Source organism: Mauremys mutica, chromosome 5 (genome assembly GCF_020497125.1).
Source record: "Mauremys mutica isolate MM-2020 ecotype Southern chromosome 5, ASM2049712v1, whole genome shotgun sequence".
In the NCBI taxonomy this organism is placed as follows: domain Eukaryota; kingdom Metazoa; phylum Chordata; order Testudines; family Geoemydidae; genus Mauremys; species Mauremys mutica.
Genome location: NC_059076.1, coordinates 17,045,318 through 17,117,406, shown reverse-complemented (window position 1 = coordinate 17,117,406; position 72,089 = coordinate 17,045,318). Strand labels below are relative to the sequence as shown.

The window sequence follows — 72,089 nt, the reverse complement described above, 5'->3', positions numbered from 1 at the left end:
CCCAATCCTGATCCCATTGAAGCCAATAGGAATTTTGCCACTGAATGTCAATGCAATTAGGTTATAAAAATGCAGCACATTGAGATACTTGGCTACACCCAGAGTGCTGAATATGAACCACTTATTCTAGCACCATTGTAAGTGATAATTTGCATACCAGGAATGAAATCCTGGCCTTGTTGAAGTCACTGGAAGTTTTGCCACAGATTTCAGTGGGGGGCCAGGATTTCACCGTCTTATATTCCATGACCGGTGGTATTACGCTGTGACATCTTAGACACACTGCAAGCTGCACACAAGATGCTGCTTAATTTGATCTCTCTGAGTTTCTATTAATAGAACAACTTTATCTCAGCTGTGCAGATCATTCTTTCCCCCCTCAAGCTGGTCCAGAAATAGTAAAACTATAAAATGCAGGAGCCAGGCACTTCTGGGCCTATGGTGTTAAACACATCACTGCAGGGTTAAAAAACAAGGCCCATATCAACATTGGTCAGAGATTAGTGTGGTTCTCTGGAGTGAGCTGCATGGAATGTATAGTAAGTCTGAAAGTGCTATTATATATCATTGTAGCTGATGGGGCGGCGTGGATCCCATTGAACCCTTTAATCAATCTTCACTTCACTGTTAGGGGCCATATATAAATATTTGATGCTTACCTAGTTTATGGCACTTTAAGAAATAAGGGACAATGACTAACCCCCCCTTCCACCCCCAACACACATGTTATTATAAAGAGGAATGCAAAACTTATGTAAACAGTATCTTGATGGAATGCACAGGTGGGAGAACACTGCAGCCATTTTTCTAATGACTTTGCTTTGACTGTGTTGCAATCCATTTGCATTTGCTTTTGGCCGATATTCCAGAGACCAAGTTCACTGGCAGGAATATTCACAGACATAATGAATTTTTAACCTGATATTGGAAAATAATGAAAGAAAATGAGTTCTGAATTCATTAGCATTAGTATTTGTGTCAGAAATTATTCAAACACGTATGTTCATCCAAACAGAGAACACGGGTGAAATCTTAACCCTATCAAGGTTAATGGCGAAACTACCATTGACTTCAATAAGGCATGATTTCACTCCATGGGCCCGATCTTCAGCTGGTATAAATTGTCAGAGCACCATTGAAAATTTGTCCCCATGTATGCAATCAAAGCAGCTCTAGTTTCAATTTTTTTTGTGACACTTGTAAACAGCTACTTATAACCAAGCTGCAAATGAAGAGTTATTCACAGAAAGATTTTTGGTGAATAATTTCAAACAACAAATAGCGCTAAAAGAATCTTGATCTGCCTATGAACAATTCACCAACAGAAAAAGAGGCAATATTTGTCACATACATTATTCATTAGGATGTGGTTACCCAGTTTTAATTTGAAGCATTAAAATCAGAATAAGAAAGCTGAGAGTTGGAGGTACTTCCTACAATTTCAAAAATAGCTTGCTTGAAGAAGTAGTTTCTTTTATTGTTATAAAAAGGACTTTTGCACATAAAACAATAAGATTTGAAATACTGGTGTGGAAGAGCTGGGCTTATTGTATGTAGCACAGAAACAATGGGTTGAACTGTGCGCACACTTTACCCAGTGTGTGTAGGTAGGTATGTGGTAAGAAGGGTTAGCTCCACACTGGCAATTGGTTTTATTTATTTGGTTATAGCGGCAAGGATGTACATGCAGCAAAGAGTCCTGTGGCACCTTATAGACTAACAGACATATTGGATCATGAGCTTTCGTGGGTGAATACCCACTTCGTCAGATGTACATACCACTCAACCTACATGAAGGCCCCAGACCAGCAACATGCGTAAGCAGGTGCTGAAATTTGAGCATGTAAGAAGCCCCGCTGAAATCAATACAATTCAACAGAAGTGCCTAAAGTTAAGGATGTGCTTAAGTCAGGGCCGGCTCCAGGGTTTTTGCTGCCCCAAGCAGCAACCCCCACCCCCAAAATGCGATTGCGATCAGATCTACAGCTGCCGCTTCAGTCTTCGGCAACAATTCAGCGGCTGGTCCTTCACTCCGAGAGGAAGTGAGGGACCTGCCGCCAAATTGCCACCGAAGAGCCGGATGTGCCGCCCCTCTTCGTTGGCTGCCCCAAGCACCTGCTTGCTGGGTGGTGCCTGGAGCTGGCTCTGGCTTAAGTGTGTTACTGGACCGGGATTATAGGACTCAGCCCTGCAGCTGCTCTATGTACAAAGCTCCCCCTGGGCTCACTGGGATTTCAGGGCATGGAATGATTGCAGGATTCAACCTTTAGTTTTAGCTTTTGGATTGAGTGGAACAAGTGCAAACTGGTCAGCATGATTATGCTTCATATACAGCAGCTCAGAAAAGTTGATATGAGCCACTCTCCTACACTTTGAGGAGTAGGCTGATAGCTAGAAATCCTAACACCTTGTGGTCTCTGCCAGAAGTTTTCATTTTGGTTTCCTTTTTCTTGGACTTGGATCCATTAGATTTCTGTGACCTTGAGGAACAAGGAGTCTTGATAGAAGCTTCAGAACAATTTGACCCTTCAGGGTGAGCATCTCTGCTCTTTCATTGGCCAGATTTTGGAATTTTTATTTTCTCTCAGGACACATAGTTCTCTGAGTTCGTCTAGTCTCTAATCAGTTTGTAGAATAGAGCCAGTGCATTGAGCCAAATATCTCTAAGGAGTGGCTTAGAACTGCAAGCTAGCTAGCAGGAAAGCAAGGGACTAGCTAATAGCTGCTCATTTAGTAGAATCTGCCATATGAGCAGGCTTGTAAGAATTTAAGTTTTTAAGTGAATTTCAAGAGATAATGTTTCTTACTGGGGTTTAAAAAAAATTAATCCCCTTTTGGGCATGCAGAAAAAGAACGCTTTGATACTAAGTATGCTTCCAAATTTAATCAGGAGGAGGTATGTGGTAAAAGCACTGAGTGGGGACTTGGGAAAACTTGGGGGAAAAATTGCACAAAATACCAAGACAGGCATATTAATTACGCAATAAGACATGAGCGGGTGAGTGCCGGGCTGCCAACATTTAGCCCCAATGGTTGCTTTCTAATAGCATTTTTATGCAGCACTTTTTATTCACATTGAGATGCATAGCCATGCCTACAAGCTATAGACTTGGGGCCCAATCCTGAGGTGTTCACTCAGTTTTCACTCCAGTCTTACTTAGGAAACACTTCTCTAGAGTCAAATCCTGAGACTCTTACTCAGAGCACCATTCTCCCCTGTGTGGAAAGAGGAATTGTCATGAGTCTCCATGGCGTTTCCTTCAGGGGTGGGGTTTGTCCTTCCCCCATTGGAAGAAGCTCGGGGTTCCATCCTCATGGCCACAGAACGTTAGAGAGTTGCACAGGCTGGAGAGGATCCATAAGAAGTAAGCACTATCTATGCAGACACCCCTTGCCTCTGTTCTGCTGCCCAGCCCTACAAGTGCCTGCCTGCCCCTGGCCTACAAAGGTCCTGCTTCCAGCGGCTCCCTGATGCAGCTGTCCCCAGAACCCCGCTTTGAGAGAAGGGAGTTCTGACAGAGTGGAAGGAAAAGCAGTGAGCCGAGTTATGATAGCATCAAGCTGCATGGGGTCTTCCTGTACGTTCCTCTGACGCATGTGGGACTGGCCAGTGTCGGACAGAAGGTTGGACTAGAAGACCACTGGTTTGATTAAGTGTGATGGTTTCACCCATGCCTGAGATTTCTGAAGCAGAAGATGCCAGCCTTTAGCTAGAGCACAGCTATACAGCACAACACTTCAGGCTTTTATAGTACATTTATAGCAATGACCCAACTGGAATCTGGCCAGAACCCTGGGCTTCACACATTTACCCTTACAAAAAGCCACTAAGGAGACTTAACCACTATAAGCAACCGGTTTTACACCTTGTCCAAAACAATGTGCACCTGTGGGTCAGATCCTCACTCCGTGGGTCTTGCCAATTTACAGCAGCTGAGGATCTGCTCCATGGCTGTCCATAAGAAGAATATGCATCTAATCAAGAGCATGACCGGGTATATATAGACATTACATCTTTTTGCAGAAAGGCATTGATGTCATGGGGAAGAAAAGCCCTTTAAACACTTAGATTAGTACTGGGATCTTTACTATGGCAGAGTGACGCTGAAACACTTTGCCCAACACTGGGTAACATAGAAGAATGGCACATGCATCTTAATTTCATGCTCCATTCAAGCTCTGCAAATAATTATACCATGTCAGAGTTCAAAGATTGTGGTATTTACAACTCTGGCAAGTTATCATTTACTGCCCGGATAAGCAGAGTCATTCGTCTCAGACTTTGAACTACCTTTATGTGAAATGAGATTGCGGGAATATCATTATTTTAATAAACGATGGTGACTATTTACTTACAAATGACAAATGGAATTTTCTTTGGGCGCACGGCTGAGACTGCAAACAAACATGACTCAATGAGAACTTAGTTCATCTTGTATCTCAGGTAATGCATTATTGTCAGGAAACATTGTATTGGTGCCTGAACAGTGGAGTTGTGAAATTCATAACCAGTGGCCTTCACACAAAGGACTTGCTCTACAAACAGACTTCATTTTGCAAGTACAATTTCCTGTAGTCTTAGCAGTTTGAAATCTAACTATCTAATTACCAGCTAATTAGGGAGGAGCCTAAGGGATTTAGGAGTGCAAGTCCCACTGAAAGTCACTGAGAATCAACACCTAACTCCCCTATGGGCTGTTTAAAATCTCTCCCTGTATGTCTAACTGCTAGCACTTGCAATCAGCATTAATTTCAGGTACAATTAATTGCACCGGCCAAAACACAAGCCACTTGGAAAGATCAGGCCCAAAATGTCTTGAACTTCAACCTTTTCTTCCCATAAACATTTTGGGGAGAAATATTGTTCTAGAAAACAAATGTCCACTTGGGAACAGGGCCAGTTTATAGCGCTCCGGAGCCCTAGAACACCTCCCCAAGGGGTAGTGTTTGCAGGGATCATCCACACGCTGTCTGCTGAGCAAGAGGGGAGCCAACCACAGCTCCTCTCAAGGAAGACTGGGGCTTCCCACCTCCCTGCATTGCCACTCCCTGTGTCCAGGCAGGTGAGGTTTGTCCTGGGGGCAGGGCCGGTGCAAGAATGTTTCGTGCCTTAGGCGAAACTTCCTCCTTGCACCCTTCCCCCCCCGCCCCCCCGCCCTGAGGTGCCCCCACCCGCGGCAGCTCCCCCCCTCCGCCCTGAGGCACCCCCTCCCTCCCCAGCTCACCCCTGCTCCGCCTCCTCCCCGAGCACGCCGTGGCTGCTTCACTTCTCCCGCCTCCCAGGCTTGTGGTGGTGACCAGGGTGGCCGAAGATCCGGCCGCTGTGGTTGCTGCTGAAGAAAATGGCGGCCCCCAAATCCTAGCGCCCTAGGCGACCACCTAGGTCGCCTAAATGGTTGCACCAGCCCTACCTGGGGGCAGGACTCAATCCCCACCCACCAGAGTAGAGTTGTCTGTGGATGAACATGCTGCTCAGCCACATGAACAAGGGAATTACAGACACTGGAGCATGGTCACTAGTAGGAGGGTCCCATTCCACATGGTTACTCCCTCTGAGCCATGAAGCACAGATATAACCGCTGTCAACTTCAATCGTCACCGCCCTCCCCAGTGCATTCCCCAGCAACTGGCAGACAAATTAGGATGGTTTCAGGCACTTGCATGCTGGGGTGGAAGAAGCTCCCTGTGTCCTCTTCATTCATTAGCAGATCTGTGCAGGCCCAGCCATTGCCTGAGACCTGATTTACACTTCAAAGTTTCCCCGCGTAGCTGTGCTGCCTTCCATGACTATGGTTAAACACATGTGACTGGTCCCTTAACACCCCCCTTGCTATTTGTTTTGCTCCTGGCATGGCTGTTGGTATTGTTCCCTGAACCGTTCCAAGATGCTCACTGAGGTTTAGACCTGCTGAGAAGGCCTTCTAGTCCTGCTGATGCTATCTTCTACAAAGTATTTACATGGCTCTTTAATTAGTTTTAAGTCAATTCTCTAATTCTAGCCCGTATTCCTATGCCCCTTTCAGAGTTTGCTTCTTTGGACTGAATTATGGCCCCTTTGTTCCCCATGTGAACAGGCAATGCATTTTACCACCCGTGTGTCCACTGATTTTATTTATCACATTATAAAGCAGATCCAAATTCAGTTACCTTTTGCTTAATGCAATTTTCCCATCTGTCACGCTGACTCATCTGGGTTTAATCATTAGGGCACAGAGTTTAAATTTACAGTTAGAGCTGTATAATTACAGGCTGAAACAGTGCAGGTCCCGGGAAGCCCTGGGGAGATACCCTTTGAATTAAGGCTGGGTAAATTAAGGCTAGGAACTAATCTGAACCTCAGCCCAAGCACAGAAGTGAATTTGAATCAGGACATGATCGGTTTAGGTAAGTGCTCCTCCCAACCCTCCAAGAGTCCCTGGATCTTTCTGATATCCCATGAAACCCATCGTGGCGTCTCAGTAAACACCAAATCCTGTTCCTGTTGAAGTAAAAATAACTTTTCCTATTGATTGTAATGAGTACAGGATTTGACCCATAATGAAACACCCTCTGATAGTCCAGTTGGCATCTTCAAAATTTGTGTGCTCCTGGCAGGGGTTCCTAGGCTCAGCAGATTGCCATACATTCTGGAACACCTGGGGAAAACATAATATTTGAGGCTTGCCAGGAACAGCAAGACCTGCTGAGATCACATGCTGGACTGACGGGATGTGAATGTCAGCCAAGGAAATGGAGTTTGGTGGGAGCAGTGAAAGAAGGGGCAGAGGGCTAGAGAGGAACGAGAAGCACTGTTATTGCTGGGAGTGGTAGGAGCAGAAGTCACTGGGTCCAGGTTGGGAAGGTGAAATCTGTCCAGAGAACTGAAGAGGAAGGAAGGGCCGGTTTGTTTACCTGCCACGTCTGCAGGTTCGGCTGATCGCGGCTCCCACTGGCGGCCAGCACGTCCCTCGGCCCACGCCGCTTCCTGCAGCCCCCTATTGGCCTGGAGCATGAACCACAGCCAGTGGGAGCCGCAATCGGCCGAACTTGCGGATGCAGCAGGTAAACAATCCTGCCCAGCCCGCAAGGGGCTTTCCCTGAACAAGCGGCAGCCCTAGTTTGAGAACCACTGCTTTCGAGGACCAGCTGGCACTACCTGTGTATACACGGCATTTTCACAGTGGTGCAATTTAATGGGAGTCAAATGGCAAAGAGACGTAGCCTCCGTTTTCAAAAGCGACTAGTGATTTTGGGTGACACACCTCAAAGGGGCCCGGTTTTCAGGAAGTCCTCAGCCTCCATCGTCAGAAAAATCAACCCCCTTTATGGGCTCAGTCTGGCACCAAAAACGGACGTATCCAAAAAACACTAGTCACTTTTGATAATTTAAGTCAGTAAGTCACCGCTCTGCAACTGTGGAACTTAATATCCCTCCCCCCCACTTAACATTCCCCTTTCTTTCCCCTGGCTGATCACAAATTCTTTGTCCGGTCCTAGTTCCGACACTTATCTGATCCCTCCAGCTTATACTTTGAGAAGAGGTCTGTCACTTCCCTACACGGGATTATATACACAATATGATTTGCCACAACAGCAGTATCAACCCTTTCTAACCTTATAATCAAGAGGATTAGTTTCTTGGGTCCTCCCTTCCTCCGGCCGATGGTGATGCTAGCTTTTTTATTTGATCAGATTCCTGGGCTGTAAGAATAAACAACCATTCCTCTGAGCTTGGAGGCTAGTGTTTTTTCCCTATCACTTTTCAAGTTATGGAATTTACACAGAAAACGTTGGCCCAGAGCCTCAGAGGATGCAAGTCAGCTTTGCTCAGTTGACTTCAGTAAAGCAGCCCCAATTTACATCAGCTGAGGAACTGGCTCCCTCACAGCTGTTTTTCACACGATGCCGTGCTCACACACCTCTGCTCTGGGAGGCAAACAGGGCACAGGTCTGGGACTCAGGACACTGGAGGTCTATTCCTGGATTTGTCATGGGCCTGCTGTGTGACTTTGAGCAAGTCACGGTGCCTCCATGGCCCCACCTGTCAAATCAGGATAACGCTATTGATCATCTGTTGGGAAGTGCTTTGAGATCCATGGATGAAAACTGCTGTATAAGATCTAGGTATCAATTTCTGTAGGTTATTCATTCTGTTTTCCCAGTCGTCTGGTAGTCTTTGGGTGTCTAATCTTGTCAAGGAAACTATGCATTTCCACAAGTAAATTAATCTATGTAATTGACTCAGATTCATAGACTTTAAGGTCAGAATGGACCATCATGATCACAGTCTGACCTCCTGCTCATTGCAGGCTACAGAACCTCATCCATCCACTCCTGTAATAGGCCCATAAACTCTGGCTGAGTTACTGAAGTCCTCAAATCTTGATTTAAAGACTTAAAGTTACAGAGAATCCACCATTTACTCTAATTCAAACCCGCAAGTGACCCATGCCTCAGGCTGCAGAGGAAGGCAATGCCCCCTCCCGGCTAGGTTAGCTGCTGATCTAACCTGGGGCAAAATTACTTCCTGACCCCATATGGTGATCAGTTAGACCCTGAGCAGGTGAGTGAAACCCAGCAACCAGACACCTGTAAAGAATTCTGTGTCGTAATTCAGAGTCCTTCCTATCTAGTGTCCCATCTCCAGCTGTTGCAGATATTTGCTGATAACAGACATGGATGGGCCATATGCCATTGTAGGTAACCTCATCATACCATCCCCTCCATAAATGTATTAAGCTCAGTCTTGAAACAACTTAGGGTTTTTTGCTTCCTTGGAAGGCTGCTCCAGAACTTCACTCCTCTGCTGGTCAGAAACCTTTGTGTCATTTCAAGCCCAAACATGTTGATGGCCAGTTTATATCCATTTGTTCTTGTGTCCACATTGGTGCTTAACTTAAATCACTCCTCTCCTTCGTTGGTATTTATCCCTCTGATGTATATTAATAGCCAGCAATCATATCTCCCCTCAGCCTTTGTTTTGTTAGGCTAAACAAGCCAAGTTCCTCAAGTCTCCTCTCATAAGGCAGATAATGATCGGATACCATATATGGTACTTCACTAACTTGGGACTTATCGGGTGTGGTGAATGCAAGTGAATTTAGAGCTTGTCATATGGCCTTTTAACCAGTTATATTCTAATTCTCCCCAGTGCCCCCTGAACTGTGAAAAATCCATTACATTTGTCAGCAGTAAGTCCCAGGAAGGATCCCCCTGGTCCCAGTGAAAGCTGATTGCACAGAACTTGTTGAAATCCACACATATTTGTGTCATCAGCAAATCTCCTGTAAGTCGTTTAGTTGCTCAGTCACTGTAAAATACGGGGATTAGAAAGAACAGAAAGTGGAAGATTAGATGGGAAACTGCAAATGTCAAGACTACAGGCTTGTGCATAACCCCAATGATGCCCTGACCTCCCCTAACCTCTCAAAGGGACTAGCAGAGACAGGACCCTCCAATTGTAATGTGTTGAAGTAAAAATCCAGTTTGCATGTCATTTGTGGCCACTGAGTGCTACTTGACTAACTTTAGAAGGAGCTAAAGTCTCTCCCCCAGAAGAAGCCAGGTAAGCCAGATAGGTAAAAAATATATACCCAGCTGTTAAGACAACACAAAGAATTCTTTATGCATCCAGCACCTCTAAAATATAGCGTTTGATTCCATCTTGTGGAGTCATTTACAGCTCTGCACTGGGTGTGTGCTATTAGCATTTGGATAGTGGTGTACATTCATTTTTGCCCTGGTGTAAATGACGCCACAAGAGGCAACTGGGAGGAGAATCAGGCCCACAGAGCGGGTTCACTTAACACTAAGGAATGAGAGGGCCTGGATCTTCCCAGCAATCTGATCCATGGGCTCCCTTTCATCCCCTGCTTCCTTGCCTCAGAGACAGGCAGTCACGTGGGGAATAGAACTTCTGCTGCTGCTCCTGCTTAAAGACGCAATGCAATGCTGGCCCAAGTCTCACACTCCTTCGTTCAGGAGACACCAGTGAGGCAGGCAGCCCTTGTGATCTGAGTGAGAACACTCGTGAAAAGAGGAGAGGGGATGGGTTTGATCTCTGGTCTAAGCTCTGTCCATCATAAGGAGCCTTTAATCATCCCTACACAATGAAGGCCTACAGTCATGCTTTGTATGTTGATCACTTGATAGGGTCTAAGAGCTGCGTAGCCTATGTGTATGCGGCAAACCAGTCACAGACCAGGTTTCTATAAAAAACTGAGAGCAGCATGGCAAAGGAACGAGCCTCTCTCCTAGGTATCCACAGGCACGAGCTCAAACTCTGTTCTAAGCACCCACCTATAAGAATCTTGAGAGCCGCCCCCAGCACTAGGGTTTGCGGTTCTGGCTCCAAAAGGACAATGTAATAATTCAAGCATATGTACAGACGATGGATGGGGCAGGAACTGATAAAACATCCAAGCTGCCAGATATGATGCGTCTGATGAAGTGGGCTGTAGCCCACGAAAGCTTATGCTCAAATAAATTTGTTAGTCTCTAGGGTGCCACAAGGTCTCCTGTTCTTTTTGCGGCTACAGACTAACATAGCTGCTACTCTGAAATCAGATATGCACAGTACAGGAAAATGCCAGGAAGGGGACTACTGGCAATATTGCAGGCTACAGTGCACATGTTATCCCATTTTGCTGCTGGTCTCCATGTTGGGACCTTACCTCCAGAGCATGAAGAGAATGATTGAGAGGCCTGGCTTACCTGAACTCATTAACACACCTGACTCCAACCTTCTTTGGGTTCATCTACCTCTAGCGTATACCCTCTGGCAAGTCAGACTTTAGCAAGCAAGACACCACAAACCCTTGAGAAGCTCTGGTTCCACTCACCCTACTGCAGCCAGGGCCGGCTCTAACTTTTTTGCCGCCCCAAGCAAATAAAAAGAGCACTGCTCCGGCATACCCTCCCCGCCGAACCTCCCCAGCGCCATGCAAGCCCCCGCCCCCCTCTGAGCGCCGCGCCAAGCTCCGCCCTCCAAGCGCTGCGCCGCCCGAAGCCCCGCCCCCCAAGCGCCACGCCACCGAAACAAAAAAACAACCCCTCCAGCTCTGCCCCGATGAACCAAAAAAACCCCAAAAACAAAAAACCCAAGCGCCACCCTGCCCCAAGGTGCCGCCCCAAGCACGTGCTTGGTCAGCTGGTGCCTGGAGCCGGCCCTGACTGCAGCCAATGCTCCTTCTAAAAGCTTCTCTAAAGCACGGACTCAAGGACTAATGCTTACTACAGTGTTTGGTTACTGCTATAGGCTACATGCCTATTGTGACGTATAAGGGTGTGTCTGAGAGCAGGGGCTACATGTGGTCTGTTTCTTTACTGCATTTACAAATGCAAGCTGCAGACATATTGGTGTGTTACGGGTTTTGATAAAGGGAAGTCTTCTGGATTGTGCCTAGCATTTAATGGGGCGGTAAATCCATCATAACTACCGGTAACTAATTTCCCACCACACGTTTCAACCCCATGAACCACACTGGCCGACGAAGCTAAGGGACATTTGACTCTGCTTGTCTTATACACAAAGACTTTTTCTTTTAGAAAACGTTAGAGATACACTCAAGCCACAAAATCCTGGGTCTGGACTTTGAATTGCCCCCAAAATCTGGGGTGTTCAGAATCAGGTCGTGTTTTGGGCCCTGCTTGAGAAAATATGCCCTTATATAATACATTTGTCCAAACGCTGGTGAGTGCCAACTGGGGTTGGATTAGTATTTAACTTTCTCAAAGTAAAGTGCTTATCTCATTGCCAAGTGAAAATAACATGCACATGGATCAGCAGTAAAGAGACAGCTCTAACAGAGGAAATCTACTACCATCTAGTGGAAGAATCAAAGATATTACAAAGCTAACAGGATGTCTCTGGGATAGGGGCATTGTTGCTGGAACTAATGTTTCCTTAAGTGATGGCTCTTATCTAATTTTGTTTTATTAGTTATCTCTAGGGCTGTTGATTAATCACAGTTAACGCATGCGATTAACTCAAAAAATTAATTGCATTAAAAAAATTAATCGTGATTAATCACACTGTTAAACAATAAAATACCAACTGAAATGTATTAAATATTTTTGGATGTTTTTCTAATATATTGATTTCTATTACAACACAGAATACAAAGTGTACAGTGCTCAATTTATATTACTATTTTTTATTACAAATATTTGCACTGTAAAATGATCAAAGAAATAGTATTATTCAATTCACCTCATACAAGTACTGTAGTGCAATCTCTTTATCGTGAAAGTGTAACTTACAAATGTAGAATTTTTGTTACATAACTGCACTAAAAAAAAAATGTAAAACTTTAGAGCCTAGGAGTACACTCAGTCCTACTTCTTGTTCAGCCAATCGCGAAGACAAACAAGTTTGTTTACATTTACGGGAGGTACTGCTGCCTGCTTCTTATTTACAATGTCACCTGAAAGTCAGAACAGGGGTTCGCATGGGCACTTTTGTAGCCACTGTTGCAAGGTATTTACGTGCCAGATATGCTGAACATTCGTATATCCCTTCATGCTTCAGCTACCATTCCAAAGGACATGCTTCCATGTTGATGATGCGCGTTAATTAAATTTGTGAACTCTTTGGGGGAGAAATGTATGTCTCCTGTTCTGTTTTACCCACATTCTGCCATATATTTCATGTCATAGCAGTCTCAGATGATGAACCAGCACATGTTCGTTTTAAGAACACTTTCACAGCAGATTTGACAAAACGCAAAGAAGGTACCAATGTGAGATTTCTAAAAATAGCCATAGCACTCAACCCAAGGATTAAGAAGTTGAAGTACCGTCCAAAATCTGAGAGGGACAAGGTGCGGCACATGCTTTCAGAGGTCTTAAAAGAACAACACTCCAATATGGAAACTACAGAACCCGAACCACCAAAAACGTAAATCAACCTTCTGCTGGTGGCATCTGACTCATGTGATGAACATGAACATGGGTCAGTCCGCACTGCTTTGGATCGTTATTGAACAGAACCTGTCATCAGCATGGATGCATGTCCTCTGGAATGGTGGTTGAAGCATGAAGGGACATATGAATCTTTAGTGCATCTGGCACGTAAATATCTTGTGACGCCAGTTTCAACAGTGCCATACGAACGCCTGTTCTCACTTTCAGGTGACACTGTAAACAAGAAGTGGGCAGCATTATCTTCTGCAAATTGTAACCAAACTTGTTTGTCTGAGCGATTGGCTGAAGTAGGATTGGGTGGACCGGTAGGCTCTAAAGTTTTACATTGTTTTATTTTGGAATGCAGTTCTTTTTTGTACATAATTCTACATTTGTAAGTTTAATTTTCATGATAAAGAGACTGTATTACATGTGACGAAGTTCCTCCTCTGCCTTGGTGGGTCCTACGCTTATTGGCGGATTTGCTCACCTCAGAGATTCACAGCAGCCCTCAGTTTGGCCACTTTTGCTAGTGGCTCAAACCTGCCATCCACTCAACTAACCTCATCACTGGCCAGCATGGGGGAAACTGAGTACAATCCCCACAGCCTCTGTGTCCCACCTAGTGGGTCGGGAACAGGCCAGATCCCTTTCTAATGTAGACCTAACATCCCTTTCTGATGTTTCTCACAGACCAGGTCAACTCCTCCTGTGTCCAATCAGGAGTTGGGGGGATGGGGGGAACCCGGGCCCGCCCTCTAAACCGGGTTCCAGCCCAGGGCCCTGTGGATCGCAGCTGTCTACAATGTTCCCTGTATCAGCTGCATGACAGCTACAACTCCCTGGGCTACTTCCCCATGGCCTCCTCCAAGCACCTTCTTTATCCTCAGTGCAGGATCTTCCTCCTGAAGTCTGATCACGCTTGAACCCTTCACTCCTCCAGCAACACACCTTCACTCCCTGCTCCTTGCACACACCCCTTACTAACTGATGGGAGGTCCTTTTTAAACCAGGTGTCCTGATTAGCCTGCCGGCCATAATTGATTCTAGAAAGTTCTTAATTGGCTCCAGGTGTCTTGATTAGCTTGCCTGTCTTAATTGGTTCTAGCAGGTTCCTCATTGCTCTAGGGCGGCACCCTGCTCTGGTCACTCAGGGAACAGAAAACTGTTCATCCAGTGGCCAGTATATTTGCCCTCTATCAGACTCCTGTACCCCACAGGTCTGGATCTGTCACATACAGTACTTGTATTAGGCGAATTGAAATATACTATTTCTTTAGTTTTTTACAGTGCAAATATTTGTAATAAAAATAAATATAAAATGAGCACTGTACACTTGGTATTCTGTGTTGTAATTGAAATAATATATTTGAAAATGTAGAAAACATCCAAAAAGATTTAAATAAATGGCATTCTATTATTGTTTGTGTGTATGATTAATCGCGCAATTAATTGCGATTAAGTTTTTTAATCTCTTGACAGCCCTAGTTATCTCGGATGGAGTTTCCTTATCTAGTGGTTGAACTGATAGTGGAGCAGTTGTCTAGCGGGGGAGAGCATGGGAAAGGCAAACCTGAGCTCTTCAGGTTGTCATAAAGGCCAACTACATCCCTTGCACGGGAAATAAATCGTTTTTAGAAAGATAGCTAGATCACTCACGTACTCTCTAGTAACCAGCCTGTCCTTTGCGGCAAGGTCAGTTGTGGGCATGGAATCCATTGCGGAATGCAAAGTGCCGTTTCATTCCCCTGCAGCATGGAAATGAGCTAACGGAACAGACACTGATGGGTAATGCTGGTGCTTTTCAAATTAACTGGCAGGTTTGGAAAGGGACAGCTCATTTTACAAAGCCTCCAGGCGATATGAAAGGGGGTGGGTAGAAGCTGAACAGGGACTCGTTGGAAAGGCTTCTGTTAGCCCTAAAAACTGATTATATTGGGAGGGGCTGCTGAGCAGGTCATTTACCAGATTACTGCCTTTGCAGTCTCCTGGAGCACTGCTTTCTTCTGCGGGGTTAATGTGCTGTGGCTCCCACGACAGCCCTGCATTCTCAAACTTTAAAAAAAAAAACCCTCTTAATTTTAAATGTAAGCAGGACACGGCGGGATCATGGGACTTTGCCTGACAATTTCTTGGCTTTTGCTATGCTATTCCTAGTGAGAGAGACACTGCACAGGACCAGGCAGAGACTGTGGGGTTAAAGAACGGGCCTAGCAAGTGTTTAAGCATGTTTGTAACTTTAAGCACTCGGTGTGCCTGCTTTGAAGTCAGAGCTAAGTTAAGTCCATTGCTAGGGTCCATTCTTCATGCGTCTCTGTGTTCTCACAAGTTTCTCTGTCACTCTCATATCTTGCCTGGTTTTTCCTGTCTCAGTATAAAACCAAGCCATGTTTTGCCATTGGAATGGGCGCTCATGCTACTTCAGAATTTCCGTGATATGTCCTCATTCAGGGCTGATGGGTAGGCATCTCTGTAACGTCAGTGCTTTTGGATAAAGGGGAAACATATTATGGCCAATTTTTCCAAGCTTTGGTGGGCACCTAAACACGTGGCTTGATTTTTGGGGTGCAGCCCACCCACAGTGGCCAGAGCAGTCAGTGGAGCGTCCCTGATTTACAGCAGCTGATGATCTGGCGTCATGTTTATGCCAACGTATCTTATTATCTTGTGATAATGTCCTGGGGAGAGGCACCGTGAGCACATCTCTCTTTCCATTAATAAAAGCCCTTCTCAGGGCTATATGATGGGAGCAATCCGATGACTATGTAGTCAGCTGCACCCACTAGTGTTAGCCATTTTAGGGCTAACAAAAGCCCCTCCCAAGGAGTCCTGCTCAGGACCATTGAAGAGCTCTGGCTCTTCATGCCAGCAGAGAGAAATGCACAGCATCAGCCAAGCAGTTGGAGAGGAACAAATCAAAGGTTAAAATACACCACAGACCCTTATGGCTCACTGTCGGAGGCGTGGCCGTCCCTCCCCGTCAGTCTTGGAGTTGGAGGCCACAACTCCTCTCTGTCTTGTTCCTAAGAAGGCAGTCTGGAAAAGTGGGAAATTAGCTGTCTCTGGTGCCCAGGCCCTCTGAGCGGGGCTGGGCCCCAGTCAGGCTCTGGGGCTCAAGCCCTCAGGCCAGGGGGGAGCCCCAAACAGTCTGTGGGGGCACAGACCCTTAGGCAGGGCGAGGCACCACGCAGCCTAAGGCTCCAGCCTGCAGGCAGGGCAGAGCAGTACAGGGTCTAGCGCCCTATCTTTGGTGGACAGTAGATTAACACTGGCCTAAGGTGGTGAAGCTGCCACTCCAGGGGTGGTGGTGGGGGCAGGGGAATCCAGGCCCACCCTCCGCCACTGGGTCCGAGTCCAGGGCCCTAACAGCGGCAGAGCGCTATGCTACTGGGTCAGTGGGCATCTTGACCTGAATTCAGGCAGTAACACAGTCAGACGACAGTTGGCTGTTTCTGAGCTACTGCCGATCCTCCCCTCGGCATGTACCTGGATCCAGGAGTCATCCTCCATCTCCCCAGGATAAGCCGCCAGTGGTTGTCCCAGCTGCTCCTCGGCATCTGGAGCGGCGGGATGTTCTGGAGGCTCAGGCAAATCCTTGGGGCAGCTGAGGTTCTCCTCGGCATCCCACTACGGCAGTGCCCACCTTTTATATTTCCTGTTATTGTCCCGCCCCTCTGCTTCCGGTGGGGTGGGCTGGATCCACTCACCATGGTGTGCGTGGCCCTCCCTCCCTGCCAATTCCTGAGGGAAGTCACGCCCCCCCGTGTTGCACTCACCACGAATTCTATCCTGGGTTAACTTGAGGGCTGACCTTTCCTTTCAAGGGGTCATTTGATAGTCAACCAATTCTGGGTGGGGACTTTAAATAGGCCCCACCTCTTACTATGTGAACAGTGTTTGGGCAGATTTTGGAAGAAGTTCTATTTTAACTACTGCCTGTTGATAACGTTTTATGTTTCAAAACACTGCCAGTGTCTTCCGTTTGTCATCTGGTGATGCTCAGCATTTCTTGGAGCCTTGGTCTGGACAATGCCATGGTCAATTCTTGAGTCTGTGGCATCTTCTTAAATCGGGTGGGTACCATTACATGGCTCATATTCAATATAAAGTGTCCATGCACCTGCTTTCATATAGAAGATCCCAAGAGAGGACTGCTAAGGATAACATAATACTTCTGGGATGTCCATGTAATGTATGCGCTCTGAGCAAACCATATCTACTAACTGACTTAACTGCGAAGTAGATAAAATAAGTGCAACCCACCCAGTTTGATAACTGTATGGGGAGCATAAGTTCGCATTAATAGCTCCTCACTTTTCCAATGTGGATTTTCCTCTTTCTTAAAGCATAAGCGCCATCTGTTGGAGATGTGGTGCATTATTCTGGATAGTTTTAAGGGCCAGATTTTATTTGCAATTTTTGTCCTGGAACTTGTCCACACTGTGTTCCTCCTCTACCATGGTGGGTCTTGCACTTATTGGCGGATTTGCTCACCTCACAGATTCACCCTGTGGGCCGGGAAACAGCCCAGAGGCCTTCCCCTCCGGTAGAAGCCACAGTCCAGGTCAATTCCTCCTGTGTCTGATCAGGAGTTGGGAGGTCTGGGGGGAACCCGGGCCAGCCCTCTACTCTGGGTTCCAGCCCAGGGCCCTGTGGACTGCAGCTGTCTAGAGTGCCTCCTGGTACAGTTGCAACAGCTACAACTCCCTGGGCTACTTCCCCATGGCCTCCTCCCACCATCTTCTTTGTCCTCACCACAGGACCTTCCTCCTGATGTCTGATAACACTTGTACTTCTCAGTCCTCCAGCAGTTTGCCTACTCACTCTCAGCTTCTTGCGCACCTCTTGCTCCCAGTTCCTTTCACGCACTTCCTCTCCTCTGGCTCCCTCTGGCCTGACTGGAGTGAGCCCTTTTATAGCATCAGAGGGGCCTTAATTAGAGTCAGGTGCTTAACAGTCTCACCTGACTCTTAACAGGTTAATTGGAGTCAGCTGTTCTCATTTGCCTGGAGCAGCCCCTGCTCTGGTCACTCAGGGAACAGAAAACTGCTTATCCAGTGGCCAGTGTATCTCCCTTCTACTAGTCTGCTGTTCCCAACTGGCCTGGGTCTATCACAACACAGACTCCTTCACCCTGAACATTTTGATTGGTCTTTTGAGACTTTGGCCCTAAGTTTACTTTAATGGATGAGGAAACGCTTAAGTGATTACCCGTGGACACAGGTAGGCAAACTCGAGAAGTCTGGGCTGGTGCTCTGCTGTTGTCCACACAATTTGACAGCCCCACACCTACATTTATGTCCATTCTCTGCAAATAGGCTTGTGGCTAGATGTGGTTGAATGATCTGTGGTGAGTAAAATACCCAATGAATTAGTCCTTTGTCCATGAGCAGTTTGTGATTTGTTTTAAATGGTTTGTTTATTTGCCATTATCTGACAAATAGTTTGTGCAAAAGAAGTTCGGCAACCAGAAGTTCCCTGTTACAAATCTCAGTGCCGCCAAGTGCCACCTCACAATGTGGTGGGACATTGCAGCCTCAGTTTCCCCTTGTTTTTTGTGACTCCACTCAGCCACAAATGCCTTCCAGACTGCTTCAATGACTTAGTCCCATGCCTTCCAGGGTACCAGTGTCCACAGGCCTCCCGCTCAGGCCTATCAGTACTTCTTCCTCCCTGTCAATACTTCTCCCCCACCCCCATCAGGACACACCACATTCCTTCTTCCCCTTCACTCAAGGGGTCCTCTAGAGCCTCTCATTAGGGTCTGTGCATAGTCCTCTTTGTTCCCCTCCAGAAGTCCACAATAGTCCTGCGCAAACCCGGGCCCTCTCAGTTGGCCACTGGACCTGGGCTAACTCAGACTCCTTCCCCACACCCTTACCAAGAGAGACCTGACAGCTGCATATGCTTTCCCTTCGTTCTTCAGCAGAAGAGTCTCTGCTGTCCCCTGGGTCATTTCCTCAGGCAGCCCAGTAGAAAGGGCTCTAGCTCTCAGGAAAGAGTTGTCAGCCCACACTCCTTCACTCACCCCCTTACCGCTGGGCTTTCTTCCTCTGCAGTCCAATACCCTGTTCAGCTGTGGTGGGGTGGGGCTGGCCAGCCACATACCCCTGGGGCCTTAAAAGGGGCAGGCTGCCCTGTTCCATTCCCATCTGCCATGGTCAATCCCCTGCTTTATGGCTGCTTTGCAATGGTGGGACAGCACAAAACAGGTCACGTCCGGCTAGGGATCAGTTTCAGAAAGTCTAATGGGAGCTCAGTACCGTACGGCTCCTTGACCGGCACCGTTTGCTGTAGCAATTAATAAGTACATGTTTCATAGTACAGACTGCGCTTCTTTCCTGACACTGATTTGTTTGGTACAAGTCAACACGTATTTAAGCGCCTTTGCACTGAGCTGATTGCCCTTGTCCGAGACAATTGTGCAAATGAAAAAATGTCTTTCAAGCTTTACTATCAACCTCCCACCCTGCTGATAATCTTCCAGCCAAACACCCTGATGTGGAGAAATGGACCGTAGTTGTGCTCTGTAACGGGAATTAGCTCTGTCCATCGGTAGAGCGCCTTCCTCTTGTGGTGTCTCACTGCTTCTCCACTGTCTCTGCTGTCTGTACCCCAACTCCGTTGTCTCCCCACTTCCAGGGGAACGGGCAGTCCTTCGCCCGGCCTTTCGCCACAGCGCGAGCTGCAGCCCCTAGTCCAGCCCCTTGCTCGGGGGCAAACTGCAGTCATCTAGCTGGCCACTTCCTTCGGTGGCCAGTGGGGCAAAGGGGAGGGGGGACCCAGGCCCACATGCGACTCTGGACCCCGACCCAGGGACCCTGTAGCTGTCAGCCGCTCACTGCCTCTCCTTCCCCTCTGCCGCTACCTACTTACTCTGGGACACTTCCCCATAGCTCCAGCACTGCTCAGCCCCTGTATTAAGGCCACAGTCTGGGAGCCAGCCAGGCTGGAGCTCTGCTTGCTCCCCCTGACCCTGCCCAGCACTGCTCTGTCCCAGGTACTTCTCTCTACAGGCAGCCAGTCCTTCTCCCTCAAGCTCCAGGGAGAGACCGAGCTCCTCTCTGCCCTGCAGTCCTTCTTATAGGGCCCAGCCTGGCCCTGATTGGTGGCTTCTAAGCCTTCCTCTGATTGGCTGGGTTCTGTGCCACCACTCCAAGGGCTACTATTAACCCTTTGCCAGCAAATGAGTGGCAGCTGCCCCGTCACATGCTTTGTTTTCTCTTGAGTTGTTAAAATAGAGAATGGGTTTTCCATAACAAAAATTCCGGTGGAAGCTGGAATGGAAACTGGAAAAAGAACTTCTGCCCTCAGTTGGGTCAGATCATCAGTCAGCTGATGTAAATGGGGGTAGCTCCACTGAAGTCAGGGATCTGATTTATAGCAGTGGGGATCTGGTCCAATCTAACTAAAAAGAGACTTCATCTCAGTGTTTGCAAGTATGGATTTTCCATTTAAACATGCCACTGTGTTAACATGATCACCTGCAAGGAGGTACTAATGAAGCCTTTATTGAGGTTGCAATATCCACTAGTCACATTGGTGTAGTAATAGATAAGAAGCCGTGAGACTGATTCAAGCTCTTAGTTCTTGTGACTCAGGAAAAGCTGAGGTCTTCATTCATCACCATAAATGGGGGATCATTTTTCCTTTTAATTGCCGTTTTTGCTTTGTGCCTACAAAGGTGAAACAATTACCAAAGGTTATGATGTTTACAGAAATGAATAATCCAAAGGAATGAATTCAGTGTTCTGTTTCTCTCGAGCACGTAACCTGGACTGCAGTGTTGTAAGGCTGAAGGGAACTTGCTGGTACAGTTTGCTGGGTAAAGTGCAGGGCCGGCTCCAGGCACCAGCATTCCAAGCTGGTGCTTGGGGTGGCATTCTGCAAGGGGCGGCAGTCCCTGTTGTTGTGCCCCCAAGCAGCGCGCTGAATTGCCGCCGCGGGTGGCGGGGGCAGTCCGTGTGCCCTTAGGGCGGCAGGCGTGTTTCCGCGGTGAGGGCAATTCAGCGGCAGCTTCTATGTTTAGCTGTCTGGGGCAGCTTCAGCTAAACATAGAAGCTGCAGCCGAATTGCCGCCACCGCAGAAACGTGCCTGCCGTCCTAAGGGCACACGGACTGCCCCCACCGCCCGCGGCGGAAATTCGGCGCACTGCTTAGGGTAGTGAAAACTGTAGCGCCGGCCCTGGTAAAGTGTAAAAAGGATTTCCATGTATCAAATATGTGTCGCTTAGTTCTGTAAAAGGCCCATGAAACATTGCATGAAGGGGAGAAATAGTCAAAGGGATCAGTGGAAGTTAGAAACCCAACTACTGAAATTTACTGGGATTTGGGTGCCTAACTCCCATTGGCTGCTTTGAGAATCCCAGCCTGAAATGTCAGCTGCCAATTTTGAGAGTTGATTTATTAACAATGGAGAGTGTGGCACGTTTACCTCTCATTTCAAAAACTGTCACCCTCATAGAGAAAGTTAGGTTCTATTCCCGGCTGTTCTGCTCTGCAACCTTGGGCCAGTCACTTACCCTCTCTATTCTCATTGGTAAAAATTATACACCTCCGTCTCCTCCTCTTTGGTTACAAAGGCTTTGAAACCTCTGGATGAAAGATTGAACAAAAGCTAGTAAAGATCAGTAAAAGTGCTAAACATGGAATCATTGCTTTTAAATCCAGATTAAGTCTAGCTTCTAAACCAGGATCCAAGCAGGCTAGAAATTCTTTCTGCTGTTGTTATTTTTCAATGTTATCTTATCAAACTAAACAAATAATCGAAATAATTATAAGTTTGGGCCCATCTCAAGTAAAATAGTGACAAAGAATAACGGTTGTTTTTCTCCAACATGCAATCACATGGACTGAGGTGGAAAGAATGATTATTACATTCTAACAAAGTAACTCAACCAGTCAATTGATCAGATGACTCTTGACTCAAAATGTTTCCTGGCAAACTCTGCATTCTGTCAGCAAAATGATCAAAAGAAAAAAAAATCAGAATTGTTTTTTGTATTTGTACAAGGAACAATATGACCCAAGCACATTGTTTAAGTTATGTCCCTTTCAGAACATAAATGTTAAGTCTTAAAAACAATACAGTCCTGTGAAGAAATATATTTGGTGAAGACAGGAAAGATCTTGATTCAAGTCAGGATTTTGACAAAACAACAACGATGGTTAGTCCCCAGCTGATGTAAATTGGTAGAACCCTATTGAATCATATGGAGGTACAGTGATTTACACCAGCTGAGGATCTGGTCCCATACATCGGTTTCCTCTTTAGCATTACCCTCGGTATGTCTTCATGGCAGGCTTCACTCAAGTTACGTACACTTGAGTTACTGGTCTTCAGTTAGCCTAGCCTGAGTGAGAATGGCCACACTGAAATAATACTTGGGTTGCTGCATCCAGGGTGTCACTGTATTCACTGACGGGAGGTACGAAGACTTCTGGGGGCACACCCCATGGTTCTTAGCACTGCAGTAAGCTGAGCCGCTCTATGAATTCTCTCCCAACGAATTGTGGACGAACTTTGTGTATGGACAGGATTTGAGTTATGTGTAACACACAAGTTATAACTCTAGTTGCAGCGCTCTGTTGTGACGGGCCTTCCCCGACTCTCAGGTGCACTGGGCGAATGTATTGCAGTTCACCAGTGCAGAAGCTCACCAGCACTGAAGGAGAGGCAGGATCAAGCTCCCACTCCAAATCACACTCCCCTTGCTCAACCCAAGTGCTTGAGTTTGGCTGCCAGGGGCCTTCGGTGTTGGTGGGGGATGGGACAGAGCTTATTCCTTAGTGATACATACTAAACCACATAAGGTGTACTCAGAGTTCATACATTTTAAAATCTCTTAAACTGTAATGACTAAGCCTAAAAGCTGATTTAAAAATCACACTAATTGCACTAAACACCATTCTAAGGCAAGCAATTCATTTACTGTGCTTTCTAATTCTCCCAGTCTGTGTAAAGACCTGACAAATAGCAGCACGCAGTTTCCATCTTCAGTAGTCCTGTCCTTGTCCCACAGAGCATTTACCAATTAAATCATGCACTGTAAACTGCCTGCATACAAAGTCCATGTCGGATTTGACACCTACCCAGGGAGGTTTTTTTTGTTTGCATTTCCACAGCTAGATCAACATGCAGGAATCATGGTCACATGTGTGTCCAACTTCAGCGTTAATCTGAAAATGAGGCAAAAGATTCCATTATTATCCTGTAGCCTATTTAAAAAGCAATAAAGGAATGTTGGAAGGAGAGTCTTGGTTGTGATGGAATTTCATAGTAGACTCTGGATGAAATTCACTCCTCTGTAGAGCCCAGCGCCAGGCCTATGTGTCGCTTAACTCCCATTTAAGCTCTATTTTGAGGGAAGTAAACAGTGCCTATGTGAGGTACTGGCCCTCTTGATTGGGCAATATCATGCTCTATGAACAAAATGGATGATCTGCCTGACTAGTGACCTTCTATTCTAGTACTGGAAGAAGGTAGGCCTGGTGATTAAGGAACTGGCCTGGTGCTCAGGGAATCCAGGGTCAACTTCTTGTGTGCCCTTGGGTAAGCTAGTTTCATCTTTCTGTTTTGCAGTTCCCCATCTGTAAATTGGAAATAATAATACCTTTCTTCCCCCGGCCCCTCCCGCCAGCTCTTGTCTAGGTAGATTATAGGATGCAGTGTAGTTGTGTTGGTCCCAGGATATTAGAGAGACAAAGTGAGTGAGGTAATATCAGGTCTCCTGAAGAAAAGCTCTACGTAAGCTCGAAAGCTCGAATCTTTCCCCAACAGACATTGGTCAGATAAAAGACGTGACCTCCCCCACCTTGTCTCTCTATTTAGATTGCAAGCTGTGTGGCAAAGGCATTGTCTCTTACTATGTGTGTGCTCCCAGTACAATGAGACCCTGATCTCGCTTGGAGTCTCGAGGCATTATTACAGCAATACAAATACTATAGAAGATGTTACATACAAACTAAAATTTGCCAGCCTTTAATAACCCAGAGCCTCAGCATCCGGTGTGACAGCAATAGATGCGCGAAAGGAGCAAATACTGATCAGCTCCACTTGTGGTTTTTGACAGACTGCTCTGGAAAGAGAAACATAACCTGTCTCTGTCCCTCACTGTGAGGCTCTACTAGCAGAAAATGAACCACAGTGTTAGTTTGCATCCCATGCTCAGTGGGGAAGCATAAATGCATTAAGGCAATTATCCACCTACAGAGCATGTAACAAAGAGGACGGATGGTTATAGCTATTAGAAGAACATGCTTATATTTAATCAAAGTGATTTTAATACTGCGTATTCTTACTAGGAAATCCTACACAAAACAGACTGACTGACAATGAGGAGAATCGTTTATTCTGAGCACGTGTTTATTGTTGTTATAGAGCATCAGAAAAGTGCAAGAGAGCTACACAAAACACAGAAGAGAGGCAATCCAAGCACCCAAGTGTTCACAATCTAACTCAGCTAAGGGGGCTTCGCAGAACACTGGTTCAAACACAAGGGGGCATGGAGACCTCATCAGTGATGGGATTATCTCAGGAGGGTAACCATCAGCCAGAGGCGCCACCAGAAATGAAGTCTGATTGGCAATCTCTCTGCAGACTCAATGAGAGAGAGAGCAGATAAGGATAATTAAAAGATGAAAAAATACAGAGGAAGGGCACAATTAGTGGGAGTTTTGTCACTGACTTTGGCCCCATGAGGAATTTAGAGTAGCCTCACCTGCCAGGGCCAGGTGGTAAGGCATCCCCTTACACCACTGCACAGACTGTCTGGGTCACAGTACAGTGGGGGAGAACAGCTTTGCTACCTCCCTTCCTAAGCAGGTGAGTAGAGAGGCCTTGAATGTGCCCAACCTGAGGTGCTCAGCAGATGCAGAAGGGAAATAATTTACTGTTGGTATTGATCACTCACAGATTACTTCCCTGTCCGCCCTGGCCCCTTTCCACCTGAGCCAGAGGAGGGAACCAGGAAGTGAATTGTGACTCTCCATCACAATTTACTGCCTGGTGTGCTCACAGGACGGCTCAACTTTTGGGTGTCCTGTGCTCAGAGCGGATACATAGTCATTGCTTATGAAGCCATAGTTTGGCCTACAAAGTATAAGGGGAAAAGCTATCAGGAAAACCTAAATACTCTCTGAGAGTGCAGGGAGATTTAGGAACACTACTGTATAACAGGAACAGACCCAACCACACACACGACCCTAAAATAAAGCCCATTCTCTTGCTCAGAACAAACAACTGTATATTTTAAAGCTCCTAAAAATTGCCCTTTTAGCTAGCTATAGCGTCTGGGTCTATATATGATTTTAAAAGTCACCCCCCCCCCAACCAATGGAGAGTAACTTAGGCCCGTGTTTCATGTGTATGGGGAAGAAGTGGCAATCCAGTCCTAGATTTCAGATCTTATGGGAAAGGACTGTGGAAGTCCTCCTGTCAGACTGGAAACTCATCAATACCCAGACAATTTTAAATGGTTGCCAAGAAGACCAAAAAGGACTTTACAATCAGCTCAACTGGCTGGGCTGTCGTAGTTTGTTCTCCAAGACCTCACAATGAACCCAACAGGAACAATGGGCTGAACTGAGGGGCGGCTCCAGGCCCCAGCGCGCCAAGCGCGTGCTTGGGGTGGCAAGCCGTGGGGGGTGCTCTGCTGGTCGCCGTGAGGGCAGCAGGCAGGTTGCCTTCGGCAGCTTGCCTGCGGAGGGTCCACTGGTCCTGCAGCTTCGGAGGACCTCCCGCAGGCACGCCTGCCTGCCGTGCTTGGGGCGGCAAAATGCCTAGAGCCGCCCCTGGCTGAACTGAAGGAATATAGAATGTTTGGCTATTGTGTGGTCACTTAAAGCTGTGATGAAGGTGGACAGATTATCACCAGCTAGAATTCTGTCAGGTGGCAGTAAATAAATAAATAGGGTTCCCAAATTAGCGGGCTGCTCTGGTGCTTCTGGATCCAGGAGGTCAAGAGATTAACCAAGCTTTGCTGGGGGCGTATTTGGGCAGATGGAAGACATTCTCTGAGGAGCTGTCTTCCAACCATGCAAAGGCTCCCGACCTCTGGCCCTGATCCTGCAACTTTTATGGGTGAACATACCCCCTTCATCTGTGTGGAGCCCCAGGGACTTCAGTGAGGTGCCATGTGGGCTCAGGGATCTCCCTGCATGGAGCCATTTCAGAATCAGGGCCTTACAGAGTATGTGTGATGAACAAGATCTTAAATAATTTCTGTCTGCTTATGTTTGAATTGATATGGGCCAAATCCAGGTGTTTTTACTCAGGCAATCTCCCATTAAAAGGCAACAAAACCAGAATGTTGGGCTTGAGCTTTGCCCCATATTTGTGACAGTAAAAGTGTCAAGCTCCGAGCCAAGAACTGGCATACTCAATTCCTTCCAAAACCAGGAAAAACATAAAGCAGTCACATATAGTCATAGATTCTAAGGCCAGAAGGGACCCTTGGGGTCATCTAGTCTGACCTACTGAATAACAAAGGCCAGAGAATTTCCCCAAAATAATTCCTAGAGCAGATCTTTTAGAAAAACACTCTGCTTTGATTTTAAAATAGTCAGTGATGGAGAATCCTCCATGACCCTAGGTAGATTATTACAATGGTTAATTACTCTCACCACTAAAAAATTACACCATATTACCAGTCTGAATTGGTTAATGTCAGCTTCCAGCCATTGGTTCATGTTCTACTTTTCTCTGCTCGATTGAAGAGTCCATTAACTATTTGTTCCCCATGGAGGTACTTATAGACTGTAATCAAGTCACCCCTTAACTTTCTCTTTGTTAAGTTAAATAGATTCAGTTCCTTGAGTCTATCACTATAAGGTATATTTTCTAATCATTTAATCATTCTTGTGACTTTTCTTTTAACCCTCTTCAATTTATTAACATCTTTTTGAATTGTGGGCACCAGAAATGAACTCAATATTCCAGCAGAGGTCACACCGGTGCCAAACACACAGGTAAAATAAACTTTCCACTCCTACCTCGACATTCCCCTGTTTACACATCCCAGTATCACATTAGATCTTTTGGCCACAGCAGGACACCGGGAGCTCATGTTCGGCTGATTGTCCACTGTGACCCTCAAATCTTTTTCAGAGTCACAGCTTCCCAGGATAGAGTCAACCATCCTGTAAGCATGACCTACATTCTTTGTTCCCAGATGTACACATTTACATTTAGCCATATTAAAATGCATATTGTTTGCTTGTGACCAGTTTATTAAGTGATCCAGATAATTCGGAATCAGTGACCTGTCCTCTTCATTATTTACCACGCCCCCCAATTTTTTGGTCATGTGCAAACTTTATCAGTGATGATTTTATGTTTTCTTCCACGTCATTGATAAAGATGGCTTATTTGTAGAGCTACCGGCTATTTGCCAGGAAAGTAAGAAGCATTAAGTGTAGCCGTTGAGTCACCAGGTGATCACTGCTGGGTGCTGTCTGGACACCAGCCATAAGTGCCACTTAGAGGATAACATCACCCCTTGTTATTATCAGATATTGCTGGAGCAGTTCCTCCACCCAAACCTGCCCAAGTCTTGCTCTTGTCCTGAAATCAGACATTCAGTGGGTATCCCGAAAAGCAGGCTAGACTGTGCCCAGCTAAACAAATCCACAATGCAGGGAGAGGACACTAGGAGTGTTCTTTTTCTTGGGCCCGTGTATGGAGGCTAAGCATAGCCCCCATCATCCCCACTGGGCCATGCTAATGCTGTAGTACGGCTCTCCGGTGGGCATGGGGTGAGGGGGAGTGTGGGCAGCACAGGGGGCAGTGCGTGGTGCATCCAGTCAAAGGATAAGGGGGCTTCTCCTCCCGGGTACACCCTGCTTGGTGCTCCAGGAGGAGTGCGGCTTTTGTCCTAAGGGTGGAGGTTGTACCCTGGAAAGGACTTTGGAGGTGCCATTCAGGGGTGCTAGTTCTGCAGGAGCTCTTGTTGCGCTCTCAGGAAGAGATGGAGTAGATCTGGGAAGGAGAGGATGCAGGGCCAGACAACCCACTGGTACCTGCACCCAGTGGTCAGTGCCCTTCCAGAGCAGAGATGGACTCTGCAAGGAAGCTATGGAAGCTTAGGGACTCCATGACCTTAGGGGGCAGGGAAGATTCCCTCCTCCATGGCCTCATCAGGGATCCCTAGCGAATACAAAAACTGGCTATTTGGGCTGTGTGGTGATTTGCAGGATTTGACCCTAAATGCAGAGTCGCAGCAGCTACAGGAGGAGTCACATGACAGATGACAACCAAATAAACATCTGCTGAACATCAATGAAGAGAGCAGAGAAAGAGATGGCACTTTACCTTCAAGCCACAGTACACTGGAGGCGCATTCATAATACAGCACGTGGAGGCGAAATCGGCTCTCCGCTCCACCAGCTCTGTAAGGGAGGCTGGGGTTGCATCAGGCATTGTCTTGCTGAAGCTTTCTTTCAGTCTGCAATGTGGTGGCAACAGGTCAGATTTGAAAGGACACTTTAGTGACAGAATAAGCACTAAAAATGACAGTGATCTGTTGAATTCGTGTACAAATACATCAATGGCAAAACGCTCACTGATTCTAAGGAGCACAGGACAGCACTCAGTGGGCCTGATTCACTGCACCCACCAGCAACCTCAGCTACTAGCAGCCCTGCCTTAAAACTAAGGTGGGCAGAAGAAGTCATTGCCTTGTCCCCATTCAAGAGAAGTCACCTCTGAGACACAGATAATTTACACATCCCTTAATTTCGAGCACTTTTGTCTGGACACAGGTCACATGGGCTATTTCTATGCTGTTATTTGAGGAGCATAATTCTCAGTGAGGTTTCTGGTCCAAATATATCCGCTTTCTGTGAATATCCTCCATTCTTCACTTCACATTCCTACGTTTCCCAAAACACTCATGCCTGTGAACTTGGTCACTAGAACATCTGTAGAAAGTGAACTTAAAAGGGGAAAAGACACAGCTGAAATGAAGTTTAAAAAGGCGTAGGAATATTCAGGACATATTGTAGGCAAGGCCCTATTAGTCAAGAATGGAGGAGAAGCTTTAGGAGCAAATGGTAGAAGTACAGAGTAGTAGAGGATCAGGAATGTGTAGAATTTAATTCTTACTTCTGTTTGAATTCAAGGAACGTCAGGTCATTATATTCTCCACATAGCTCATCGGCCTTTGCTAGGAATTTGATTATCTCCCCTCTCAGCTGTGGCCTCTGCAGTGGAGAAAGAAAGGAATATTCCTATCAAGTAATCCCCTTGTCTGTCACAATGCATTGTACTGATCCGCTCGCTGTGGCTGGCGCCAGAGGTGAAAGTAAGCTGGTACGGTCTGGTATGGCGTACCGGCAAGAGCCAGTATGCCGTGCCGGACTGGACCGGCTTCCGCGGCGGTGATTTAAAGGGCCCAGGGCTCCAGCCACTGCGGGGAGTCCCGGGCCCTTTAAATCCCTGCCGAAGCTCTGGCAACTGGGCTTGGGCAGGGATTTAAAGGGCCCGGTGCTCCGGCCTCTAAATCTCGAAAGGCCCCGCCTCTTCCAGTTGAGGCCCCACCTCCTCTGGCTGAGGCCATGCCTCTGCTCAGGACTCCGGCATACAGGTAAGTCCTTTAAGTTACTTTCACCCCTGGCTGGCGCATACAAGCTCTGTGTAAGTTTGGGAAAGATTTTAGGGGAAGGAGAAATTTAAGAGCAAGGCAGAGGGCATCTGAATGTGAGAGAGAAAAATATGACACTTGTTACCTTGCTAGAGACACAACCTATTAAATCCGCAGTGGTACAGCATCTATTGAGAAGATTATGGGTAGCATCATACACCTTACTTAGGAACACCTCTGGGATGTTGGTTCTCCTTCGCGCTATCTCAAATGTGTATCTGCAATAGGAGAAGAAAAACATAGTACCCTCTAGTTTGTGTGTTCATCATAGGATGAAACTAGATCCCTCATTCCAGCATTGCTGACAAACTTTAGATGATGCTATCTTGCAACTACAAAAATACCAATTTCTCCAGTGTGTATTACAGACAGGGCTGGTAGTGCCACCTATTATTAACATTTCCTGATACTTCCCATTGTCGTTATTTTTTTTAATTATTATTGTAAGCTCTTTGGGGGAAGGGACTGTGGTCAAAATCCTCAAAGATACCCAGGTGCCTAACTCTAATTGGGTTAGGTGCCTAAATACCTTTGAAGATCTAAGTTTTTGTGTGTCAGTATAGCAGCAAGCACAATGGGACCCTGATCCTGTTGGGAGCTGTGGGGTGATATTCCTGAAGAAAGGCAGGATGGTCTTGCAGTTAAGGCACAGGACTGGGACTCAGGAGATCTGGGCTATATTCCTGGCTCTGACACTGACTCCGTGTGTCCTTGGGTTAGCCACTTAATCTCTCTGTGCCTCTGTTCACATAATAATACTTCCTTCTCCCCACCTCACTCTGTCTGTCTTGTCTATTTAGATTGTTAGCTCTTTGGGGCAAGGACTGTCTCTTATTAGGGTTATGCAGCACGAAGCATGATGGGGCCCTGTCGCAATGAGGACCTCTTGATGCTGCTGACATACAAATGATATAGAATCATGGACTTTAAGGTCAGAAGGGACCATTATGATCATCTAGTCTGACCTCCTGCACAATGCAGGCCACAGAATCTCACCCACCCACTCCTGTATCAAACCTGTGTCTGAGCCATTGAAGTCCTCAAATCACGCTTTAAAGACTTCAAGGTGCAGAGAATCTTCCAGCAAGTGACCCAATAATCATAAACCAAAGGCAATTAACCCAGTGCTTTCGAGAAGTGTTAGAATGAAACTAGGACTCCACTTTGTCAGCGATAACCACTGTTCGGTCTGGGCTAGCGGAAGGAGGGCAATGAGCCTACATACTGATCCATCTGATGGCTCCCAGCGTCAGTGCACAGCTGTTCATCTGTGGGCCTTTGGATTTCCGGCAGTTGAGGGGATTTAGCAGGTTGCAGTGAATACATGCACAGGTAGTTTTCCAGGAGATTTTTTCCTTTGCAACAATCAGAAATTTTTTCATCCTTGGATGATAGTTTAGTGCAGATTTTTGTGGTGAGTTCTGATAGCTATAAAAAAAGACAGCAACGAGTTTAAGAGCTGAAGTATAGTGATACCTGGCATTTTTACAATGGTTTACCTGTTCTAAACAGTGTGCAGACACTGACTACTGAATTCCCACTACGCCCTTAGGAGGCATGCGGGTAAATACTATTATCCCCATTTACAGATGGGGAAACAAGCAAGAAGGTGAAATGATTTGCTCAAGGCCAAACAATGAGTCAGTGGCAGAGCTATGATTACTACTCAGGACCTCCTGACTCCCAGCCCTGTGGTCATTCCTCCAATGCCTTATCTATTATTAATAAGTCTGTTGTGTTTGGAACAACAGCATTTCCAGTTACTGCCCTGGGCTTTGGATCCAGGTCCTGGAGTTCAGAGTGAGGAAAAAAAAAAGAGTTCATAAGACCTTAAGTGAATTGCACAAGCTGGAGAGAAATTTACCTCTGTGCTGTCAAACAACTCCAGATCCCAAACCGTCTCAAAATGACAATGTGTCAAACAATAAAAACACATGGTAGAAGGATGACCATATCAGAACCAATTCCTGATGGTTGAGATGCTGAAAAGGCATGACTCTGGCTTTTGCAGCCTCTGAAAACTGGCTTAACTTTTCCGACCTGCCACAAACCTCACAAAGTCCAGCTAGTGAACTTTGGTATTGGACTTCGAATGCAGGGTTGGGTGCAATGCTTAGGGTTATGTGTCAGTTTTCAAATGCTTAGAATCCATATCATCTTAACAGTAATCAGTCAAAGCCAACTTGGTTTGCACACATGGATGTTACTGTCACAAAGCACCATTGTAAAAGCCGAGTAGATTTTAGAAGAGGATTAGACATTGAAGTCAAGATACTCAAAAGTAACTAGTGAGTTCTGGTGCCTCCATGTTTAGGTGCCCAACATGGGATACCATCAAGGTGATTGTTTTAGAAAGCATTGAGCACTCACTCTCTGAAATTGAGACCCCCCTCGTAAGTGTCAAGTTGGGCACCCCAAAATTGAGATATCCCATATCACTAGTCACTGTTGAAAATGTGAGGTACTCCCTTCTCTTCATATCTCATTATATAATGCCTGCATCTGTAACTTTCACTCCATGCATCTGAAGAAGTGAGGTTTTTTACTCACGAAAGCTTATGCCCAAATAAATCTGTTAGTCTTTAAGGTGCCACTGGACTCCTTGTTAATCTGAATAAGAATATCATCCATAATTTGACTATTTAGGATAAAACTGTAGAACTGATATTAATCCCCAAACTTTAGGACATAAAGACTAAAGACTGAGGTTAGGAAGACATTTCCCCCACAGATACACTACTGCCTAGGAGGGAAACTAATGGGTCAGTTAATATAGAAACCGAATAAAAGAATTTTCAATGGATGTATTTACTCAAACTCCACAGCAGTGTGATGGGCACCTATCAAATAGAGAAATCCATCCGCTAACTTCTTCTTCCATGAGGAAGAGTAAATAAAGAAATAGGGAAAACAATTAGCAGCACAAGTGATTATTATACTAATAAATTAGCTGGTGATTTGAAAACTCAATTACAAATACAGAAATAAATACATGAAATGGGAAATCGAATGGAATCACTCATGCTACTCTCTAGAGATCCCATTTCAAAGAGGTCTTTATAAGTAATACAGTCATCTGAAACTAGGGCTGGTCTACACTACCGCGGTAAATCAATCTAACTTACGTAACTTCAGTTACGTGAATAATGTAACTGAAGTCAATGTAGTTAGATCCACTTACTACAGTGGCTACACTGTGCTGTGTTGACAGGGGAGCATCTCCTGTTGACTTCCCATATGCTTCTCAGGGAGGTGGAGTACACAAATCGATGGGAGAATGCTCTCCCATCGATTTAGCGATGTCTTCACCAGACTCGCTAAATCGATACTCGCTGCATCGATTGCAGCGGTGCTAACCTACCAGTAAGTGTAGACATACCCTAAGAGAAAAGAAACCCAGAGGGAATAAGCAGCAGAAAAAAAACAAGCCCCTTTGAAGAATGAAATGATAGCACTTACGAAGCTTATGCACTTCAGGCCACATTGTTAAAGGTGTTTAGATTCCTAACTCCCATTGGGCAGCCAAATACTTTCAAACTCTGGCCTTCTCCTAAGAATTTTCTAAGGGAAGTGGTCGTGGAAATTCAACTACTTGAGACATTTTAAACAAAACGGCACCAAAGCACGACCAAGCGTACAATGTGATATAATCCTGCACCAGCAAGGAGGCTGGACCAAGTCAGTGTTTCTCAGTCTACAGTGTGTGACCCTTATTTCATGGACTGAGGGAAAAAAAGCCAAATCCTGAAGTTTATAGGATCCAGGGAGCACATCTTGCTCTCTCTTCCCTCTTCTGCTCCTCCTGCCACCTTATCCCTCTTCCACTTCCCAACCCAGTCACCCCACAGCTCTCTGCCTTCCCCTCCTCCCACTCGCCTAGAGAACCTAATTCTGGGGTAGGGGAACCTAAGAAAAAGGTAATAATTGGAGATATAGCAATCTCCTAGAACTGGAAGGGACCTTGAAAGGTCATTGAGTCCAGTTCCCTGCTTTCACTAGCAGGACCAATTTTTTGCCCCAGATCCCTAAGTGGCCTCCTCAAGGATTGAGCTCACAACCCTGGGTTTAGTAGGCCAATGCTCAAACCACGGAGCTATCCCTCCCCCCTGGTGTTTCTAGAGGCTTCAGAGCCAACCTCCCAAAGCAGCACTCACTGAAGTGAGTATTTAGCAGGCAGAGGTGGGAGACAAGAAGGGAAACAGCCTCAGCAGGAGCCCACCATCCCCTAGGCTCCCAAACCCCCACCCAGCATCAGGCCCCTGCCAGCCCCATTGAGCATCCCCACCATTCCTATGCCCAACTCCCCAGCACCTGACAGTATGCCCAACCTATTGCTCAAAGCATTCCAATGCCTCCCATTGTTTCTCCCTTTGATCCAAATCTCACAAGCTTTTGTGGCATGACATCTGAGGCCATTTTTTGGCTTGTGGGGTCAACAAACTGAAGAACCACAGTGCTAGGTGACCTAAGAGGTCTGTTCTGTCTAGAATTCTGGGATTCCTACCTCCTTCTGCATGCAGTCTTCAGCCATGGCACTACAGCATTTGGAAAACACCTCAGCAGAGTCTTCAGCTAGTGGGGAAATGTCCTCAAAGGAGGCAGAGGGTATCTTCTGAGCTAACATTGTTAAGACGCTAGACAGTCACAAAATACAAAACGGAGTTAGGTATTTTAGCTATTCCAACGTCTGCCTACCGTTCTTAAGTCCTGTCCATTGATATTTGTAGGATAAGTGCCATGAATTTAGAACATGAGTCACTAAAAAGAGATTTGCTTATTTCATCCTATGGATGCAGAAGGTCTGAAAAAACAAATACTGTATATTCTTTATTGAATGTTGAATCAGGAGCAGAGAAAGTCTTTTATTGCCAATACTTTAGCTCTCAACCTACTAGGATGACCCGCATATGCCTTATGGCTTTTTAAAACATGGACTAAAAATAGAAGAGCAACGTGATAGTGTTTCCCTACCTAGGTGACCATCTAGGGTGACCAGATGTCCCATTTTTATAGGGACACTCCCGATATTCAGGGCTTTGTCTTATATAGACTCCTATTACTCCCCACCCACGTCCCAATTTTTCACACTGGCTATCTGGTCACCCTACCATCACCTGCTAGAGAAAGGGAAGAACCTCAATTAGAAACACAACCCACACCAGTGGGGTGAATGACTGATTGCCTCCTGGGCTGAGTTAGGTGGTGATCCATCAGACACTTGGGCCTTAAAAGCAGGCTGCCAGGATCCCGGGTGAAGGTAGGCGGGACTAGTGTCAGGAACTCAGTAGGCAGGAACAACCACTGGGCTTCAGAGTAAGTATCAGGGTCAATAGTCAAGCAGCGAGTCAGGCCAAAGGACAGAGCTAGAGACAGATTGGGGATCAGGCTGAGGCCAATACCAGGTATCGGGGCCATGTGAGTATTCCAGGGTTTGAACCGGGGTCAAGATTCAAGATCAATACTGGGAGTTCAGGAACAGAGAAAGTAGGGTGGTCATGGCAGCCAGCTAGTGCTCTGCATTATTGCCTAGACACTTCCTGGAATGGCCTTTGGGTTTATATAGTGTGGGGAGACAATCAAGTTTCATGAGGCTGTTATCTGTCAAACCCCTAGAGGTGAGACTTCCTGGGGTTGGTGTCTGCAGTGGGTCATGGGTTGGGGCGCACAAGCTGGTAACAGGTGTCAGTGTAGAAGTGGTGTTCACTGCCTGGCAACCCTGCGGGCCTGTGTATAGACCTGTTGGGTCTTATACAGGCTGAGGGAGCTTGGTGTGGAAGAGATTGTAGTGGCAGTAGTATTTGTCTGTGTGGGAAGGCCTACCAATTTGGTGTTGTCTATGCCTGAAAAACTGAGCTAACTACTGTGGCGGACCCTTGGAACAAGGGGCCAGGGAGACCATCCTGGGGCTGGGTCTTCTGGAAGGGGACTAAATAATAGAAGAGACCTTCAGGGCAGGCTTCTGTATGGGGGAGGCTATAAGGAGCAGGGAACTGAAGAGAAGTCCAGTAAGAACGGTGAGTTGAGCTCAGGAGCTTGTGTATGTGCTGGGACTATGAGTGCCCTGAAAGGGGATTGAACTTTGAACTCTTCGGTGACTTGCCTGGAGGGCCAGGCCGTGGAAGACCCATGCAGATGGAGATGGCCAGCAGAAGGGGCTGTAACTGGGGATACCTGCAACATTATGCCCTATTGCAAGTGGGTGCTCTAATGGTGAGTGCACCATAATGAACTGGAAGACTGAAATGCTTAACATGCTTGCATAAACGAGGATCATTGGGCCAATTCCTCCTTACGGAGTATATTGTTCTACTCTGGCAAGCTCCCTGTGAAGTCACTGGGAATGATGCCTGAGCAATGACTGAGTTACAAGTGAGTAGAAATGTCATACTTTAGCCCTCCCTAAAGATGGACTAATGGTTTGAAAGGTGCATACCTTAAACAAAAATAATCTCATTAAAACAGTGTAGTTGGGAAAGAACAAGACCAACTTTTTCAAGCATGAGTGCCTAAATTTAGGTACCTCCCTCTCTGTGTAAGTACTTAAATAAGTGGTCTTGATTTTCAAGGCGCTGAGCACTTGTGATTCCATATGGATGCTCAGCATCTCTGAAAAGCAGCACATTAATTAAAGGGCCAAACCTGAGACATCTCGTTTGAAGATGGTGGCCTAAATAGCTGGAGTTGGGAAATCCAGAGGCATGGCTCCATACCCAGATTTAACTCTGAAACCAAGAGTATCCATGAGCACTTGCCACCTTTATCCTTGATACACTCTTGTACTCTTATGTTATCCCACCTTCCGGCACTAGTCAAGAGCCCAGAACATTAATATCTTGCTCTCTGTGTTCAGTACACAAACAACACCCCCGCTGTTCGCAATGCCACTACAAAGCCGAAAGTCCAATCTACTCTCCCATCTCTACAGACGAGAAACAGTATATGCCTCTTGATCACCCTTCTAATCGGATGGGAGACTCCACCAACCATATACAAGAGAGATCTCTAGCCATGTCAGTTGAAATAATCTTGGGTTGAATGAGAGCCCATCTAAACAAGGATTTCACAGCTCTGACATGCTACAAAAGAATGGTAATAGGTTAGACTGGTTGCTTTGTACCTCTACCAAATACAGTACTTTTCCACAGAATACAACAATGCACTTATTTTTCAAATCCTGCTGAATCTTATTACAATTTTACAGTAAACAGGAAATTCAAATATGAAACACCTTCCCTTCTGAACATATAGTATTGCCTTTGTACCTGAACTTTGATTTTTCCTTCCCATATACTGCATAGCGGGAACAAATTCTGTTTGACATGGTGGTGAGTATGGATAGAGTCTTTCTTTCTAATCTCTGGAACAGAAAGGAGAAGAATTGCATTAGGCACAGATTGATTCCTTTACTTGTAGTCTACGGGAGCATTCCTATCAGTCAGCATGTCATTCAGTTTATTATCCTAAATGAGTCTAAATATCCCCATTAACTCTCAGTGTTGTTCAGTACCAAGCAATGCTGCAAAGCAATGCTGAAATGACACACAGTTTTCCTAGATGTCCACTATCACGGTGGTTCTCAAACTTTTGTACTGGTGACCCCTTTCACATAGCAAACCTCTGAGTGCGACCTCCCCTTATAAATTAAAAACACTTTTTTATATATTTAACACCATTATAAATGCTGGAGGCAAAGCAGGGTTTGAGGTGGAGGCTGACAGCTTGTGACTCACCATGTAATAACCTTGCAACCCCCTGTGGGGTCCTTACCCCCAGTTTGAGAACCCCTGGGCTATCATTTGTGGTCCTTCAGTTTTGTGATGGATCAAGGAGATATTTATATAGTCCTTAGGCTCATGTAAGATGTCCTGTCACCTCGGGTACTCCAACTGGAGCCCCTTCTTCCTGTCATGAATACCCTTTTTACTGGTTGCAATGCTGACAAACTGCTGCCCTCTTCTCTGTCCTGAGGAGCGTCAGAAATGCAGGTCTGAATATGTGAACTTGGCAGTTCTCAGTCATTTGCATTTCCCTTCCTAGTAATTCACTCCTTTTCAGAAGTGGCTTTTAACTTCTGAATCTCTTTATTTTTATTTAGAATTGCAAACTTACTTCCTTTCTCTTAAGATCAGTATCCTCCAGAGTGGTGATTCTCTATCTTTTACAGACTGGGACCTCTGCTTCCCTACCAGGGCTGTCTCTCATCTAGCCAGGCCTGCTTTACTATTTAGCAATATGTGATCCCCTCTCACCAATCTGTGATTCTCCACCCCTGGAGATCCTGATCTCCATGTTGAGAAGCTCACAGCAGCGATCCTCCACCTGTGGCTCTGGACTGGAGCTTGTGGCGTGCTACTCAATATTAGAATCATAGAATATCAGGGTTAGAAGGGACCTCAGAAGGTCATCTAGTCCAGCCTGCTGCTCAAAGCAGGACCAATCCCCAAACAGATCTTTACCCCAGACCCCCCCTAAATGGTCCCCTCAAGGATTGAACTCACAACACTGGGTTTAAGCAGGCCAATGCTCAAACCACTGAGCTATCCTTCCCCCCTCATTTACATACATGTTTCATCCAGAGCAGGGAACTCTAAACAAGTGACTCTGGTAGCATCAGACCCACTGAAATCCATTTTCCAACTTTTTTTCTCTCTCAGGTGAGAGTGGAAACAACACCCAACAGGCAGAGAGAGAGAGTAAAGATACAACTTTTCCTTCCCAGCAGCAAGAAGTGGGACAGATTGAAGCAGTGCTGCATCACACACATCACGAAGCACCATCAGAACACCATGAAGACATAGATTTGTGCAACTCCTTTGAATAGGGAAATTGTTCTCCATTTGCTAAAGTTTGGGAACTACTGCAGTAAACGCTTCAAACCTGCTCCCCTTGTTCTTGGATTTTATGCCTTCATGTGCCATGGCTCCATCTGCTAGCTAAAGACTAGAACTCCTTGTTCTTAGGCAAATATGCCTGCACATGGCTGCACTAAATACATTGCATGGCATGTCAGAGCTAGATGATATTATCTGTTCTCATGAATAATAGATACTTTTCTATTTGGTACTTCAGCTTTGGAAATAGTCCTGGTTCAGCCATAATTGTTTACAATCTCTTTCTGGCTTGCTAACCATCGCACGCTAGATCCTCAGCTGGTGTGTGGAATGGCACAGAGCCGCTGAGGTCCATAAGACAATGCTAATTTACACCAGCAGAGGGTTTGTCTCCAAATGTCTAATACTGAGCAAGCCAAACTGTCAACTTCAGGACTGCCACTAAATCCCTTCTTATGGATCCCTTTAATTCAAAAGTTTGGTTGTCTTTGCTTCCTCCCCTCTTTTCAAACAGCTAAATGGAACTAATTGGCTCTCAACATACAAAATAGTTTTCCAGGTTGCTGGAAATGACTGGAGTGATGATTAGCAGCTGCCACTTAGTAGGAAATGAACATCATGTTTGTGATGTTTACTTAATTTCCCTACAGGCTTTAAGCAAAGGGAATCGGTGCACCTGCCTCCACTGCATTAGCAGCAAACCCTATTCCAATCTGGGTGCATGGTGATGCTAGGAAACCAAAAAAAACTACAGACCCTAAATGTGATCTTCCTGAACTGCACAGTGAGACCATGTATGGAGGTAGATTCAGAGCAAACCCCCTTTTTGGTACCAGTGGCACAATAGTGAGGAGGGAGAGAAGTTTAATTTCCTAGCTCGCTCTCTCCACCAAGGAAATGATTTTGCATGCTCTCATAGTTTCCCTTAAGGGATTGTGCAGCGTATTACAATGAATCTCCATAGCAATAGATCTCTCAGAGAAAGACTCTACGCTATTCGGCTATATCTTGTTTGATGTGTGGCCCACCTCTCTGAACTTTACTCTTTTGTGTTTTTAGCTTCTCCATTTGCTCTGCAGCAACATTTCTTTTACCTAAGCTAAAGATCCCTGTAGCACCCCAAAATACTGTGGGGTTTGCTCATCAAGTGGGTTACTACCAGAACAATTGTAATGTGAACGTGGGGATAGGGACGTGCTGAACCTGGGGCATATAAGGGCGTCAGCTTGAGAGTGCTGATTGACCCGGTCCACTCAGACTTGCTTTATTAGTGTGTGTGTGTGTGTGTCTATGTGTTTTCATCTGATTTTGGGGCTGGAGGAACCCAGCCCTGGGGAACCGAGGTCCTGCAGCGTAGCTCCATTGGGAGGGGACTTGCAGAAGGAAGGAGTAGAGCTCTATATGAACACACAAGTGACATAAGCAGCACATTACAGAACCCCCACCCCCCGAAGAGTAACCCAAATAAAGGAGCATAGCCCAAAGTAACTGGCACATCTGGTAACACCAGTGCCAGGTGCCCCAGAGGGAATGAACAGAACAGGTAACCATCAAGTGATCCATCCCCTGTCACTCATTCCTAGCCTCTGGCAAACAGAGGCTAGAGACACCATCCTTGCCCATCCTTGCTAATAGCCATTGATGGACCTATCCTCCATGAATTTATCTAGGTCTTTTTTGAGCCCTGTTATGGTCTTGGCCTTCACAACATCCTCCGGCAAAGAGTTCCACAGGTTGACTGTGCATTGTGTGAAGAAATACTTCCTTTTATTTGTTTTAAACCTGCTGCCTATTAATTTCATTTGGTGACCCCTACCTCTTGTGTTATAAGTAGTAAACAATACTTCCTTATCTACTGTCTCTACACCAGTCATGATTTTATAGACCTTAATCATATCTCCCCTTAGCCATCTCTTTTCCAAGCTGAAAAGTCCCAGTCTTATTAGTCTCCCCTGATACAGAAGTCGTTCCATATCTCTAATAATTTTTGTTGCCCTTTTCTGAATCTTTTCCAATTCCAAAATATCTTTTTTGAGATGGGGCAACCACATCTGCACACAGTATTCAAGATGTGGGCGTACCATGGATTTATATAGAGGCAACATGATATTTTCTGTCCTATTGCCTATCCCTTTCTTAATTATTCCCAACATTCTGTTCATTTTTTTTGACTGCCACTGCACATGGAGTGGTTGTTTTCAGAGAACTATCCACGACTCCAAGATCTCTTTCTTGAGTGGTAACAGCTAATTTAGACCCCATCATTTTTTTATGTATAGTTGGGATTATGTTTTCCAATGTGCATTTCTTTTCATTTATCAACTTGAAATTTCATCTGCCATTTTGTAGCCCAGTCACCCAATTTTGAGAGATCCTTTTGTAGCCCTTCGCTGTCTGCCTGGGTCTCAACTATCTTTAGTAATTTTGTATCATCTGCAAATTTTGCCACCTCATTGTTTACCCCTTTTTCCAGATCATATATGAATATGTTGAATTGGACTGGTCCCAGAACAGACCTCTGGGGGACACCACTATTTAACTCTCTCCATTCTGAAAACTGACTATTTATTACCTACCCTTTGTTTCCTATCTTTTAACCAATTACCAATCCATGAGAGAACCTTCCCTCTTATCCCATGGCACCTTACTTTGCGTAAGTGCCTTTGGTGAGGGACCTTGTCAAAGGCTTTCTGAAAATCTAAGTACACTGTATCCACTGGATCCCCTTGGTCCACATGCTCGTTGACCCCCTCAAAGAATTCTAGTAGATTGGTGAGGCATGATTTCCCTTTACTAAAACCATGTTGACTCTTCCTCAACAAAATTATGTTCGTCTATATGTCTGACAATATTGTTCTTTATTATAGTTTCAATCAGTTTGCCTGGTACCAAAGTCAGGCTTATAGGCCTGTAATTGCCGGGATCACCTCTGGAGCCCTTTTTAAAAATTGGCGTCACATTAGCTATTCTCCAGTCATCTGGCACAGAAGCTGATTTAAATGGTAGGTTACAGACGACAGTTAGTAGTTCTGCAATTTCACATTTGAGCTCCTTCAAAGACAATTCTGAGTGTGACAAGATTGAGGTTTACATAAGAGAGATATTTTTTGATTATGCTGCAACCAAACCCCTTATTGAGCTCATTTTCATCATGCGTGGCAGCATCTTAGTGACAGTAAGATGCTGCCACACATGATGAAAACATATGGAGTGGAAACATATGGAGTGGACTTTGCACAAATTTAGATTTTCTATCAAAATTAATGATTTAGCAAGGTCCTGATGTGGAACTTAATGGTTTTAGCTGAGTTTCATTTGGAGTGTTGGGGTTTGACTTCAAGAAGTACATATTAAAGGAGTGCAAACCCCGGGGGATCAAATGCAGAGCAAATGTTCCCTTGCTTCCTCATGGAGCAAAACTGGCGAGGGCCACACCACTTAATCATGATTAAAAGTCAGTGGATGCCAGGACTGAATCGCTACATCCTTTGGTAGCCTTCCAAATGACACCCTGAATCACTGTTCTATACAGTACATGTAATTTATGATGCATGGTGCTGCATTTTGCACACACACCGCCATGCCACTGGGATAGGGACTGTATCAAGATTAAAGAACTGATAGAAGAGACAACTTTTTAAAAAAAGTTTTAGACTTGTTTTGGTGTAGAAGTTGGCAGGAAGCAAGTGAAAGAGGGACACACTTACCTCTTTCAAGAAGCACACAGTAGGGCTTGGTGAAATGCAGCAAGTCCCAACCATGGATAAGTAACTCTTTATAGAACCCACTAATACTGGCAGTGGGGCTTGTCCATAGTTACTGGAATACTCGTGCGTAAACCTAGAAAAGAGACAGTACTTGGCTGGAGGATTTGTTAACTCAGAAGGATTTTCAAAGACATCTAAAGGGATCTGACACCTAATTCCTGAAGAAAGTCAATAACGTTCAAAGAGTTGGGCACCTGACTCCCTTCTGGGCTTCTGAAAATCCCACCCCAGTGTTTTTGCAAGTGTAACATATGCTATTTTCCATTTTTTTAAAATGGTGGTAGCCATGAACATATAGCAGTCTGCCCATATAAACCAGTTCACAAAAATGGGCGTAAACCTATGTGAATGAGTCACTGTTCCACTAACTGAGATCAGAACAGAAATACTCTAGCAAGTTTGTTTCTTCGTATGGATTTTTTGATGATCAATACAGTTTGTGAGGTCAGCCTGACCTGACAGAGTCTTCATCACTGTCATGGTATTAAAAAAATATTACATTGTCTGGTTTAAGATCTTCCTGATTAGTTTCAGATAAATTAATAAATAGTTTAATAAATTGCATTTTTGTCATGCCTGGCATCTGCCAAGCCCGATGAGCGAATTAGGTGGGCTAGCAAGAAAAGATAAATACGTGGAGCTAGGTCATGGCCCTGTGCATCAATGGAATGCAGAGTGAGAGGACAGAGGAGAGACTCTGTAGTGCCTAAGTCATAGGGAGGGAGACATTATGATTGTATAAAGCATAATGCCAACAGTGGAGCTATGGTCATGTCCCTTCCTATCCACTGTAGGCCTGTGAGTGCGGGCCGTAGTTCTCACTGCCTCTCCCACACAACTTACTGCCAGATTATTGCTGCTTTCTCTGTGTTACAGGGATGCATCTCTCCCCAGCCTAGCCGTGCACCCACACAGAGGTGGCCCCAAAAGTTCTCCCTGGTTTTGCTTGGGTGAAATGTCAGAGTTAACGGATCTCTCTTTTATCCCTGGAACATGAGACAGTTGCTGCCTTGACAGGCAATCACACTGGACACTTTATCTTGTAGTTTGGTTACATTTTCTCAGATTATTAAGCAGCTAGCGCCAGGAGAAGGAAAGAAATCATAAAAGTAAATGCATTCATAAATCTAACAACAAACAGCAGCGTACGTCCAAAGTTGGCAAACTTGGGTACTTAACATCAGACAATTCATTCGCACATTGATGTGTCTAGGGAGAGATTTGCAAAGACAATCACATACTTTTGATAGTCAGTGGGAGTTGTGTGATTAAATCACTGTTGTACCTTTGAAAATCTCTCTCTAAAGTATCTAAAAAGAAATGTTACTATCAATCTCTACAGAGATTCAGGGCCAGATATTAGGGATTAAAGATGGAGATAGGCCCCTAAACCACGTAGACATTTTTATAAATTCTGCTAGACACCTATCTCCCATTCATTTCAATGGGAGATAGGTACCGGACTCAGCTAGGCATTGCAATTCATTTGTATTAGGTGCCTATCTGCAGGTTTAAGTACCTCAACGCCTTTGAAAAATCGGACCCTCAGTCTCCATGTTAGTCCCTCAGGAGAACCCAGGAATGCAACAATAAGTCAGAGATCCAGGATATAGAAAGGGCTCTCTGCTTCCCCACCCCCTTACTTTTCCCACCATCTCTCCACCACATGAGTCAGAACAAACGATAGTCGTGATTCATGAACCAAGACACACGCAGCCTTCTGACCCCCAACTACTATCATCCAAGCAGAAGATACTCTAAAAACTGCATTGCTGAGAGGCACCACGGAGACCCTTCTTCAGATCGCACAGCGCCCAGAAGGACACTCCGACCACATTGTCTTTAAGAACGTTATTGCTACACCATGTAGTATTTTATTAAGCTAAGCCAGGGTCCTTTCTGCCCCATGACGAGTGGAGCACGTCCCCAGGGACTGTGGGTTCTAACCCTGGTGCTTGGCGCACATAGTGGGTAGGGGAGAAAGGTTCTTTGTATCCTTGCAGCCTTGTGCATCCATGCAGAACCCAGAGCCAATAAAGCACCCAAGATAAACTTCTATCCAGTGCTTAAGCCCCACTTACACTTGTCTGCATCCCAACCATTTGTCAGAGAGAAAAAACAGAATCTGACTAGTGAATGAATTTGTTTGAAATTAAGGAATTTAATGTTGTTCTCAGGATATATTCAAGATGTGTAAAGTTCATAAGCTAAACTCTTAGTGCTTATGCGACGCCGAAAGACAGCGGTGGGCGGGATTGAACCTAGGGCCTCTGGAGCTTAAAACATGAACCGCTACTGCATGAGCTACAAGTCAACTGGCTATTAGTTAAAGCACTTGAGCAAACTCATTAATCTATCTATCTCCCTCTCTCTCTCTCAGTGGTCTTGGTGCCACTAGATGGGACAGAACACCTCACCCAGGAGGTGTGTGGGTTACACTTACCTATCTGCAAAATCCTGGGGGTCCTTCTTGAAGGCCTCACAGAGTTCTTCATTCGATGGCTCCACGTATGTAGGGAACTCTTTGGGTGGTTGGTGCAAGGCAGCCAGACAGAGCTTTCGCTCTAATCCTTGCTGGGTACAGCAAGCCGCAATTCCTGGGTGATCAGGATAAGGAGCGTTTTCATCGCAGGACTTGACAGACAGCGCTGAAGACTGGGGCAAGGTGGAACGGAAGGAAAGGAAATGAGGGAACATTAATGTCCAAGTTCTCAGTCTAGCAGTAATTATAGTTTTCACATTCTTTAAGTAAAACATTGCCTCTCTCTATAGGTGAAATCCACTTCTGCACACAGCTCAAAGAAGCGGGCTCTGTGGAGGAGCTCTGTGGTGGGTTGGGTTGGTGATACCTCATCTTGAGGACATAAGCACTGGTATGTTGTACAGAACCACAGTGTCATTACCTTGTTCCTCTGTGCTGGCTGCAACCCCTCCCAGTCACTTATGGAGTTTATTGGGCCACATTATTTAGTAATTCATTGCATACCCATGAATGTACCACAATATACTTTGTCAATGTAATGCAGTCTTAGTAACAGATTTCCCCTTCTGCTATTCAGAGGGACAAGATAATTTTTTGGGGGGGATGGGGGAGAGATGAATGAGTTGTGTGAGAATTTTGTTAACCATCTTACTTAACCACTTGTTAAGCACTGTAGCTCTGGCCAAATTCTGACTTTTGTAAAGCCAGCTTCTGTTCAAGGTGTTTCTCGGAAGGAGATAACACAAAACATGCATTAAAAGGTATCTGACCCAAACGTCTCACACTATCAGCAGTAAAAACCCCAATTGCTTAATGCATAAAGCAAGCACCAAAACTAGTGGGGGCTCCGATGCAAAGCAAGAAAAGAGGAGAACGAGAACCACAGTAGCGGCGTTAGGAAGTCAGCGTTTACCTTCTCTGACCACACGGCTATCTTAGATTAGAAGATACCTGCAGCTTTTCAGACACCAGGGTGTGGTAACTGTGGGAAAATATTCCCTTTTTAATGGTAATCACTGTAGAAAGGGGTGGATTCTGGAGCCCTGATGAAGGCAAAACTCCCATTGACTTGTTTTAAGTGAGAAGACTGCAGGCTGTAGCTCAAAGTGGATGTGGTTGTGTTGCTTAGTGTCTGCTGTAGAAGGGAAAGGTAGGATTTGGGGGGCTGTAGTGCATGGAGCCAAGGAGGCTGTAGGGCACAGACAGGTGAGAGCAGGCCTGTGGGGGAGGTGGAAGCAGATGATCTGCCATTCATGGTCCTTCAATTCTCTGTCCCATGTTAGGAGCATGTAACTGGCCTGGAGAGCTACTTAGCCACATAGCGGAAGTAGCCTCCACATAGTGGGTCTGCAGCTCTTCTGGGCCTGGGGTGAGAGTATGAAGGTTCCTCACCCACATCTGTGCACAGGCCCATGCCCAGTCCAGTCACTCAGGCTTGGCGCTGGCATGATGGAGCTGGTCTGAAGAGGAAAGAGGCAGGTGTGATTCCAGAAATGGGTGTTTAAGTTGGCAGAAGTGGGCCACCCTGTTTCCATGAGGAGTTGGTCTGTTAGATATCAGTCATACCAACATTTTTAGTTCTCCAGAAACAATTAAAACAGAACAGTGACCTGTGCTCTGGAAATGTGGCCCAATCCTTTCTGGGGCTCCTCATCCATACTCTGAATATGATTTGTAAAACCGCTTAGCCACTGGCACTATGTAACAACAACATTATTTCTTATATAGCACTTCTCATTTTTAGATCTCAAAGCACTTTACAGAGGAGGTCACAATGATTATCCTCATAGTACTGATGGGGAAACTGAGGCACAAGGTGGGACAGTGACTTGCCAAAAATAAAAAATAGAGATGGCCTCAACCCAAAAGCTTGGATCAGGATACCCCAATCTTTTGGCAACATGAGGGTATGTGTATCGTTCCTTTAAATATGTGGCAAGGTGCCAGCGGCAGGTTCTAGGCAGGAGTTCTGAAGTGAAGCATAGGGTTGCAGAAAAGAGGGGTCACAGTAACTTTAGGGATAATACCATTTCCCTAATTCCAGGAAAATTTTACCCTTTCTGTGACTCTTAACCACCATCACAGAAAAAGCTGCTTGAAATCTGGATCCAGACCTGATTTTTGCAGCTGGATCCCAGCTCTATTAAATCCCATTAATATTAATAAGAGTTACGTGTATGCACTAAACAGACAAACCCCACCACCTTTCAGCCATAGTCAGCGTTACCTTTTAAATTAATTTCAAGATGCTTCCAGACGTATTCACCTCCCCCCATACTTCTCCACCATTTTCACCTGAAGCTTCCATTGGAATGTAAACAACATTGCATATACATAACTGTACATAAATTGGAAGCATCACATTGTTTCTGTCTGGTAAGCATGTAATTATATGGTTATGTGCAATATATTATTCAGCCAGTAGATGCCTCTGTATGCCATTCAGAATTCCAGATAGTGCTCTTGGGAAACTGCATAATGAATTGTCAGTCAAATATATAGATACTAAATAATGTTAGAGACATGAGTATTATATGTAGTACTATAAGACAATAGAAAGGAATTTGTGTGTGTTTCTCTGCTGATGCAGCATTCCTGAATGTAGCTGGAAAAACTTCAGGGTTGTATAAACTCTGAAACCTGGTTTGTGTGTCTTGCTTTGTAAAACCGTGGTCTGTGTAATTAGCAAAGTGAAACAGAGCGTCATGAGGGAATTGTTAATTTTAAGGTGCTCCCAAGACAAGCTGACAAGCAAAAACCCAAGGCCACAAAAACAGACCAGTAAGATTAAAACAACTGGAGCGAGCCAGTGGGACTAGCAGCAGAGAACAGATGATATAAGGAAGACAAGTGTTAGCAAGGTAAGCAAAAATGTTTTCGTTTGGGTTAATTATTGTGATTTGTGCATAAAAATGTTTAGTCAGGGGTTTAGAATGGATAAGTTCACAGATGAGGCAACTTGGTAACTGAGTCTGCTGGTAACTGAGTCTGCGCAAAGCTACGGAATAGGGTATAAAAATAGTGACTGACAACAAGAGAGTGGAGAAAAAACGGGGAAGAACATAGCAGAGACCAGAGACTTGGAAAAAATCTCCCTCTCCCCAGAAGAGGTCATTTATAGCTGGTAATAGTATTGTCTTAAAATGTACAAAATAAATGCTACAAGAAGCCTAAATTGGAATGGCTCTCCTTTGTCATCATACAGGATGGGGCCTGGTAGACAAGGGAGAAAAAGCTGAGACTAAAGTGCATGGAAACTGGTTTGTTTTGTCTGTCTATCGTTAGAAGCTGTTTTCTTTAATAAATGCACCGTGTTTAAGATACCAGTACTATGATTCTATAGAGCACGACTTACCCCAGTTTCATAGCAGTTGGGGTCGGCCCCTTTGACACAACATGTTTCTGCCAGGGAGACCACCTCTTTCACAAGGTGACTGATCTCTTCAAAGGTGGCATTGGAGAATTTCTTGCTGTTCAGGATGATTGCTCTGAGAACAAACAGGAGGCAAAGATCTCATGGAAAGTTTGGGGAAGTGTTTACTTTTCACTGAAACCCTATTGACATAAATCTGTCCGATTGCAGTTACAAGTTTTACATGAAGAACAGCAGCTCTGGGTCGGAAATAAGAATGAGCGTTTTCTTTTAAAGCAACATTTTGACTTCTTTAAATGTCATCGAATCTGTGCTATAGCCGCAGAGCCTTATTTTCAGCTTGCCTGTATACAGGCTTCCAGTTTGCTCCCACAGCTTTGCAGCCAGAAGTAATTGTGGACACGGATTTCCTTCTATAATTATCTATGGATACATCTGATGTCACATACATGCCTAAGCACTGATCGTCACTGCAGATCAGGCAGTGAAATGTCTAAGGGTACATCTAAACTGCGGCTGGGAGCGTGTTTCCCAGCTCAGATAGACATGTGCTAGTGCTGCTCCACCTAGCTTGCTAAAAATAGCAGTGTAGCTCCGGTCAGAGAGACACATGCTGCCATTGAAGTAGAAGGCTGGGATTTTCAAATCCTGAGGGAGCTAGGCACCCACATTCCATTAAAATGCAATAGGATTTAGGTAATTAACTTCTTGTGAAAATTCAAGGCAGACAAACAACTTACAGTCTAAGGCCCTGATCCTGCAAACATGCAGGTGTTTAACTTTATTCATGTGAGTGGTCCCACTGAAATCTCCCCATTTAGAAAGTCTGATTATAGATAAACCTTCTAACATGATTTTTTCTTTTTATAATAATTTTCTTTAACTTGGTTTGCGTGCTGTGTCTGAGCACCCTGGGTTCAAAGTCAATGCTTCAGTGTTCCGGGGGGTACATACAGAGATCGGAAGTTGTCTTTCCCCAGGATGTTGAACTCTTGACAGATTTTGTCCCGTACATAGTCTCGACCTGCAAAAATCAGTCACAGGAGGATTTATGATCAGTTACTTGTTTTGATAAAACAGAACACAGAAGAAAAACAAAGCGTATCTCACTCTGTCCTCTGGAAGACAAAGATGGGCTTGATGAGACCAAAACAAAAAAACCCACAACATAAAAACCCTACCCAAACAACATATTCTACTGCACACACCTCTCCTTTTGGGAAAGAAGGAGAGAACAAAACAACCTGATAAATGTTAGTCACGTCCCTCTCTGAGGTGAGATGCTCAGATCCATGGTGATGAGCATAGTATAAAAACCTATTTATAGTAGAATTTATGTTCTTGAGGGTCTGGTCCCAAGACCACTGAAGTCCATAGGAGTCTTTGTTACTTCAGTGGGCTTTAGATCAGGGTCTTCTTTCCAAAATAAGAAGATGAGAGAGAGAGAGAATTAATGTTGGTTTATTGTTTAAACGGAAAGGGGATGACATGTCTATTCCCATATTCCAGCCATCTCTTCTGGAAAAAGAAAAAACATATTTTGCCACTATTATAAGTAGAAAATAACTGTCTAGGTGCATGTGTTGTTAGGGTATCTTTGTAGAAAAGCAGTGGGGTGAAATTCACCCCTGTGCCGAGGGCCAGCATCAATTTTCTAAGTGCAGTATCAACGAATTCCCTCGTAAGCCCTCAAAATAGGATTCTAGTGGCGCAGAAAGCTTGTGCAGGCCCGCTGCATGGGGATGAATTTCATCCCTATAGCATTTAATACAAAATAACATAGGATGGTTCAAAACAGCTTACAGAGTTCAATATAGAATTCTATCCCTGCTGCAGAATTCCACAGAATGGTGTAAAACAAACCAACGCCTCAAACAATCCCCTGAAAAGCCCCACAACTCTACAAAGAACATATTTCTCTGTTAAATTTGACACTGTAGGCTCAGAGTAATTTTCACAGAATTCCAATTAATTTTCATAAAACCCTATTGATTCCACCCCTAGTTAATTCAGTAGCACGGTTCTATGAAGTGTATTTGTCCATACAAAAAAGGTACACACTGAACTTTGAAAATCAAGATAATTTGAACAGCCCGATAATAGCTCAGGTACAAAAAATATACTATTATAAAGTACTATTCAGAAGGTGGTTTCCATCTCCAACAAGCATCTGATTTCCTGCTATTTCTTACAAAAACTAGTTTTGTTGCCAGTTTCAAATGAGCTTTTGACTCGTCTTCTGCTTATCACAGAAATTGGGTGGAATCACTACCATCTGCCTGCCATAAACGCAATAGCAATGGATCCTGTAAAATTGTCTTCCCGGTATGCTGGCTGACGTCCTTTTTAATAAGCAGATTTTCCCGTATGAATGTTTGTAATGGAAAAGCAGGCCCATTTGAACAGCAGGAGTGGGTTCTGTGACCATACTGTACTTCCCCAGGAAGAAAAAGGCAGATAAAAAAATGTATGAAAGGCCTGCTGCCTTAGAGAGCAGGAGCCCTGAGAAGTGACACAGGCAAACTAGGAAAGCCGGCTATACCGCTCAAAAGCATGAAGATGAAGGCAAGGTGACACAGTGCAGAACTACACTAAAACAAAGGAACATGGATTATGAACCCCTGCAAATGCTTTTTTTAAACTCCTGCGTTAAGAATAGTATTGCTGCTGCTGCTGCTGCTGCTTTTTATTCTGCAGTAGCTAACACAGCAGAATCAGTATTGCTTTCTTCCCGGCTCTTACTTACACCTGTGTAAAAACCAATGTCTCCCCACTGATTGAAGGTGGGGGGAAGTGTGTGTCTTAGACTCCCTTGTTGTTCCTTGGCACTAGATATGACAGTGTAAGGATGCTGTAGTGCAGTGGAGAATTCCTTCCCTGCCCGCATAGGTAGGGGACATGAACCATAATGAGCTCTATTAATGTATAGAGCTCCATTAAGGACTGTCTGGAGGTTACCATAAGACTGCACAACTGAGAAAAGCTTACCTAATGCATCACTGATGTTCTGTGACACACTCTTAGTAAACAAAAACAACAAGTTTCAGAGTAGCAGCCGTGTTAGTCTGTATCCACAAAAAGAACAGGAGCCCTTGTGGCACCTTAGAGACTAACAAATTTATTTGAGCATAAGCTTTCATGGGCTACAGCTCACTTCTTCGGATGCATAGAATGGAACATATAGTGAGGAGATATATATACACACACAGAGAACATGAAAAGGTGGGAGTTGTCTTAACAACTCTGAGAGGCCAATTAAGTAAGAGAAAAAACTTTTGAAGTGATAATCAAGATAGCCCAGTACAGACAGTTTGATAAGAAGTGTGAGAATACTTACATGGGGAGATAGATTCAATGTTTGTAATGGCTCAGCCATTCCCAGTCTCTATTCAAGCCTAAATTGATTGTATCTCATTTGCATATCAATTCGAGTTTAGCAGTTTCTCGTTGGAGTCTGTTTTTGAAGCTTTTCTGTTGCAAAATTGCCACCCTCAGGTCTGTTATTGAGTGACCAGACAGGTTAAAGTGTTCTCCTGCTGGTTTTTGAATGTTATGATTCCTGATGTCAGATTTGTGTCCATTTTGAGGAGTCCTTGTGGCACCTTAAAGACTAACAAATTTATTTGGGCATAAGCTTTCATGGGCTAAAACTCACTTCATCAGATTCATGGAGTGGAAAAATACAGGCAGGTATAAATACGCAGTGCATGAAAAATTGACTTACCAAGTGTGGGGGGGTCAGTGCTAATGAGCCAATTCAATTAAGGTGGAAGTGGGCTATTCTCAACAGTTGACAAGAAGGGGAAGGAAAATCACTTTTGTATTGCTAATGAGGCCAATGTAATCAAGATGGCTCATTTCAAACAGGTAACAAGAAGATGAGAGTACCAGCAGGGGGGAAATTAGTTTTTGTAGTGACCCAGTCATTCCCAGTCTTTATTCAGGCCTAATTTGATGGTGTTCAGTTTGCAAATTAATTCCAGTTCTGCAGTTCCTCGCTGGAGTCTGTTTTTGAAGTTTTTTTGTTGAAGAATTGCCACTTTTAGGTCTGTCATTGAGTGTCCAGGGAGATTGAAGTGTTGTTCTACTGGTTTTTGAATGTTATAATTCTTGATGTCAGATTTGTGTCCATTTATTCTTTTGCATAGAGACTGTCTGGTTTGACCAATGTACATAGAAATACGTGGGTTTTAGCCTAAATTTGTTAGTCTCTAAGGTGCCAGAAGGACTCCTCGTTGTTTTTGCTGATACAGACTAACATGGCTACCCCTCTGAAACCTGTCACTCTTAGAAACACTTCACCTCCGGCTGAATGCACATGGAGCGCCTACATTCTTCTCTGTAAGGCACTTAACAGGTACTACTGGGCATTTTCAGAATGTATAGAATCATAGACTCATAGACTTTAAGGTCAGAAGGGACCATTATGATCATCTAGTCTGACCTCCTGCACAATGCAGGCCACAGAATCTCACCCACCCACTCCTGTATCAAACCTGTCTGAGCCATTGAAGTCTTCAAATCAAATGAAGCTTAAAAAAATCAGAGGGAAAATGACAGCATTTTTAAATACAGAACCTCATCTTGTTTGCCTGATGAGATTCCAGTTTGCTCAGTGTCTGATCTGTCTTCATTTGAATAATTCAAGCTACTAGTAGGGCTGGAATGATCCAGTCATCACATCTGCCTCTTTGCTGCGTTACACTCACATTTATCTGCTTTAGATGGCAGCAGAGAATGATGCTTGAAGCTCTTCATGCTAGAGGCCATTCTTCATGCACAGATGTCACGAGGCAATTCTCTGCTTAGGGAATATTTAGTTGAAAAAAAAAAAGCAGGCAGACAGAAATGGCCAATTTCCAACTGAGGTAAATATAGAATCAGGGCATCTCTGTCATGAAATGCACTGGCAAACACAAAGTTTGTCTTTGTGAGTGTTTGTGAAAATTTTAACGTGGCCACAAAAGGAAAAGTGGGGAGCTTAGCATAATGCTAATTGAAACCTGTTTTACAGAGAGCTAGATTTTTGGCTTTGCCACAAACCTGAGGGATGGGGTGTAAAAGCATCCCAGTTCCTTTCCACCTCCCCCACTTACTTCTGGCAGAGTCATTTGTTGCTGCCTACATCAGTAGCAAATTATAACCTCCCCGGCACTGATCCAGCAGTGCTGGCTTGTGCATTGGCTCCGCCCATTTCCCTCCCATCCCCACCTACCCGCTTGGTGTTTCCAGTGGGGCTACTCATGGAGTTATGTACTACACAATGCAAGTAGTGATGGCAGAGAGGGAAGGGCAAGAATCCCAGTGTGGGTGGGAAAACCAGTCTGGAAATAAATATATTGTCATTGTGGTGAAAGACTTTGTTTAAAATCAATGGGAGACTCATTCAAGAGTATAATTTAGACCTCAGTTTCCAATATGATAGATTTAATATTTTTTAATAAACTTTTCTTCATCCCTGGCTGAATTTTAAAACACATGCTCAATATTTCCGATAAATAAATGATTTCTCCCCTCTCTTTCTTTTCATTTAGCCATCAATATACAATGCCCAGTGCAGGACACAGGTTATTAGCTATCTGAGGGACAGTCCCATTAACCTGACCACCACACAAAAAGGCTTTGTCAGCGTGAGGTTAAAACCACAGGAACCTATCAGTGATCTGAGTGTATAGAACGTTCCATGAATGTTGGAGTCAGAAAACCATGTCAAGGTATGGTGAGTCACCAAGTGACCAAATCACTGAGCCCCAAGGCTTGTAGGAGTGGGGACAAGGAAAAGAGGATCACATGACCTCTCCCTTCTCTCCCATTCCATCCTCCTCCCTGGGCCCACACAGAGGACAAGAGCTCGGGGATTCTTCACTGCCAGGGAATCCCTGTTCTCTTTGGGGCCGGGGAAGTAGTAGGAGGTGGCCAGCATGAGAAAGAGTGGAAGCGTTTTTCTTTTTTTTTGCCCATTACAAATCAAAACAGAACATATACTAGAGAGTGTTAAAATCTTTCTTTAGGGAGGGAGAGCAAAAGGAAATAAAGAGAGACGACAGCACTGCTGCATTTCAGTTTGTTACAGAACTCACTGGCTATATTTGATCAGGTTTCTGGAAGACCCATTCATGTTTTTCATATGGTATGCGGTTGTAGCTCTGACGTCTGTGTTTACACATCTAAATAAAATTATAACCGTAGTTTCAAAGAGCTGAGAACCAGCAGCTCCCATTCACCCCTAGAGAAAATTGCATACAAAATGTGTGCACATTACAATTTAACGTGTGACATTCTTTTATCCTAGTCTGGCTGATCCTGAAAAATGTGGTGTCATGTCTGATAAGAAAATGAATATAATTGTTCTCTTTCTTCTCTCACTTACTGGTACAAATAAAGAGTAGGCTTTGTTTTTCTTTCACGGTACTAACAGATATGTTCTTTTATCACAAAAACCTTATAAAACTTGCTTTACAACTTAGTCAGAGAGAAATTAGTATATATTGGAGACTCCCACTGTAGTCAATGCACAAGAGACAGTTTTTTTCAGTGTGTCTTTCAGTGCAAATATAAGTCAATGAAGGATCTGCAGATGTATCTGCACATCGGGCAGACACGCTCACTTGTTTTTGACACAGCCTGATTTCTTGGCTCGCACTTCTCTTTGGCTTTTTCTGTTCTGCTGTTCTCAATGGCTTTAACTGCAGACCAATAGGTCTGCCACCATCTTGATCTATTAGCAGCAGCTTTTCATGTGCTGGGGTCAAGGTGGCCAGCTTTTAAAAGGGCTTTGAGAGTGTCCTTATATCATTTTCATTGGCCTTCCAGCGTACATGCTCCCATTTTCAATTGTCCATAAAATATGACTGTGGAAGGCTTGTATTACCCATATGTACAAGCCCAGTAAAGTTGCACCTGTATAATTAGGGATTCAATGCTAGTCCTACAGCTCTTGTCCAGGACTTTGATGTTTGGTATCCTGTCTAATCACTTGATGTTACAGATGAGATGCAGCCGGCACACGTGAAAACACAAAATATATATACACAAAATACGCAATTATAAATTGCCGTATGGAAGTCCCTAAAACTGTATCAATGAGACCTGCTACCAGTCAGTTTCTGCAGCTTTATGGTATTAATCACATATTGCAGCTGATGCTTTTCTAATCTTAGTCTTCCTTTTTTATCCTGTCATTTGATAGTGTCAATTAAAGTCTTTCATTGTTTCACGTTTAGGTCCAAACTTCTGTTTTTCTTACATTAAGGTAGGTGGCCTGTTTATTGGTGGGCCTATCAAAACTCCATGATATCAAGCTCTTTTCCTTTTTCCTCTTACCTATTTTAATTTTGAGCTTAATAGTGACTATTGTTGAAGGAGTTTCTCCTTTCATTAGTATTAAAAAAGTTCTTAAACTATCAGGTTGGGTGGTAGGTGATGACCGTTTTCTTTCTGGCTTTTATAAGAAACAGGGTTTTCAGGACAATCTAATAAAATAGTAAAGGGTTCTCGGAGAGAAAAGGTGGGCAAGCAAATATTTTTTATTGGACTAACTTCTGTTGGTGAGAGAGACAAGTTTTTGAGCGCCACAGAGCTCTTCTTCAAGGGTTATCTGACAGCCGACACCCCATTAGTAGTTCTGTTGAAATCAGTGATGTTACACCAGTGTAAAGCCAGTGTGAAACAAGAAGCAGGCCCAATTAGAATTTTAGTTAAAGAAATTAGGTAGACATTCACTCTTACTTCATCAACTCTATCTATCCATCTGTCTTCGTGTTTTGTATAGTGGCAATCACTGAAGACTAGGATTTTCAAAAGAATTAGGGCTCCAGCTCCCACTGAAAAAAAAAATTAAAAGGTGCTTCTGAATATCTCCCTCTAATTGTCGAGAGACACAATTGTCAAAAGTGCCTAACTAACTTTCAGCCTACGTCCCATTGTCTTTTAATGAGAATGAGGCCGCTAAGTGCCTAAGTCACCTCTGAAAATAGGACTCAGTCTAAGTCATTTAGGCACTTTTAGAAGAAATTTACCCTTGTTTCATTGATGTTAGTCTTTTTCTGTATTGGCCTCTTTCATTTTTTCAGCTGCAGCACTGGCTGCACAAAGTTGTAGATTGCACCGGATACATGGAAATCAATTGCTGTTGTAATAAGAACCAATAGAGGGTGCTATGAACCATATATGTTTGAAATAGAGAGCTCTCGATCTTATGTTCAATCTGGAAAACGCACAGGATTGAATGGCTTTATCAAAAGAAATATCAAGAAGTATCAGGACAGACAGAATGAAAAGGAATTGCCATAAGTCTTTGCAACAGGTGAACGTTAATGCTAAATTGCAATGGAGTTGCTATAAAACAGGGGTCCCCAACGCGGTGCCCACGGGTGCCATGGCGCCCGTGGGGGCATCTTAATGCGCCTGCATCTTGGCCCCCGGGAGAGCACCCGCTGAAATGCCGCAGCGGCATTTTGGCGGGGACGCCTCTCGATGACGCTGCTTGCCGTTGACAAGTGACGTCATCGAGAGGCGTCACTCCTGAATTTCGGCGTCATCGAGAGGCGTCGCCACCAAAATTCAGTGGCATTTCGGCGGATGCTCCACCACCGCAGTGGTCCTTTGGTTGGCGCTCGCCAGCCAAAAAGGTTGGGGACCACTGCTATAAAATGATATCGTGTGCCCGGCCATATTACCAAACCTAAGCAGAGAGCACTATGATTCATGTAATTACAGCAAGTGCCAAAGGAACGGTTAATAAGCCACTAATCCCTGTAAAGTGCTATTCATTTTGCTCCAAACTGTCTGGGGTGGGATTTGGTGCCAGCAGGTTAAATATCAGTATAATTTCAGAAACTCTGCTGTAACATTTACATTATTTTCACAGTGACTTTCACACCCGGAGAGGTGTTTGGAGTGAAGACAGGGTGCAAAAAGCTGAAAGGGTAAAATTTTCAAAAGCACCAAAGTGACTCAGAAGCCCAAGTTCCATTTTCAAAAGTCACTTAGGTAGTTAGGGCCAGATTTGCAAAGTTTTTTTAGGTACCTACAGATGTAACTAGGCACCTAGTAGGATTTCAAAAGCACCTAGGGCCATAGGCGCCAAGTCCATGGCTGCTCTGGGGCTGGAGCACCCACGGGGAAAAAAAAATAGTGGGTGCTCAGCACACACCAGCAGCCCCACTGATCAGCTCCTCCCCCTCCCCCCAGCCCTCCTGCCCACTGCAGATCAGCTGTTTAGCAGCGTTCAGGAGGGGGAGGAGTGAGGGTGGGGCACGCTCGGGGAAGGGGGCGGAATGGGGGATGGAAGAGATGGGGTGGGGAGGAGCCTTGGGGGAAGGGGTGGAGTGGGGGCAGGGCCTGGGGCAGAGCGGGGGTCAAGCACACCTGGGAAATGTCGGTGCATATGCCTAAGGCCCAGGTAGGTGCCTAAATACCTTTGACTAACTCCCATTGAATTCAGTTAGGCACCTAAATACCTTTGAGGTTCTGGGTACAAGTGTCTAACTCCCAACCTAGTTACTTTAGAAAATCCCACTAGGCATCTATTTGCATCTCTAGGAACCAGAATATCTTTAATGTCTGGCCCTACATCCCATTTTTAAAAATGACTTGGGCATTTAGGAGCCTAAGTCTGATTTACTTTCAATGAGACTTGGACTTTTAAGTCACTTTTGAAAATAGGATTTAGGCACTTTTGAAGAAAATTCCCGTGTTCTCTTTTACCCTTAAGCTGCCATTTCTGGAAATACTTGCTCCAGGAGATTCTTTAGAAAACCTGAATCACACAAGAATTCGGGGCACCAGTGGGCAGTGAGAAGTGTACAGCTCAGATCATCACCTGGTGGAAATCACCACAGTTCCATTGGAACTTCAATAGAATTAATCTGATTTACACTATCTGGGGGATCTAGCCCACAACATCTAGAAACCAGCTAAGCCTAAGGAAGTCAAGGTCTGGTTGAAGACATCAAAGTCCAAGATATACACAGACCCCAAATGGGAACACACTAAAATTAGTAATGCCAGACATTTACCATGTTGTAAGAACCATTCGTGTAGTGAAATTAATGCTCTCTCAAACCTCCCTGTCACGATTCTTTATTTCTGATGCAAACAGTTTCAACAATAAAAATGAGAGGACACCAAATGTGCACAGAGTGCAAGGATCTTTGGGATTAAAATGAGTGATATCCCTGTAAATGAAGTACAGTTCAGTGGTAGGCTAAAATTCATACATTTGAAGGCCAGAAGGGACCATTACCATGATCAAGTCTCTGCTAACCCACTGTCTTCAAATGAGGCCCTCAGTTGCACAGATGTAACTGATTTAGAACTTAAATGGTTCTGACGGTGATGAATAGAATTTAGCTCACTTTCTCAACTGTGTTGACTCTGCAGAACAAAGCAGCAGAATAAAAAGCAGTGAAAGCTTATTTTCATCATTATTATTATCAGATTCTGAATGCACATAAGTAGCGTAGCTGCTTAGTAAGAAGGTGGCGTTTTTAGAGGAAAAGTGCATTTTAATGTGTCAGCTGCATAGACTTTGCAGGACACAGATTAGATAGATGGAGGGGGAAAGTCCCTGGTTTCCTGAAATGCTTCAAAGTGCTACCGTTTGCCTTGTGTTTGACATTTTTGATTGTATCAAAGTCTGATGCTATCTGATTATGCTCATGTGTCCCCAACAGACAAGTGATGATTCTGCTGGTGTGGCGAGGAGTCAAGCTCTAAGATATTAATCAGTCTGTATCCTGTTACTCTATTAGAGTCAAAGAAGTTTGACCCCTCTCCCCTGTTAGAACAAGTAGCCTCTGAGGGTGACAGCTCTTGGTTAGAACACTTTCCCCTCACAACTAGGGTGACCATATGTCCCATTTTGGCTGGGACAGTCCCTTTTTTAAGCCCTGTGCTGACTTTTTCCCCAAAAGGAGGCATTTGTCCCGTTTTCTGACTTGACCAGTTGGCAAGAGCAACCAGGACAAATGCCTACTCTTGTCAAAAAACTGGGGTGTGGTGTGGAGGGGGTGAGCAGAGATGCCAGACCCCCACAGCGGGGAGGCAGGGCTGTGGGGGCAGCAGTGTTCCAGCATGCATCGGGGACCCTGCATTGCGCAGGGGAGCAACCTGGTTCCAGCAACCCAGCAACAGCCTGGCGCACGGCAGGTGGCGACAGGATTACAGCGACAGGCAACGGCATGGAGGTGCCCTCGGGCGAGCAGCTGGTGGTGTCCCATTTTCTCTTTGGGAATTAGGGTCGCCCTACTCACAACCAAAGTAAACAAAATAAATGTTTTGGCCCTGGAATAGCTGTTCACTGATACACGTTGATATTGTCGCTTAAATCAGCTAAACAGAGACAAAATAAATACAGGATTCACCTGCTCAGTGTTTAGCAAATAATTTGGTATGTGCGTATAAATCAGGTGTTAATGATAGTCCACCAGCTGTGAAAAGGACACAGAACATTATATTAGAAGTGGAGGCTTGGACTCAAACAAAGCATACAGCCCTGTTAGGTTATTTCAATATATAAAATGGCTGCTCAGCTCAATCAAATAACCCCTGCTCACTAAGAACCTGCTCCAAAGCCCATTGAAATCAGGGGGAAATCTTTTCATTGACTTGCGATCAGGTCTTTAGATTAGGCCCTAGAAGACTATGAAGATGTCAACACCACAGACTCTTCTCCTGCCCTCAAAATTCAGCTCCATACAGCTCCTTCTTGCATATGGAGCGCTAACTCTGAGCAGCACACTGGGAATCCTCCTCTCTTCTGTGACATACTGGAAGGGAATGAGCACGTTTCCCTGCCAAATGTGGTCAGGAAGCGTGGGTGGAAAAGATTGGTCAGTAGTTGACTTCCTCCAGCCCTGAGCCAGTGCCAGCCTCTTGGAGGGCGCTATGGTTGACTGGGGGTATGCATGATTTCAGGGGTATGGCCAACTGGTTAGGGCAGAGCAGGGGAGGAGCTTCTAGAGGCAGCAAGATCTCCTCAGAAATCCATATAGTTGCTGGCAGAAAACACTATGGAAGTTAACGCTTCCCACAGCAGCACTGATGGTACGTACACCACTCAGGGACTGTCCGCAATTTAGACTCTCCCCTAGAGCTCACCTTGACTAGCTAACATGTCCACACTATAACTTGACCTGTCTACACTAGGGTTTTTAAATGTGTTAGCTGTCACATGTTAGTTATCATGTTTTAAATACACACCTTTTTGCTAGTGTAGATGGTGCTTTGAGTGGCATGATGCCAGTGATCAGGGTTCAATTGTAGCAGGACTATAGAGCAGGCTGTGTTTTAGGGAGAAGTAGTCTTCATCCCATAAGATCTCAGAGTGTGTTACTTATTTAAACAGACATGCTAATACAGGGGTCGGCAACCTCTGGCACGCGGCTCACCATGGTAAGCACCCTGGCGGGCTGGGCCAGTTTGTTTACCTGCCGCATTGCCAGGTTCGGCCGATCGCGGCTCCCATTGGCCATGGTTCGCTGTCCCAGGCCAATGGGGGTGGCGGGAAGCCGCGGCCAGCACATCCCTTGCCTGTGCCATTTCCCGCCACCCCCATTGGCCTGGGATGGCGAACCGCGGCCAGTGGGAGCCGCGGTCCACCGAACCTGGTGACGCAGCAGGTAAACAATCTGGCCCGGCCCGCTGGGGTGCTTACCCTGGCGAGCCGTGTGCCAGAGGTTGCCGGCTCCTGTGCTAACACATCACTTCAGCTCTCATTGAAAGGTAGCTGGCTCCCTTCAATCTGAAACACATCAGCTGTTTAAGAGGGCACAGAAACACCACCAAAAAGATGAGGACAGAAGTGACAAATCTCTTTTCCAGCTTAATGGCTGTGAGGACTTCCAGATAGTGAAATGGGAATGATCTGACACCAGTACACATAGTTACAGCCTTAGTTTTTCTGAAAAATGCCATGGTATCTTTAATGCCCAAAAGGGGTGAAGCGCTTAGCTTCATTTATGGCTTCTTTTCAGCAATTTTAAAAATCGGACTGGGTTAACAAGGGTATGATACTGATGTGGGAAAAAGCGTTTATGTACAGGAGAACTGCCTGCTATTGACACTGCCTTCCAACTCTTGCGTTACTGAGGCAGCATGGAACACCCTTCCTTCAAACCCTATTATTGCTGCTTTGGATTACCTGGAGGGATCACCGCAGAACATTGTAAGGCATTTGCTCAACAGGGACTAGGCCTGATTTCACCACCACCCTCCCCAACCCTGGGAATTGGGCTCAAGTCTCTTATGGCATGAGAGGGCACAAGTCACAGGGTGGGCCTGGAGATGACCTTTTTGTTTTTTTGTCAATAAGACGTGAAATGCTTTCAAGCGAATGCATTGGTTGTGAGCCTGGTATCTTACGTGACTGATGCAAGCTGTCTAACTGTGGCTGTTTGAAAGAGGGAGATATGGAAAAATGGAGAGTGAGATAGTTCAGTCTTTTTGGTCTGTTCGGATCTTGGATTTTCTGCTGAGACTGCCACTCAAAGCTGCAATTAATGCTAGCGGTAGTGGTAATTTTGTCAAACAGGCACTTGTCCACTGTGACGGGGCTGAGACAAACAACTCATTTTATGCAGGTCTCCAAACAAACAAGGATGGGACAACTTTTAGTCATGACTCAAGCTGTGTGAAATTCACCAGTTTTACTTTGCCGGGGCCATTAAAACTTTTTCTTTGTTTTTGATCTTTGCAGTTTTTACCTTTTGAATTCTAAGGTCAAACAACCCTGGAGCATAAATGAAACTCAGTCAAAGCCCTAAGTATTATGTTAAAACTCTATGAAAGGATGATTTTCAACACAAAGCCAAAACTGTGCCGACATGCAAACCATTGACTAATGTTTGAGTTTATAAGACATCTCAGGAAGTTTCATTGTGAGCATTCCATATAGCTCTGCTCATTTCTGACCTGGAGACATATTAAAGCTGGTATCTGAGAGATGACAGAGAACTGAGAAGTCTTTCAGACTCCTGATCCATCCAGCCCCTACCTACAAGCTTAAGTTGTATGAAGAGAAAGATACAGGTCAGGTTTTAGGCAAAACACTTCAAGGGTCAGCTGCTCAGCTGATGTAAATCATCACGTCAATGGCTTCAGTGAAGTGATGTTGATGTACACTAGCTGAAGTTCTGACTCTAAGAGTTCATAGCTTCTGAAAATTTGCTCATTTGAACCTACTGAGGTATTTTCCATTCCCATCCTTTTCCCTCTCCTCTGGACCCAATCCGTGATCCTATTCTCCCGTTTCCATCTTTAACAGAACTATAAACTCTCTGGACAATTCCTGTTTTCCCTTTTTACTCTTTCTCTGGTGCTTCTTTGTTCAAGCCTCTTACGTAGCATGCTGGTACTTTAAAATCTTTGAGGCTTCTGATATTTCCAGGGTCAGATTATCCTCAGAATGTATTGCATCTATCTTTGTTATTTTGCATATCAAGAATCCAATGAGTGCCCTAGAAGAGAGAATATTGCCTTTGCTATTTCCCAATTAACCAAAGTAATTACAATATTAATTGCTGGGTAATCTGCAGCATTCAGATCTCATGAGAATACTTTGGATTTTTGAAAGGGAAAAAAAATCCATCATGGGCCTGAACCTCAGATAAGGTAAGTCAATTGCAGTTCCATTGAAATCAGTAGAGTTACACCAATTTACAAACAGCTGAGGATCAGGCCTCACGTGATTACAATGGCCAAGGCTGTACAAAGTTGTTATTATAGGACTGATTGTCCTGTCAAAGAGAGGGAAAAATCTCTAGTTTCCTGCATATTTCATTCCAATAGAGCTTTTGTAACACTTCAGCTTCTGGGGCATTGTTTAATTAAATCAGCCCTCAAGTTGTATATTGGCATCAAAGGCAAGGTTTTCAATCATAGAAGCAAAACAACTCTGGTTCAGCAATGTGAAATAACCACATATTCCTTTCTAACCTTGCCGTGTTAAAAATTTAAGCAAGAAGTCTCTGTGAATCAATACAAGCAAATGGCAGTAAGTAGAATCTATTAGCATCCAGTTTTCTTTTGTTGTTTTGTACGGAGACTAACCCCAGGGAGATATTCCTAACACGATCAAGTATTAGTTTTAATATCACCACTTGGCAGCTTTCAAGGGCAAGATTGCTGGAATTCATTTTCACTTTCGTAAAATGGTGTGCAATAATGATAAAATACATAAATATATATTTGTTTGTTTATTTATAATTTATATTTTTTTTGGCAGAGCTTCATTTGTGAGTCTGCAACTACAGATCGAGTAACCCAAGTGAGAATTTGTGGTTTTGCCCTGCTCTTTCTACTCAAGGTCTTTCATTTTGTAAAGCAAATAAAAGTGTTTGTGAAAGGTACCAGACGGAAAGCCCCAGAGAGAGTCAAGGCCTTGAACTAAAGTTCTTTTTCTCCCCCCTGCTCCCGAACAGGCCTAGCCTGGCCAACAAAAGCCACGCAATCAATCTCTCCCTTCACATTGTTGAGCAATGCGCCCCACTTCTGACAAAGACGATACTTCAAGCTTCGTGCCCGATCAGGACTTTGCTTCCCAGTTTGAGACTCCCTGGTGGCAATTGTGCTATATCATTTTGATGACACTCTGAATCCCACTTCCCCCCACCCCCAGTCTTCAAACCCCAAGCTCCAGCCCAAGCCACAACATCACAGCACTGTTTACAAAGCTGTTTTGAGAGTGCTGGTGCAAGCCCTGCAACCCTGAGTCGGTTGACCCGGGCTGGGAAGTTCACTGCCGTGGGCTTTGCAGACAAACCCCAAGAACTGGAGAGAGAGCAGCAATTCCTCTTGGGCAGGCCGTGTAACAGCTATCAGGTCGTAAAAAGCCAGATCCTCAGCTGATGTAGTTTACAATTTACACCGGTGAGGAGCTGGCCCAGTAAGTTTAGTTCACTACCAACCTTGCCCACAGATGGACAAAGGTGCAAAGTCCCATTGCCGATGCAGAGCCATACCCAAGCCGTTTTCTAGTTCATGCATTCTGAGTTTGTGCTGCAGCGAGAAACTTTCGTCATATTGGAAGTCCAATTAAAAATTCAGTTCATTAACACTTTTTAATAAGTGATAATGATTCTATTAGTTATGCCAATCAATTGTGCGCCTGCACTAATCACTACAGTATCTGAAGAGGTTCCTGTTAGTGCCTTTGAATAATCAAACACCTTAACAGCAGGGGCATCATTTGCTACAGGGTAAAAAGGGCAGTTGCCCCCCCCAACCTTGGATTGCCCCCTGCTTCAAAGTCTATAAAAGACATAATGGAGCATACTTTTGCCTCCCACCTAGTCTTTGCAAGATATCATATAAGCAGCCCCTGTTCCATATGCTAACACAGCTTTGCCACCCCTAGAACTTTTCTGAAATGGCTCCCATGCCGAACGATACCATTGTCTTTATCTAAACAGTTCCTCTGCTTGAGGACTTGATCCAGCTTCCATTGAAACTGGCAGATATCTTTCCTTTGATTTCAATGGAAGTTGGATGGAGCCTTTCAAATGGACAGTTTCACAGGAGAAATGCAGAGTGCAAGCCATCTTACCTCTATGTTCAGCATGACCCAGCGATACCGCAGCAAGCAGCAAGACTATTACTATCTTCATTTTGTAATTACACTGGGTTTAAAGGGATGGTTTAATCACTTTGTCTTCTGCAGATTGTTTCCCCAAAGGTAGCACTCTAGCGGTCGTTCTGCCATTTATATCAACCACATGACTGCAAATTACCCGATAAATGATTAATCTAGTTGGAGGAGCAGAGGGCATGCATCCTTGATCTAGTGGAGATAAAATGGAATGACTAGTAAAGACAAATAGACATTTACTGATGCCAGTGTGTCCACAAATCACTGTGGTTTTATTATTAACTCTGCAAAACTGGGATTCTAGCTATACAATGAAACTTCCATCAAACTTTTTATCCTACCAATGTTTTAATGCAAAAACAATGTAATAGGAATTTTAAAAGTATGTGTGTGTGACAGAGAGAGAGAGAGGTGGAAAACCTACATTCTATGTGTCATCTTATTGCACAGCAGTTTTAATCTTCAAAGTGCTTTATGGACATTAACCGATTCTGACAGCACCTTGTGAGGAAGAAAATAAGATGGTTGCCCATTGCCCTCGAAACTGGGATTTGGTCAGCACTTCCTGATATCTAACAGTCCTGCGCAGCCCATTACACAACAATGTCTTTATTCACCATTTTTACCAGCTGGAGAATTAAAAGGTGACTTGCAAATATAGTAAATAAGGAATAATACATCGATTTTACCAAAATAGCAAGCAGTGGGAGTCAAATTAAGTGGTTTTGCCACATTCCCTGAAGATCAGCAATATTTGGGTCTACATGCACATCCTGGCTATTGCTGTGATAACTGGAGTATTTTTGGAGTGTGCCACAAGAAGCAGAGTCCCTGTTGAGGTTGCTGATTTGTGCTCAGCTAATGGAGAACTAGGGACGTGTTCATCGGTACATTCTTCAATCCACCATGAAGACCCAACAGTGTTCAACCTGTTGAGCTGAGGATCCTAGTCACCATCTCTTTCAAGAAGAGAAGAAAGAATGCCAGGAGGGCTGGCTCTCTCTCTCTCTGGTCTCCGTGGGGAGGAGAGTAAAAGAACATGGCTGCTGTCATTTCCATGGCCTATGGGATAGGGAAGGGAAAAGATACAAGACTCCTCCCTTGGCCTCCAGGATGGGGAAAATGAAAGTGCCCCTCCCTCGAAATGTTGTCCATGGGGAAAGAAGGCAGACTTCTGTAGGCTCCTCCTCTCACCCCTGGGGAGTAGTGAGAGAGAAGTGAAGGGGGGCAGGGAGGTGCAATGGCATCCAGCGCCGGATAGCAGCTGCTGCAGGTAACTGAAGTATGGCTGCCCAATGCCCAAGGTTGCATTCATCCCTCCTGTAACCCCATTCATCCCTCCAGTAACCCCATTCCAGCTGAATTGCTCCCAGGATAAGGTAGGTCCCCACTGTGGTTGTGTTGAATATGTCGAATATGGCTAAATGCCAAACCTTGAGCCCCCTTGCACATTCCTAATAAGAGGTGCCCATTTAGCATATAATTTTCTTAACATTTGTTCTTTAAGGGCCTTCCAGGCTTTGGGTCACTGGCTCCTGCTTGATGCCTCATCCAGGGCTTGAACTCAATTAAAAAAGCCTATATTTGTTTTCAGCCTTTCCCTGTTCCCCCCAATAAAAACCACAAGACTGTCTGCTTAAATTACTAGTGACTGTTTCAGATGTGGTGGCCTTCGCCACATAAATGGGAAGCAACAGACAATGCCACCTATGCTGCATAGCTACGGAGATTCCATTAAACTATTCCTGCCATGGGAGATTTTAAAATCGCTCCTCATGTTAGTTTCAATTTCTCAAACAGAAGTTTATTTTGCAGGATTAGCAGGAACAAAACATGACAATCAATGACACTTGCACAATGCCTTTCACTCAAGTGCTTTACAAAGTATGTTCCCCACCCCAGAAACGCAGCCACCTTTGGCTTGCATGGCAGCCATTTAAGCGCACAAGGCAACAATACAAACAGTTTAGGACTGGACGTCAGGAGTATATTCAGTTTAAGTTATAGGAGGAATTTAAGACCTCAACCAAAACTCTTTTGAGTCTATGGAACAACTTCCATCCATCTGTACATGTCTGGTATTTATACGGTCCTCCTTAACATAGCATCTCATAATCTTCAGTATATTGATCCCCATGAGGTAAGGGAGTCCTATTATCCCTATTTTACCAATGCAGCACAGAGAGATTAACTGATTTGCCCAAAGTCACACAAGGAAGGAACTGAACCCAGGTTTCACAAGGCCTAGGCCAGCACCCTAACCGTACATTTCTTCCCCTAAATCATCTGGGATTTGAACCTGACACTTCTTAGGCTACAGGAGCAGCCACCTTTCCACTAGACCATCAGAAATGGGTTCAGAGTGGGCCCTTAAACTCTACATTTTTCGAGAGCCAGGTTGTACCTGGCGCTGGTGCATATGGAGGGCACCAAGACCTAGATTCTTAAAGGTATTTAGGCACCCAGCTCTCATTGATTTAATGGAAGATAGGGGCCTCAATACCTTTGAGGATCTGAGCCAAAAATCCCTTTTCCTTCTTGTTGTCTCGAAGGCAAAACTCAGTTGCACTCTGTCTATCCTTGTGCACAGGAATGGAATGGCATATCCAGCAGCACACACCTCCGTAACAACGTACTGGGACATGTTTAGTCCTAATGCAGAGGAAACACTGCTACCTGCTGCACCATGAGCATTACTCACTGTAGCAGCTGGATTTTTCCCTGGGGGAAAGAAGGCAGACTTCTGTAGGCTCCTCCTCTCCCTCAGGGGTAATAGCAAGAGAGAAGTGAAGGTGGGGGTGGAGGGAGGTGCAATGGCATCCAGCACGGGATAGCAGCTGCCACAGGTTACAGAAGTTTGGCTGCTCGATGCCCAAGGTTGGATTCATCCCTCCTGTAACCCCAGCTTGGCTATTTATAAGAGATCCAATAAGCCTGGAGCCGCATGTCCTAGCAGGAAATCCTTACGCTTTCATTTCCTTTGCACCGTGAACAGAGATTTTTAGAGCTCTTCAGGGAACTGCCATTACAGCTCATTATTTCTGGGCAGACCTCAAAAGGCCTTAAAGGGTGGGTTCTAATTCCAATAGTGATAAACAGAACGCCATACATGCAGATACACACCTGGCCAAATTCCGCCACTGAAGGGTGCCGTATTCTGCAAGTAATCCCATTGAAATAAAAGTGAGATTGCTCACTACATTGTGAGCAACGTAAAGTGCTACTCCATATGAGTAATCACGGCAGCCTCTGGCCCTTCAAGAATAGTTGTATCACAAAATGCTAGACAAACTCTGATGTTCATTGGAGCCAGCAGTTGCTGTAGAGAGCTACTGCCATGTACTTGTTTACCATGCATTTCTGGTAGGAAAATGGGTTATTAGTTTGGTATAAAATATGGAAGTGATGTCTCCTTGCAGCAGATCTAAACACCACATTCCCTCCTCTCTTAAGAAACTCTCCCAATTAAAATAAACATTGTTGTTCTAATCACAGGAACAAATAGGAAACAAGACACTATAGCCATGTGCAATCACATTGCTATTGCTAGCGAGGTATCACTGCATTACATTCACACCAGTTATCAGACATGATTTACATGCTTCCCTCCTTCCTAGATAGGACTGTTGCAAATACACCTCTACCCTGATATAACGTGACCCGATATAACACAAATTCGGATATAACACGGTAAAGCAGCGCTCCAGGGGGGCAGGGCTGCGCGCTCCAGTGGATAGTGATGTAGAGATTTCTCAGGAGGAAACCCTAATGAGTCTTCCTCACAGCTCTCCTTAACGTTAATAATATTATTATATGTATAAAAGGGCGAGGAGAATTGTAAGAGGGATATTAAAGGAAGATGATGGTTTTGATTTCAACCAGCATAAAAGCAGACACACATCTAATATTTAACAGGAGCAAGAAGAGAGTGATGCTTCCGATATCTAGCAATAAAGAGAGGCAGAAGCGGAACTATTGCTCCCACCCCCTTGATTTTCGGACAGTAAAAGCTGTAGAAGAGGTTCACATTTGAATCATGTGCTTCAAACCCATAAAGGGCCTATTTTTCCTAAGTAAAGCCTTGCCGGTTAGCAGCTAGATCCTCAGCTGGTGTTGACCTCAATGGAGCTATGTTGATGTACACCAGTGGAGGACCTTGCCCGCCTAGATTCTTTCTTTCTGCGTGACAAGTCCTGCGCCCTCAGGAGCTCTCTGCCCCATATTTTCTTCCTGTGGTTCCAGAAGATTTGTACCATCAAGTGGGGATGTAGCACAGCTTTCACATGCACAGTCTCAAAGTTAAAACGAAAACAAAACAACTTTAAAAGGTACTTAAAGTAGCAGTAAGGGAATAAAGCCTTCGGTAGCTGGTCATCCTTCCCGCGAGCACTGAGAATACTTTAAAAGCTGCCACTGCTGCTCTTTACTGGGCTCAGAAGACCACTAATTATTTAAGCTTTAGCCAGTAGTTAGGTGCAACCAAAAGCATCTCATATATTATCATTACAAGCTGTTAATGTAGCACCATGAACTCACTCACTGCTATAAGAATGTTACTAACTGAGCATTTGGAGCAAAAGCAAAAGGCTGCAAAGGAAAGAGAAGCAATTCAATGCACATTTAAAGTGCGATCAGACTGATATCTCCAGGGCCCAGTTCTGAAACCAGGTTCTACCAGTGTCCAAAATATTTTGACTTTGATAACTAGCGTTGGACTCCCAAATTCATGTTCGGGCTTCTGGTTCAAGTGCAGCTAGAGACCATGTTGAAGTTTCTATTTTGGTGCCTAACTATAGCTTTAGAAGCCCTCCTTGAACCATCCATGTTTGAAAATATTGTCCTGCATTTTTATACTGTGCTCATGGCTAGAATAGCAGAACACCTCCAGGGTAGGAGTGCCTGATCCATACACATGATCCGTCAGTCCTCAGAGGAGTCTCTGAAATCAACAGGATTCCAAGCAGCAGTACGAGTTCTCAGGTGCAGATTTGGTATCAAAGAGCCCGGTCCTGCATACAAAGCGCCTACATGCTAAGCTGATAGATAACTTGTCAATACCATAGCATGTTGCCAACTCTCCTGATTTTATCAGGCGTTTCACAGTAGCTTTTCTTAAAGCCCCAGCTCCTGGATGCCTATAATTAGATAAGAATCTCGGCTTTCTCCCAAAAGGTTCTAATGCAGAAGAAATACTGCTACCTACTGTGTACAGGAGGTAAAAAAACAAAAACAAGCCCCCCCATGTTTAGTGTATTTAAAATCTTATGATTTTAAAGCCAATCTTATGTTTTTTTGGCACTCCACACTGGGAGTTAGTATGATTGCCGTAGGTAGGTGGGCAGATCCAGCTAGATAGAAAAGTTTCAGGTCTCATTACAAACCTGAAATTCTGCCTAGGGCTGCTGCTGTTTGTGAACATTGCGGATGAACCTGGCTTAAATGTTATGCACCCCGTGGCCGCAAGGAAGGGATTATCCAGTGCTGTGCAATCTTTGTAGCACTCATATCATATTGATGAGTACTAACTGACACGAACGGACACTCACCAAAAATCTTAGTGCCACTGGAAACAGCAGCAACTGATTGAGCTGCCGCCGAATTGCTGCCTCTAGCTTCAGTGGCAGCTCAATTGCTGCTGCTGTCTTCAGTGGTAGCTCTTTCGAATCAGGCCCTAAAGCCGGCCCTGTCTGTGCTGGTTTCATTTAAATTGAGATGGTTAAAAGCAGCATTTTCTCTTCTGCATAGTAAAGTTTCAAAGCTGTAATTAGTCAATGTTCAGCTGTAAACTTTTGACAGAACTACCATAACCGTTTTGTTTAGCGTTACGAACAACCTCCATTCCCGAGGTGTTCGTAACTCGGAGGTTCTACTGTTGTCGGCACAGTTGTAAATGGGAGTCTGAGAGGAGAACTATGCCCAGAGCTGTATCTCTGATTTACATTAAATGGCTGGGACTGCATAGTCAGTAGGGCCATTGACATGGGGAAGCGTTGTGCGATGGGGGTAAGGATCAATCAAGTGAGGTCCATAGATTTCTGCATGTGTGTAAGGTCCTGTGTGCCTGTGAGAATGGGAAGGCACGCTCTGCAAAGCAGCAGAAATGTATTGTTTAAGTAGACATGATTCTTTTCTCCTCTCTTAAAATACTGATGATTTTTAACATAGGCCAGATTCTCCCTTATGTAGAGGCACATTGGGAGCAGATGAGGGCACAAGGGAAATACCCTGCCTTCTGGGGGCCTGCCTAAGTTGTAGAGAAGCAGGGAGAAAGTGGAGTCAAAGCTTGGCCCATAAAGGCCAGTTCCTTGCCGAGGGAGTAATTGTAACTTTTTTTCCTTCCTGAGCCATTTCTGAACCAGTCCAGTTATTTGCAAATCAAATTGGATGCAGGAAATACTGGGTAACATTTTATGGCCTGTGTTCTGCAAGAGGTCAGATGAGACGATTATGATGGTCCCTTCTGGACTTACTATCCACCATAGTATCTGAGATCAGTTACAGGTTGGGATAGGTGTGACCTGCTGCAAAGCCTGCATTGGGCCCCAGCGTGGGAGGGACCACATGGGGGGAGGGTTACACATGGTTTGCTCCTCACTCCTTCTACTCCAGTCTGTAGCAGGAGTGTGTGAATGAACCCTGCCTCCCGGAGATGCTCCTGACAGACTAGCCTAGACCTATTTAGCAAGCCAGGACTTTTCAGAGCTAGCGTGTGTGTCCAACCATGGTGCTGTTATGATCTCCCACATGCTTTTTCTTAGTGTGTGAGCAAGTTTCAACTCTTGGGAAAACATGCTGCATGTTTTTAGTTTGGGGTTATGCCCAGTTGCGTGTAGAGGCAGGTTTGGGTGAGAGGGAACTGTGCAAGCCGCCCTAGAGTTTAATCCGAGCCCAAGGCAGACAGCAGTCAAGTCTTGAAGCAGTATTGCTCCCTGAAAACCGGACATTGATGTGGGGCTGAGATCTCTGGGGAAGGGATTGCTCTGGGTGTTCTCTAGCCATCTTAAGTCAGGACTAACGTATGAGTGTAAATAAAAGAAGTCACACTGGGAATGTGCCTAGACTCCATGACTCCCCTGGAAGCTGACCGCCACGGCTCAGACATCCGCTACAGCTTGACAGAGGGGTGACACCGGTGTCAGTAGATGAGACAATATTTACAATGAAACACTGTAGTGTCTAAGGGTGACTCACAGTTAATCTCTCCCCCCCATACCCCATCAGGGCCGGTGCAACCATTTAGGCAACCTAGGCGGTCGCCTAGGGCACTAGGATTTGGGGGGCACCATTTTCTTCGGCAGCGACCGCAGCGGCCGGATCTTTGGCCGCCCCGGTCGCCACCGGCATTTAGGCGGAGTGAGCTGGGGCAGAGGGGCACGGGGAGGGCCACCTTGGCAAGTAAGGTGGGGGGACGGCACGCAGGGGAACTCCCCGCCCCAGCTCACCTCTACCCCGCCTCCTCCCTGAGCACGCCGTGGCTGCTTCACTTCTCCTGCCTCCTAGGCTTGCGGCACCTAAGCTGATTGGCA

General features: G+C 44.9%; 1 protein-coding gene across 1 annotated transcript; it reads right to left on the bottom strand.

Moving 5' to 3' along the window:
* Nucleotides 1–20,377: 20,377 nt before the first annotated feature.
* Nucleotides 20,378–64,674, bottom strand: GC (GC vitamin D binding protein). Its single transcript, XM_045018245.1, has 13 exons — nucleotides 64,522–64,674; nucleotides 48,930–48,999; nucleotides 47,958–48,090; nucleotides 44,564–44,775; nucleotides 42,061–42,193; nucleotides 36,785–36,879; nucleotides 34,027–34,156; nucleotides 30,748–30,950; nucleotides 29,608–29,740; nucleotides 28,985–29,082; nucleotides 28,193–28,325; nucleotides 22,975–23,061; nucleotides 20,378–20,558 (listed from the first exon to the last, which is right to left on the bottom strand). The coding sequence occupies exons 1-12, from the start codon at nucleotides 64,580–64,582 to the stop codon at nucleotides 23,008–23,010; spliced, it is 1,455 nt and encodes a 484-aa protein (XP_044874180.1). The 5' UTR covers nucleotides 64,583–64,674; the 3' UTR covers nucleotides 20,378–20,558; nucleotides 22,975–23,007.
* Nucleotides 64,675–72,089: the final 7,415 nt, after the last annotated feature.

Excerpts from the sequence above, each read along its gene's own strand:
- GC (XM_045018245.1), bottom strand. The coding sequence starts at position 64,582 with ATGAAGATAGTAATAGTCTTGCTGCTTGCTGCGGTATCGCTGGGTCAT. Across the intron at positions 49,000-64,521 it reads GGGTCATGCTGAACATAGAG|GTCGAGACTATGTACGGGAC; the intron begins GTAAGATGGCTT and ends TGATTTTTGCAG. Across the intron at positions 48,091-48,929 it reads AAAGACAACTTCCGATCTCT|AGCAATCATCCTGAACAGCA; the intron begins GTATGTACCCCC and ends GTTTGTTCTCAG.